The sequence below is a fragment of the Rattus rattus genome, chromosome 7 (genome assembly GCF_011064425.1).
Source record: "Rattus rattus isolate New Zealand chromosome 7, Rrattus_CSIRO_v1, whole genome shotgun sequence".
Taxonomy (NCBI): Eukaryota; Metazoa; Chordata; class Mammalia; order Rodentia; family Muridae; genus Rattus; species Rattus rattus.
In genome coordinates, this window is record NC_046160.1 from 129,350,275 (window position 1) to 129,411,222 (window position 60,948).

General features: G+C 52.4%; 2 protein-coding genes across 13 annotated transcripts; one reads left to right on the forward strand and one right to left on the reverse strand.

The window, feature by feature from the left end:
- The first annotated feature begins 9,305 nt into the window (after positions 1–9,305).
- Klc1 (kinesin light chain 1) lies at positions 9,306–54,030 on the forward strand. 12 transcript variants are annotated; one of them, XM_032908507.1, is made up of 16 exons: positions 9,306–9,712; positions 21,670–21,931; positions 24,726–24,956; positions 25,999–26,077; positions 26,831–27,056; positions 27,995–28,082; positions 28,570–28,671; positions 31,639–31,812; positions 31,897–31,996; positions 34,939–34,988; positions 35,065–35,132; positions 36,457–36,565; positions 37,962–38,123; positions 44,699–44,829; positions 53,340–53,403; positions 53,640–54,030. In XM_032908507.1, the coding sequence occupies exons 2-16, from the start codon at positions 21,671–21,673 to the stop codon at positions 53,640–53,642; spliced, it is 1,848 nt and encodes a 615-aa protein (XP_032764398.1). In that variant the 5' UTR covers positions 9,306–9,712; position 21,670; the 3' UTR covers positions 53,643–54,030. The 12 variants fall into 12 exon arrangements, with proteins under 12 accessions (XP_032764398.1, XP_032764400.1, XP_032764399.1 ...); XM_032908509.1 differs by having other exon boundaries at positions 37,962–38,096; XM_032908508.1 differs by having other exon boundaries at positions 37,986–38,123.
- Xrcc3 (X-ray repair cross complementing 3) lies at positions 51,804–60,102 on the reverse strand. Its single transcript, XM_032908520.1, has 7 exons — positions 59,977–60,102; positions 58,165–58,302; positions 56,906–57,118; positions 54,997–55,151; positions 52,323–52,535; positions 52,180–52,214; positions 51,804–52,097 (listed from the first exon to the last, which is right to left on the reverse strand). The coding sequence occupies exons 1-7, from the start codon at positions 60,029–60,031 to the stop codon at positions 51,869–51,871; spliced, it is 1,038 nt and encodes a 345-aa protein (XP_032764411.1). The 5' UTR covers positions 60,032–60,102; the 3' UTR covers positions 51,804–51,868.
- Between the last annotated feature and the right edge of the window lie 846 nt (positions 60,103–60,948).

Consider the following 60,948-nt stretch of genomic DNA (forward strand, 5'->3'; position numbering starts at 1 on the left):
GGTGGAAGGAGAGAAACAACTCCATGGACTTCTTGGAGCTCCATACCTACAACAGTCATAAGGCAGGCACCACGCACCCACACCTCCACGGCCCGGCACTTGTGAGCTAAGCGTGCGGGCTCACATCTGTAATTGCAGCGTTCAGAAGGCTGAAGCAGGTGAATCTCAGACTCCTGGCTACCGTGCCACATACAGGATGAGTTCCAGGCCAACCTGAGGAAGTTTAAAGCTAAAGGATGCGGACTCGGTGGCTAGCACATGCCTGTATTTGGGAGGCAGAGGCAGGAGGATTACAGCAGAGTTTAGGTTAGCCTGGTCTGCACATTGACTTCTAAGCTAGATCTAGTGATACGCAGTCTGCGATTCAATGCCGTACTGCCAACATAGCAAAGAGCTCCTGCCTGGCATCCATGAGGCCCTTGGTTCAGTCCTCAGCACTGCAAGATGAGTTCCAACCATGTAGCCCAGGCTGGCCTCCAACTCTCGGTCCTTGGTCTCTGCTCCCTCAGAGCCAAGACTACAGGGGTGCTGCCACCTGCATTCAGCCTTGTGGTTGATTTTTGTTGCTGCTGCTGTTTTTCCTTCTTTTCTCCTTGTAAAAACAGGCAGAATTACTGTTTCAGCCTCATTATGTATGTGCATTCACGCATGTGTGTGCTGTTGAGAATTAAACTGAGCATCTATACCCCAAATTCCAAATTATCTGTCTATTTTATGTATATGAATACCCTGTCTTTTTTTTTTTTTTTAAAAAGATTTATTGGGGTTGGGGATTTAATAAAAGAATAGAAGAATTACCTAGAAAAAGCAAGGCCCGGGGTACGTACCCAAGCCGAAAAAAAAAAAAGAAAAAAAAAAAAAAAAGATTTATTATAAGTACACTGTAGCTCTCTTCAGACACACCAGAAGAGGGCATCAGATCTCATTACAGATGGTTGTGAGCCACCATGTGGTTGCTGGGATTTGAACTCAAGACCTCTGGAAGAGCAGCCTGTACTCTTAACCTCTGAGTCATCTTTCCAACCCCTCCAGATGATATTTTAACTATGTACCAAGATACATTTAAATAGTCCTTGGAGCTCAGATTAGGGAGTTTCCTCAGAGGGTAGCTAAGGCCTGGGAGGCAGGGGCTCTAGTTTGAATCTAAAAAAGAGCAAACCCAAAGAGAAGAGTTCAGAGTTCCCAAGGCACAGAAGAGAGAAATGTTTGAGTGTTTGGGAATGCTAATTATGGGGTGGGGAATGAGCCTTGGGGATGGGGTGCTTGCCTAGCATGCACAAGACCTCACTCAGTCCCACCAGCACATACCACACTGCGTGATCCCATCTACATGAGATACTGAGCAGAGTCAGAACCCTTATCAGAGGTCCATGAGAAGGTAGTGCAGAGCCCAGCCCCTGTTCAGGGCATACTAATGTGCCCCAGGTTTTCCCAGCTGCAGATGTGAACCTGCACCCTCCTGAGAAATCCAACTGACGGATCCTCAGTCTCTAGCTAGCAGACTCTCAGGTCTCAGCAGCTCACCTGGAGAAGTGAGTTCATATCCAGAGGGGTACGGGCGTCCATACATCCTCCTTCCCCCTCTTCCCTGACTCCTGCCTGCGAATCAACCCGGCTGCAGGCTTATGTTATGAAACCTCCAACGTCCTCCCCCTTCTGCCGCTCTGTGGACCCCAATGCCCTCTTAGAGCCTCTGTGATGCTGTTGTCTTTCTGTCCATAACATTAAATGAGCATTGTGCTCTCAAGACATGGTCTCTGTCTTCGTGTCCCCTCTTGTCTGAGACCTTCAAGTTCCAACTTTCCTTCTCAGGGCTGGGCACGAGAGCCAGGACGTCGGGTGAACTGGCAACTGCTTTGCTGCTGAGCCACGTCCTCACCTCACAGTGTCTGCCTTCCAAGATGGAGGATCATGGAGCCTGAGGCGGTTAGGATCAGGGAGACGCGTGAGGAGGTGGCTGTAAATGGTTCATGTGTGGAATGACGTTGAGCATTCATAATGGCTTAGATGGTAAATTTCACGTTGGGTGCAGTTTACTGCCATAAAAATAGGAGGAAGATGCACGCAACAGACTGGGGGGGAGATACTCACAAAACGTGTTTCTGACTCTGTAGAAAGGACTCGTTAACCAGACAGCCGACGTTAGGCATTTTGGGGATGTTTGCAATTCTGGTTCTTAGGAGGCTGAGGCAGGAGATCCATGAGCTTGGGGGTATATAATGAACCCAAGAATAAAAGCAAAGGGGCTGGAGAGATGGCTCAGTGGTTAAGAGTACTGACTGCTTTTCCTGAGGTCCTGAGTTCAAATCCCAGCAACCACATGGTGGCTCACAAGCATCTGCAATGATATCTGATGCCCTCGTCTGGTGTGTCTGAAGACAGCGACAGTGTACTCACATACATAAAATAAATAAATCTTTAAAAAAAAAAAAGAATAAAAGCAAAAAGACCTCATCCACCCCCCCCCAAAAAAAAACCAAGCCAAAGATTTAATATACATTTCACAAGACAGACATGTAGACTCAGGGTGTGCCTCGGTTCTTAGTGCTGGTCAAGTGTGCAAGAAGACCCGAGTTCTACTCCCCACCACCTATAAAATGGGCAGAGTAAAGAGTTCAAGGTCACCTAGTGGCGCTGGCTACATAGTGACCTGGAGGCTAAGCCTCGACTACATTAGAGCCTATGCTTCATAAACAAAACCAAAGGTAGATATTGTGGTGGTTTGAATAGCCTCGCCCAACGTGACACATGGTCTCTCCTGCTGCCTGCCTGTAGATCGAAAGCTCCTTTTCCAGCACTATGTCTGCCTGGGTGCCACCATGCTTCCTGCCTTCCTGCCGTGGTGACAGTGGACTAAAGTCCTGAACTGTAAGCCAGCTCCAATTAAATGTTTTCTGCTATAAGAGTTGCCGTGGTCACGGTGTCTCTTCACAGCAATAACACCCCAAATGTGTGGCGAGCGTGTAATATTTTCAGCATGACAGTCATGGAAAAAAATTTGCAACTTTAATCTGCAAAGAGGGGCCCGGCGTGGCTCAGAGCCTTCGCCTAGCATATAGGAGGTTCTGGATTCGATCCCTAGCACCACGGAAACGACACCCCCTGAGACACTCCACTTGGACTGACGTGTAGACAACAGCAGATGTCTGGGAAGCTTTAATTACGTTCAAGCAGGAGCAGGCCAAGTGGCGGGTGGTGACTCATGAAGGAGTCACATGGGCGACTGCCACTGAGAAAGGCGTGACAGCGTCACTACCGCACCAGCCCATTGACATAGTTTTGGGACAGGCAGAACGATTCAGTAAAGACGTTGAAGACCCTCAGACCGCGTGGCCTGCTGGGGCATACAAGGAATGCAAGGGAAGTCTAGTCACGTGACAAGACCTGCGGGACGTATCGCATAGTCAGCGTGTTCTGGGAGCCTGGCCGTGGTGCTTGTCTTTAGTCCCAGCAGGGTGATATTTGTGAGTTCATGGCCAGCCTGCTCTACATAGTGAGTTCCAAGACATCCAGGGATACATAGTGAGACCCTATCTTGAAAATAAAAATAAAATAACAGTGGGTCCAGAATCATGTGAGAACAGCTACCAAAGCTACCAAGACCCTGGACCTCCTGAGTCATGATTGGCAGGAAGTGACAGAAGTGGCCTGCAGAACTTGGGGGAACCTTGGGTGCAGGCACTCCGTGAAGAAGCCGGCTTGTCCACACAGGGCCTTGTTCTCAGCCCCACAGGCACTCCTAGGAATATGAGGGGCAGAGATGGCCAGGCTGCCTCCTGTGGGAGTTCCCCTGCCTCACTGCCCGGCTCTCACCTCAGCACTGCAGCAACCCCACAGCTTTGTGCAGGGCAGTTTTGGCTCTGCAAAGGAAAAACTGTCTGGAAGTTCCATTTTTAGAATTAAAGCCTCAGCCGAGAAAGGGTGTGATCTGCAGAAGCAGCTGGATTAGCCCCAGGGCCGGATACCAGGACGGGTGTGCCCGGTGACTCTTCCCAGAGCCTCGAAGCCTCCCACAGAGCAAGCAGCACCGAGGTCAGGAGGAGGCTGCAGGCTTCTGAGGGGAGGGGCAACTGCATCCAGCTGCCTATTACGTCACCCACTCACCTGCCCTCCAGTCCCTCCGGAGGGAGGGAGCTTCCCAGGTGACATCTTCTCTGCCTACCCTCCCATTTCCTCTTCCTGTTGCTTCTTCCTGCTCCTCTCTCTTCTTCCTTCTCTCCCCTTCTTCCTCTCTTTTCCTCTCTTTTTGGGCATTTGTGGACAACCTCAGCCTCCTGTCTCTTGAGACAGATACCTATTGTGTATTTACATTAAAAGGATTTTTTTTTTTTAAATTAGGAACTAGCTCTAACTCTGCTTGGCAGTTCTATTTCTTCTTCCTCTCCCTTCCTTCATTTTAAAAAAGATTTATTTATTCTATATAAGTACACTGTAGCTGTCTTCACCAGAAGAGGGCATCAGATCCTGTTACAGATGATTGAGAGCCACCATGTGGTTGCTGGGATTTGAACTCAGGACCTCTGGAAGAGCAGTCAGTGCTCTTAACCACTGAGCCACTTCTCCAGCCCTCTCCCTCCTTTTTTATTTAATGTTCAAATGTGAAGAACCTTGTTTATTCCATTTGCTCCATGTATTCCTTGGGTAATGAAGAATTATTGTATTAAAATAGTATCATCAGAATACAAAGTACAAGAACAGAACAAAAACTGACTGCACGCATACGCCTGTGGACTGAAGCGATGGCTCGGCAGGGAGAAGCACTGGATGATCTTCTAGAAACCCCAGGTCAGTTGCCGAGAATCTACGTGGGAGCTCACATGATTAGTCATTCTAGGCCCAAGGGGATCCCACACCTCTCTTCCTTCTTTTTAAAGACGGGAATCTCTCTGTGTATCCCTGGCTGTCCAGGAACTCACTCTGTAGACCAGGCTGGCCTTGAACTCAGCGCTCTGACTGCCTCTGCCTCCTGAGTGCTGGGGCTAAGGGCGTGCACTCCCTCAGCTTACTTCACTACTCTCCAATTCCAGCTTCATCTCAGCACCTGTTACAGGCTATCTCCAATGAGACAGTCCCCAAGTCAAACAAAACAACAATGACAAAATCTAGGGTTTTGGGGTTGGGGATTTAGCTCAGTGGTAGAGCGCTTGCCTAGGAAGCACAAGGCCCTGGGTTCGGTCCCCAGCTCTGAAAAAAAGAACCAAAAAAAAAAAAAAAACCCAAAACAAACAAACAAACAAAAAAACCCCAAAAACCTAGGGTTTTAGTTGTTGTTGTTGTTGTTGTTATTGTTATTATTATTATTATTATTATTATTATTATTAGTTTATGTCTATTATCCCAGCATTTAGGAGGCAGAGCCAGGAGGAACAGAAATTCAAGGTCTTCCTGACTACATACTGAGTTCAAGGCTAGCCTGGGCTACATGGGACCTTGTTTTGAAAACAAACAGAAAGGACAAGTTCTGGCTAATTTTGTCAACTTGACACAACTGTAGTCTTCAGGAAGGAGTGAGCCTTTGCTGAGAAATGCCTCCAAGGGATTGGGCTGTGGGCAAGTCTGTAGTGATTGATGAAGAAGAACCCTGCCCACCATGCATGGGTCCACCCCTGGGCTGGTGGTCCTGGGTTCTATAAGAAAGCAGACTGAGCAAACCATGAGGAGCAAGGCAGTAAGCAGCACTCCTCCATGGCCTCTGCATCAGCTCCTGCCTCCAGGTTCCTGTCCTGCTTGAGATCCTGTCCTGACTTCCTCCAGTGATAAACAGTGATCTGGAAGTGTAAGCCAAATGAACCCTTTCCTCCCTAAGTTGCTTTTGGGTGTGGTGTTTTATAGCAATAGGAACCCTAACTAGGGCAGAGATCAAACCTGCACACTGAGCCCCAGCCTTGGTTCATGTTTCTCGGCAGCTTTACTGATCTGTCCAGGTTTGGGCGCAGGGCAGAGGAGCCAGAGGCTGAAGGAGAAGGAAATTATGAGGCCAGAGGCCACACGTTTCCATTGGGGAAGGGAAAAGGGCAGAGAAGCGGACAGGCAGTGCCACCACGCTAGCCGCACTCACTGGATAGAACAGGACCAGCCCTCAGGCTTACTGGGCTAGCCTGCTGCATCTGGAGCCACCCTAGTCCCAATATGTGGACCCAGGGTCCCTTGATGCCCCATGATGGCACAATCCCCCCAACCTTTCGGGTGGTCCCACGGATGCTCAGAGGCCACCAGGATCTCTGAGCACAGGTGTGAAGGCTTTACCCTGGTACCCCCCATGTTTGTTCCCAGGGTCCTGTTCCCCTAGGCTCACTGAGATGGGCAGATAATATGCTTGCTCGCCCAATGCACCCTGCTGAGTAAAACCTTCCCACTGTGAAGGGAGACTCACCTGGGACGTGACTCCTGGCTCCGCCAGTCTCCAAGTCAGAGGCACTGACTCTGTTGTGATCCCTCAAACTGATAGACACAACGTCTCTCCGAGAAATAACAGGCAACCCCCAAAGCCTACAGAGGCTGGGCTACATATCTGTAAGAGGGGGTAATAGTGCTCTCTTCAGTGTCAAACAATCATCAGAGACAGTATAGGGCGGGAGATGTAGTCCCTCATTTTGTAGAGTGCTTGCCTAGAATGCACAAAACATAAACCCAGCTCAGAATAAACTGGGTATGGTGGTGCCCTGCCATTTGGGAGGTAGAGGAAGACGTTCATAAATTGAAGGTCAATATATATATATATATATATATGCATATATCTGACATCTATCTATATGTGACATCTATCTATCTACCTATCTATCTATCTCTATCTATATGACATATATATGACAAGTGAGGATGTCTTCGTCTGCGATGTACTCAGCAAGGGAGGGTGCTGGTCTCAGAGACAGGTGAGGCCGACTGTAGATCCTCCTCTGCTTCACCCAGCCACCAGGCAGCTGTCCGGACAAATATGTGAGCAGCGGAACACAGTCTCCTTGCCTTTTGCCTTGGTCAGCCCCTCCCCTGTGAGGAGCAGCCTCAGCCATTAATGGCTCTAAGAACTGGCAGGAATCCTGAGAGTTATGACAGAAGTCAAGGACTCAAAGGGCTGAGTGTGCATCAATTCTTCCAGAAGTTGTGAGGCAAAGAAAGAGAAGGGTCAGCTGGAGTCTCCTCCCTTGCACTGGCCTCAGTGGCATACCCTGGTGCCCCGTGGCAGGTGCTAGGCCTGGCTGTGAGGACCGAGGATATGGAACAGGCCTGCTCGAGTGCCGTCAGGGGACAAGCGGTTGTGTACACTGACCACATGCACAGTAGGGAAGGGACAGGCAGAAGCCTGGAGGAGGCCTTGGCCAGGCTGGCATGGCCATGGAAGGCTCGCTTTGAAGGAATGGCTCTACCTGACTCTTGAAGTACCTGCGGACAAAGAACACTTGTTGCGGTGTAACCGCTTCCTGTGGGGAAAACATGGCTCTGTCTATGGTGGAGCGGACATGACTATGGGTCATACAGAAGTCCTTGGCCCTGTGGGGCTGATGAAGGAAAAAGCAAGATGCTGCAGTGTTGGCTACATTCATGGGAAGGAGCTGTTAAACCACACTGAGTCCTCTAATGGCTCCTTCCTGCCTCCCAGCTGTCCATGGTCCTGAGAAGTGCGGGAGGTTGGTTGACTGAGGGTGGGACTCCAGCAATGCCACTTTGATGAGCTGTCACCCGTGCTGGGTGGCCTGTGTGTGTATGCCATGCTTGTATGCCCATCCTTGTTTCTGTAAATAACCTAATCTCATTGGCTCATCAAACTGGACTAGGATGGAATTCTTTGCTCTGTTGATGTCCTATCTGGGGATGAACAGCTATTTATAAATCTTTCAAAGACTCACGCTCATTTACGCACCTGTGCGTGAGTGTGCCCATGTATGCAGGTGTCGCAGAGGCCAGAAGGGGTCCACGGGTACACTGGAGCTATTGTGAGCAATCACCCGATGTGGCTGCTGTTCCCCGAAAGATCAGCAAGCATTCTTACCCGTTAGCCATCTCTCCAGGCCCTGAAAAGATAGATGTCGCTTTATGTCTTCATAGGAAGTCACTAAGCATTTGAGGCAGGTGGACGTTGAACTGAGTGTGGCGGAGCAAACTGAAGGACAAGTGAGGGCAGCTAAGGACAGGACAAGGTGAAGTTAACACAACCAGGTCCTGTGGGCCTTTGTAGGTAGACCAAGCTAAGGAGGTTTACACTTTGCTGAGAGTGATACATGGCTGCGGCAGGGGTTGATTAGCTTGGTCTTTTTTTCTCCCCCACACAAGAGGGACGCTCAGGGTTTTACTGGAGTGTTCTACGCTGACTCCATGGCCCTGGTCTCTCCTATAGTTTGGGTGTCTGCACACTTTTCTGACCTTGGAGTTTGGGTCGTGCATCCCCCCTCCCCCCGCTGCCTGTTTTGCTGTTTCAACAAGTCAGATTGTCTGAGTTTGTTTTTCCTGCTGGAATGGGAGCTGGCCAGTAGACATCATCTGCCACTTTATGCACCTGGGTCTTCCCGTGAGGACGTTGGGAACTTAATGGCTATCAGTTGAAGGGGCAAAAGAACGAGATGATAAAGCTTGAACAAGCAGCGGCAGGGACAGACGAAACAAAAAAAGCCCTTCGCTGAAGAAGTGTGCACCTACACAGGGCTCTGAGGGGCAGTGACTGACATGGGAAGGAAATGGGCTCCCGCTAAGCCTACTCTTTTCTTTCCAACAGCACCTGGGCGGGAGCTGTCACAAGCCTTGCTCAGATGTATGGCAGTGGCTGAAGAGCTGGTGCCACCCGACATCCAAGCAGCAGTGTGTGCTGGGGCAAGTGAAGCCTGGAAAGACTGTTCAAAACAGTACAGACTGAACCCACAGCCTCTTCTTAGGCCAACTTGAGCTGCTGCGCTCTCCACGGGAGTTGCCCCTTTATTAGCCAGCCTTGGTTTTTCTCTAGGAGGCCAAAGTAACTGCATCTGCTTGCTAAGACCAAAAGCACCTGCCTCCCTGATGTTGGTAGGTGTGACTGCCGGGTGGAGGACCGCAGCAGGTGCTGGGCAATACCATCAGAAGCGGGCAACGGTTCCCAAGGCGGGGAGGCTGTGGGCACTCGCAATCCCTACCCCTTAGCAATCCGATCGGGCCATTCTGGGAAAGGCACCTGGAGGGTTCCCAAGCCGGTGGCAGGCAAGCTCGGCCTTGCCACTGACTCAGCGTACCCTCCGGCCCGCTGCTGAGTCAGGCCTGCAGCTGGGGTGCCAGGCGGCTATACGAGGCCCAGGAGCAACCTGAGCTGGCAAGCCTGCCCTTTGGGCCAGGCTGGAGGTCGAGAGCTGCGGTCAGGAGCGAGCCGCAGAGGGTGGGCCCTGGCCGCCTGGCATTTTTCCTCTCCTCCACGGGTGGAGGCGTGACCAGTAAGGCCTCCGGGTCTGAGGGGACCACACCCGGATCAGAGGCTGGTGAAGAACTCCCGACTGCGGACCCCAGCCTCAGTTTCCCCTGAGCCCCGCCCGGCGGCACGAGGGCGGGTGACGTCACGGCGCACAGCATTGTGGGGCGGGCGCGGCGCCGGCGACGCCATTTTCGGCGGCGGAGGGTGGCGCGAGGCTGCGGAGCGCGGGTCGGGGTGAGGATGCTGCGGGGCGGCTGCGGAGGCGTCGCTTGCTGCTGAGGCGGCTGGGCTCTGCGCGGCCTCGGCCCGTGACAGCGCGACGAGCGCGGCGCTTCCGATCGGACGGTGAGTGCACGGCCCGGTCCCCGCCCCGCCCCGGGCTCCGCGCGGCTTGTGCGCAATGCTCCAGCCGCGGCCGCGACCCTTTCCCGCCTGCATCCTCCAGGCTGAGGCTTCTGGACCTTTCCGTCCACCGCCGCATCTGCACCCGGTCCAGGCTGCGATTTTTGCTCCTCCGCCCGGACCCAGACCCTTCCCCGACCTTCCTATCCCTGTCTGCACCCTGGGGTCTCCGCTCCGCCCGCGTTCCTCCATGCTCCGGTTTCTTGTCACCTCTGCCTGCGCGCCAGCAGTCTGCGGTCCTTGTCCTTTCTCAGCCTGTGCACATCCAGGCTGGGGCTTCTGTCCTTTCTCCGCCTGCGCCTTTCTAGGCTCCGGTCTCTTGTCACCTCTCTGCGCTCCTTCAGTCTGCGGTCCTTGTCCCTGTCTACCTGCGCTCCTGCTTTGGGTCCCTTCCCTGTCACTGCCTGCGTCCCTCCTGTCTGGGGTCTTTGTCGTCATCTCTCTGCCTGCAAATCCAGGCTGAAGCTCTTGTCCCTTCCCATCCAGTTCTGGGTCGGGTCCTGTCCCATCTCTGCCTGTGCCTCTCCGAGTTGAGGTCCTTGTCCCTTCTCTGTCCGTGACCCTATAGGTTCGGGGCTTAGTCCTCTCTGCCTGCACTCCAGGCCTCAGTCCCTGCCCCTTCCCTTCTCTTCCACTCCTCTCCCGTGTCCCTCAGGCTTCTGTCCCATCTGCGTTCAGGGCCCCGCCCTGACTCAGGCCTCTGGGCGGGGGATTGGGGGGGCGGCCTTCCAGTGGCAGCTATGGATTTAGGGACCCAAAGCCTCTCTGCTGAGTTTCCGAAGAGATGGTGGTGGTGGTAGTGTGTGTGTGTGTGTGTGTGTGTGTGTGTGTGTGTGTGTGTGTGTGTGTGTTGGGGTTCAGCCGACTGGCTTTGTCTCAGGCCTCTCCGCCCTTCTAGCCCCCACCTCTCCCCGGCACCGCCCTGGGTGGCGTGCTGTCCTGCTGTGGGCCGTGGCCCGTGGCCAGCCAGTCTCTTTCTTTCAGTGACCGGGTGTGGAATCTCCTTGGTGACCTGAACGTGTCCAGCCTGGAGTGCTTTTCCTTGTTACATGTGGAGCCCCCTTCCTGTAAAAAAAAAAAAAAAATTAAGGCATTAATAAAGTAATATTAATGTGTGATGTAGTGGATGGCTTTATAACGAGGTTTGCAGGCTGTTCCCAGGTGTGTTGCCTTGGGATCGCCTCTGCCTGCTGCTGTTGTGTTGTTAAGCGGTGATCTGGTGTAGTTGCAGAACTGTTTTTAAAAAGCCTGAGAGCAAGACATTTATACACAACTTAAATGGCTATGTGGTAGTTGCATTTTTTGATTCTTCGAGTTACTTAAATTCCAGGGCTCTTTATACAGTATGACTAAGCCTTAGATCGGAATTAGCCTGCAATGCATTGCAATAGGACAGTGAGACCCCACCAGGAAACCAGTCCAACCTCCTCGAGTCTCCTAAGCACTCCACAGTTGGGGATTTTCGTCCACGGACTGCCTACAAGCCTTGGTAGGCAGTTCGACTTGCTGTTCTTTGCCTTAAGTGTTTGTAGGAATGCAATGATTCTATTTAAGATGTCAGAGCGTGTGGTGTGTGGGAGGGCGGGCCCCTTCCAGATCATTGAAGAATGCAGCATCATGTTGCAGACCAGCCTAATGCCCTTGTGCTGGAACCAAGAGGGGTGGGACCTGGTGGTGACCTCTCTGTAGCACCAGTGTTGTAAAAGTGTGTGTAGCAGGGAGTGACAGTGCATGTCTACAACGTGAACACTCAGGAGGCTAAGGCGTGTGTGTGCGTGATTAGTGCAAGGCCGGTTACCACTACATAGCAAAATCTCAAAACAAAAATGAAAAACAAGAAAAGCGTAGACTTGCGTGGAATCTGGATGGGGATTCTTCAAGTGCAAAGACTGAAGAGGCGAGGGCTACACATCTTAAATATTCTACAGCAAACTCCCAGGCTGAAGAGGGCACTCAGTGCTGGGTAGTAGCCTAGATCCGGAAGGTCCTGCTTTCTCAGTGCAAGAACAAACCAAAGGTTATCTGCAACTTAAATGTCGACATTAAAAAAGATTAATATATTCTTGGGACTAGAGAGATGCTCAGTTGTTAAGAATACTTCTTGTTCTTTCAGAGAGACCTGGGTTTGATTCTCAGCCCCCAGATACAATCAGCTCATAATTGTCTTTAACTCCAGTTCCAGGTAATCTGAGACCATCTTCTGACCTCTGTCCCACACATAAAACCATGCAGGTGTACACACTAATAATAACTCTTAAAAAAAAGAACATTTTTAAGTATTTTTTTTTTTTTAAGGTTGGAAAAGTGAAATCTCAAAAGGGCCATAAACAATCTCCAGGCATGATTGACTTAAAAGAACCAGAAAGGGAAGCCAGAAGAAACTTAGGTCTTAATGGAGTGTCTATCAGAAATCAGATTATGCAACAAGAAAATGACTGCCAAGCTGAGTAAGACAAGTCTTAGAGCATAGAGTAAAAATGTTTAAGGCCGGGCATGGTGGCACAGGCATTCTGGAGGGTGGGGCAGAAGGATTTGAGGCCAGCTTGTGCTCCACAGAAAGAGTCTCCCTCAAACTAAGTGAAAAACAGAATAAAGATGTCTGACCTAAGAGTGTGGAAGTGTGGGCTGGAGGGAGCATTGAGTGTGAAAGCCCACTGTGCTCTTAGGGATCCTGGCTTGGATAGTTCCCCAAAGGGCTCAGACCCAGCGTGAGTGGTGAGGAGGCTTCCTGGACATTCCAAGGCACATGCAGATTGGCCATGTGTGATCTTGAGCATGTGTGAGCAGACAAGACAAGGCCCCAGTGAGTTGTGGTTGAGGCCTGTCCCAGTGGGTGGAGCACGGGAGGGGAGGCAGGAAACCCTCCTGTGCCGGTAGGGAGAGGTAGGGATGTGCTCCTGCTCGGTGATTGGAAGGAGGAAGGAGGTGAGATGAGCCAGGCTGGCATTTAGAGCAGGTAGGGGTAGCGGTGTGGGTGGTGCTGGGCACAGGGTGAGCTAGTTAGGAAGTATCCACCTTAGTCTTGTGATCCTGTTAGGACGGTGGCTGGAGGCCGAGTGGGTGGGTCAGTGGGAGCTACAATGTAGTAATCTGGGGAGGGGCAGGAGGGCGAGGGTTGGGACTCCAGCAATGTGTCAGGGTGAGCCTGTGCACACCATGGCCAGTGGACCAGGAGTCAGCTACTGAAGTTCTCGGTAGTGTCCTGCTCCATCTCCCTGGCTGCTCTGGCTGGACTGAAGTGCAGCCAGGTGCCACTGGGTGGAGTTATCCTGCTGACCTTTTGGTAGCGCCCTCTACAGACAGTGCTGTGCTTTATTTATGATTAAAAGGTTTATGTGTATTAGTGTTTGTCTTCATGCTTGAGTGCATGTGCACTACATGTGTACCTGGTGCCTAAGGCAACCAGAAAAAGCATTGGGTCCCTTGGGACTGACGTTACAAATGGTCATGAGCTGGGAACTGAACCTAGGTCCTCTGTAACAGCAGCCTTGCTCTTTACCCCGGCTTCCCTTCTCTTACTTTGCTGTCTCTGCTTATACACCCCTCATCTCCGCATGGGTGGGACTCACCCCTGCCTTCCTGGGCAGTGCTCGGTGCATGGTCAGCACTAAGTGTTTGCTGAGGGAAGGCATTTAGAGTACCGTCCTTGGTTTTTGGTGACTCGCTGGCTGGTGACACCCACCCTGTTTGAATGGGGAGAGGACAAGATAATGTTTACTTTTGGGTATGATAAATTCCAGGTGCTTGTGGGAGGCCCAGGGAACTAGCTAGAGATGCAGGCCTGCAGTTATGACAGAGTAAGGCTGGAGATGAGAGTGAATCAGCATTCCACAGAGGGCCAGCTGTGCCATCGTGCTGACTGCCTGGTGGAGACGGCCGAGCACCCCTAAGGGAGAGCGGCCCCGGGACTCTGGGAGAAGAGGATTGCCAAGAACAGCTGGACTGAAAAGTCTTCTGGATTTGGCCTCTAGGGGGTCACTGCTGACTATTGAGGGTTTTGCTGGGACCCCCCACCCCCACCCCCGCCCCAGCCCCTTGCACCTTGTAACAGGAGCTGAGGTGCTTGGGACGAGGTACAAGAGCCAGTCCTACTTGCTGTCAGGGCGTCCTTACGTCAGTCTACTTGCTGTCAGGGTGTCCTTATGTCAGTCTACTTGCTGTCAGGGCGTCTTTACGTCAGTCTACTTGCTGTCAGGGTGTCCTTACGTCAGTCTACTTGCTGTCAGGGTGTCCTTACGTCAGTCTACTTGCTGTCAGGGCATCCTTATGTCAGTCTGGGCTGCAGCTTCCTAATGAGGGTCAAGCATGATGGCGCACACCTTTAGTCCTAGCACTTGGGAAGCAGAGGCAGGTGGATCTCCATGAGTTTGTGACCAGACTGGTCCTCAGTGAGTTCAGAGGACAGCTGGAGGACTATATGTAGGGACCCCTGTCTCAAGCAAGCACACAAACAAACAACCTGAAGTAGTTGTACTCAGGGGTCGGAATGCACTGTGGTCCAGTGTGGTGGTGTACCCTGCACTCCAGCCCTTAAGCAGAAGCAGAAGGCTGAGCGCAAGGCCAGCCCAGATTACATCACGGCAAGGCTGTGTCTCGGATGCATGCCTGGATGTGTGCTCAGTGGTTAGAGCGCTGGCCTAGTACGTACAGCCCCGGGGTCATTCCCCAGCCCTCCACTCTAATAAACATAAAAACCCCCACCAAGCCTAAAAATTGACTTGTGGTTTTGTTTTTCCTAATATTTGGAGATAAAAGTCATGTGTTTTGGGTTTAGACAATAACACTGGAATAAAGTCTTTTAATGGAATAATACATTGTGACTTAAATGATTTCTTTGGTCCTATAATATTCCTATTACCTCTGGGTCCTTTTGTTTGTTTTAAGACAGAATATCAGTATGTGGCCCTGGCTGACCTACAACTCAACTCGTGTGGTCCAGGCTAGCCTGGGACTCAGAGGTCTCCCTGTCTCTGCCTTCTAAATGCTGGAATTGAAGGTGTATGCCACCAAGCTGGCCTCTCTAGGCCACAGGTCTCTCCAGACTAACAGTGCCTAGTGTGGCCTCTTACTATGTCCAGATGCCTCTGGAGGACCTCACCGGTTACTAGACTGATCCCGTGAAGTGGGTGCTGTGGCCACTCCGTCCTCCTGACAGGAGTGTGAATTACAGAGACAGAGCAGGCTTTGGACAGTCCCCTCAGTGCTTCCATGTCAGGCTTTGACACACATGTGCTCGTCAGAGTCTCAGCCTCATGTGAGCGCTGTCACCCTTTATCTACAGTTGACACAGCATCTCTGTGGAGCCCTGGCTGTCCTGGAACTCACTCTGTAGGCCTGTTCAGGCTGGCCTGAGCTCACAGAGATCCACCTGTCTCTGCCTTCTGAGTCTGGGATTAAAGGCTGAGTCACCACAGCTGGCAAGAACATTTTTTTTTTTTATTGAAATATGACTCCATCATTTTCTTCTATCCCTTCCCTCCCTTGAGCCCTTCTGAGTGCGCCGCTCCCCATGGCTCTCAGACTTATGGCCTCCGTTCTTTAGAAATTCTCTCTCTTTAAATTGTGTGTGTGTTGTAAATACATAAACAGAAGCTGCTTGTCCACATATTGCTATTCGTATGTACGGTTTTGTGCTGATCACTGCGTATTGGATAATCACGTGGGGAGGGAGCGTGTGTGTGTGTGTGTGTTTGTGTGGTGTGTGTTTGTGTGTGTGTATGTGTGTTTGTGTGTGCTGTGTGTGTGTGTGGTGTGTGTGTCTGTGTGTGTGTTTATGTGTGTTTGTGTGTGGTGTGTGTGTTTGTGTGTGTGCTGTGTGTGTTTGTGTGGTGTGTGTGTGTGTGTGGTGGGTGTGTGTTTGTGTGTGTGTGTGTGTGTGTGTGTGTGTGTGTGTGTTTGTATGTGTGTGTGTGTGTGGTGTGTGTGCTGTGTGTGTTTGTGTGGTGTGTGTGTGTTTGTGTGTGGTGTGTGTGGTGTGTGTGTGTGTGTGCTCGTGTGCGCGTGCTGTGAGGACTCAGTCTCATGTAACCCAGGTTGGTTTTTAGTTTCTGTGTGGTCAAGAATGACCTTGAACTTCTGATCCCCCTGCCTGTAGGAGTGCTGTGACTACAGGCCTGCAGCAGCTCTCGTAGTTTTATGGATTGCTGGGTGTTGAACCCTGGCACCTGGGCAAGCACTCCACCTACCGAGCTCCTTCAGTTCACCATCAGGATTCCCAGTAGGAGAGAAGACGAAAGGATTACTTAGATTAGTTACAGACCCAGGTTGGATAGAGGAGACGCCGTCTGATGGCTAAGAGGGGCCTGCAAGGGTCTGCTGATGCTCTGACGGTGCCTCTGGAGTATTTGGAGTTTGATTTACTTAAGTCTTAGCAGTGCTGAGGAGTGAGCTCAGGGCCTTAGGCGTGCTTTGTCACTGAGCCTCATTCCTAGCCCCATAGGATTCTCAAGAGAGGACAGGAAGTGGTCGGGGTGCACCAGGAAGTGTGCGGGAGGGGCAGAGTCAGAAGGATCACGATTTGTGGCCAGCCTAGGCTGCCTCCTCCTTAAAAAAGAAGACGGGCCTTGGTAGCACAGGCTAGAAATCCAGAGGCAGGTAGACCCCTGAGTGTCTACACAGTGAGTCCAGGCCACCCAGGGCCACCCAGATAGACCTGTCTCAAAAGGCAAACAGCAAAAAGGCTGGAGCAGTCACCGTGGAAACAGTTGTCTATTGACATCTTGTGAGCTAGGGGCTCACGTAGCCAAGGCTCCATTTACTTATCTAGCTATTGTGTGGTTGGCTTGCGAGAGACTGAGGGGCCAGCCGTGAGCCCTGTGGGCTGTTGGAGTAGACGTGCTCTGTACCCGCTGTGCAACCTCAGAGGCCTCTGTGCCCCCCACTCTGCCTGTCCTCCTGCCTCACTGAACTCATCACAAGGTACTTCCTGACAGCGAGCTTTGCCTCTTTTCCTTTCCCTTTTGACTTTTTTGTTATTGTTTTGAGGTGGAGTCTTGCTGTGTGGCCCGTTGGCCTTGAACTCAGCGTACCACCAAGATCCCTTTCTTGTAGCCGAACAATATTTCTCTGTGGGAGTGGGCTACATTTTGTTTGCCCATTTATTGATGAGCCTTTGAGTTGTTTCCACATCTGCTGTTACAATTTGTGTATATGTATACATATATTTTTTTATCTGCCCAGCATTTTACTTCAGGAGCATTGGCGTGCAGCCTTTTGTGTGAGCATGTTTTCAGCTGTGTCACGTATTAGCATATGGTCTTGCCAGGTCTTTGTTTAATTTTGTGATTTTGACACTTCTCTCCTTGAACCCACAACACACTGTAATGTAGGTCTAGACTGGTCATTTGTCTCCCCAGACACATAGCATGGTTGCTCCCTGCAGACTGTCCTCTGACTTGTGCCTGGTGCCGGGTGACTATCCGTGTGCACAGTGCGTAGCGCGATGGGCTGTCTGTGATCTCAGCACCTTCTGGATGCTCCTAGTTTTTGGTGGGTCCACTGGAAACACAGAGCTTTTGAGAACACCTTCCATGCAGTGTGCTTCTGAAGACTTGTGCAGGAGCGTCCATGCTCTGCCTACCCCTTTCCCTGTCTGGTACCTTCCTCTTTGCTGTGTTTGCTGGGATTTACCCAGTAAACCAGAGCTGCAGGCTGCTGTGTGATCCCCAGCTACCCTTTGCTCTGTGTACTCACTCAGACCTGTAATTCCTACCACATCCTCCCTCCCTCCCTCCCTCCCTCCCTCTCTCTCTCTCTCTCTCTCTCTCTCTCTCTCTCTCTCTCTCTCTCTCTCTTCAGTTGAGATGTAAGTCACGTTACATAAAACTCCCCATTTGTAATGAGGAGCCCACAAGCCCAGCATTAAGTTCATAAAACAGTGGGAGGCCAGGTGTGGTGACTCACATTGATCCCAACAGTTTGGTTAGCTGAGGCAGGAGGACTGCCATGACTGTGTAATGAGTTTCAGTCAGCCTAGGCTACAGAGTGAGATGCTTTCTCAAAAGGGGTGGATCAGTGCAGTTCTGTTGGTAGAACCTTGCCTAGCATGGATGAAGCCCTGGGATCAGCCCCAGCTCCCATAAGCTGGGTGTGGTGATGCACACTTAGTACTTGGAAGGTAAGAGGATCATCAATCCAAGGCCAGGGCTCAGCAAATAAACGTGCTTGCCTGACGAGTCCTATAACCCATGGTAGAAGGAGAGAACGAACTTCCTGGAAGTTGTCCTCTGGGGTGTGTGTGTGTATGTGTGTGCGTGTGCGTGTGAGGAAGAGAGAGAGAGAGAGAGAGAGAGAGAGAGAGAGAGAGAGAGAGAGAGAGAGAGAGAGCACAAGCTTGTAAGCTTTCACAAGAAGTTCAGGCTCATCAGCTGTGTGTGGAATTGGAGGCTGGCACAGGCTGTACAGTTTTGGAGCATTTTCACACCTGTACTTTATGAAAATAACCATGCAGGTCACTTCTTGACTGTCATGGTCTCCACTTACACCATGAAGGGTTGAGACAGGCTGATGTGACTTGAGTGCCCTCTGCTCTAACCAAGGCTTCTCGACACACTGCTCTGCATGCTGCCCTGCACACTGGCCTGTTACACTACCCTGTTACACTGCCCTGCACACTTCCCTGTTGTTACACTGCCCTGTTACACTGCCCTGCACACTTCCCTGTTGTTACACTGCTCTGCATGCTGTCCTGCACACTGCCCTGTTGTTACACTGCCCTGCACACTGCCCTGTTACACTGCCCTGTTACACTGCCCTGCACACTTCCCTGTTGTTACACTGCCCTGTTACACTGCCCTGCACACTTCCCTGTTGTTACACTGCTCTGCATGCTGTCCTGCACACTGCCCTGTTGTTACACTGCCCTGCACACTGCCCTGTTACACTGCCCTGTTACACTAGCACACATTCCATGCTGCTTACTGTTTGCCAGCAGGGGTGGGGACCAGTTTCTGATGGCCAGAAGTCTAGACCTTCAAGGCTTTCCTTAAACCTTCAGATGCGGAAAGGACATTTCTGCCACAATAAAATAGACTAATGTAACAGGGGACCAAGAATAGAACTTCTGAACACACTGAATTTGTTTTGGTTTGTTTTTGTTTTCCTGAGATGGGGTTTCTCTCTCTTGTAGCCCTGGCTATCCTGGAACTTGATCTGTAGACCAGACTGGCCTCGAACTCAGAGATCTATCTGCCTGCCTCTGCCTCCCAGGTGCTGGAATTAAAGGCGTGTGCCGCTATCCGGCTCACTTTCGAGTTCTCACTCTCTCTCTCTCTCTCTCTCTCTCTCTCTCTCTCTCTCTCTCTCTCTCTTAAACAAATTAATTGACTTTTAATAAAGATTTATTTATTTTGTGTATATGAGTACACTGTTGCTGTCCTCAGACACACCAGAAGAGGGCATCAGATCTCATTACAGATGGTTGTGAGCCACGATGTGGGTGCTGGGAATTGAACCCAGGTCCTCCCGGCAGAGCAGCCAGGGCTGTTAACTGCTGGGCCCATCTCTTTCTTTATGTGTGGTTTTCCAGGGCAGTAATGGCGTCATTTCTGTGAGTAGAAGGTGGTCTGTGTGCAGAGCTCCTGTGACTGGTGGTCCAGAGATAAGTGTGTGTAGCAAAGAGCGGTGGGCACGCCCTACCTGCCAGGTTGGCTCCATCACTGAGAGAAGAACCAGAGCTTCTAACTGCTGAGCTGTCTTTCCACAGCCCCTCCCCTGCTCCGCCTGTTCTGGGGGATTTTGGTTTTGATTGTTCGGGTGATTAATCCTTAGCTCAGGAAGGCTCAGATCACAGCAGCCTCTTACCTCAGCCTCTGTGTGCTAGGGTTACGGGCTCAGGCCTTGCTTGTGTACTTAGAAGAATGAAATGAGCTCTGTGGGAAGGATTTACAAGGAGGCAAAATTCCCTTCAGGAAAAACAATGACTATCTAACAAGATGCTGGCGTAACCTTGCGAGGCAGGTGCTCAAAAAGTAGCAGGCCCAGTCCCGAGAACCGTGTCTGCAAAGTCAACTGTTGCTCCCGGGGGCGTGCCTCAGGCTTGTTAGCAGGTTGGGCCATCGGGCTACTTACTGAGGGACTTTTGTGTCTGGTGCCTGAGACTGTGCTCCTGACAGCCCCAGTGAGACTGCTGACTGCCGAGTCTCAGGAAGGCTGAGCGTAGTACCCGGCTCTGTAGATTCCCAGGCCCTCTCATGCCCACAGCTGTCTCATTCCTCAGGAACACAGTAGCCCCAAACACATGGGATACTTTGGAATTCCTTCTCCTTACTTCCCTCATCCTCTCCAGTCTCTCTTCCCTCAGGTTGTCTGTCTGTCTCATCTCCCCCCCCCCTCTGTCCCTTTTTAGGGCAGGTTCTTGCAGATGGTGTATTCCAGGGCTTAGCTTGGGAGTAAGTTTGGAGTAATGCGTGGTTTATTTTGTATGAAAGCTCAAACATTCATTGTTGGGAGCTCAGGTAAGGGATGAGGGAGGCCCACATGCTTATGTTCTTCAGCCTTTAGTCCTGGTGCTCTGCCCTTGTCTCTGCTTGTGCTCCTGATTACAGCTACAGGATGATCTTCAACAAAAGCTGGTCTTTAATGCCTTACTTAGCCCTTTAGTCAAATACACTATGTGCGAGGACTGGGATCTAGGTGAGGGGACACGCAGCTGTCGTCAGGGAGCTTCGGTCACTTTCCGGCCAGCATCCCCCCTTCCTAACTTGCACACAGTGCATTTACAGCCCTGGCCTTGGAAACCACGTGCCAAGTGAGTGCACAGTTAAGTACAGTAAGAACATGGCCTTGGGCTGGAGCGATGGCTCAGCGGTTAAGAGCACTCTCTGCTCTTCCAGAGGTCCTGAGTTCAGTTCCCAGCAACCCCATGGTGGCTCACAACCACCTACAATGAGTTCTGATGCCCTCTTCTGGCCTGCAGGTGTACAGGGTGATAGAGCACTCAGACTTTTTTTTTTTTTTTTTTTTTTAAAGAACATGGCCTATATATATTTGGTCCTTTTGTTGGGTTCTGCAGTGAAAGTGCATGTGTATGTGTGCATGCGCGTGATCTTTTTTTTTTGATACAGGGTCTCTGTGTAGCTCTGGCTGGCCTTGAACTCCGAGATCCACCTGCCTCTGTATCCTGAGTGCTGGGATTAAGGGTGTGAGCCATCACCTCCTGGCACATATGAATAAATTTATGACAACTGATTACAAGAGCAGTGTAGTCATCTCAGTTATGCCCCAAGTCATTTCTCTAGAGAAATTGACAATATAGAAGCTGGAATCATCTTTTTCTGAGACAGCTCTTGTTTTTACCCATTCTCTGGGTGCATTGCTGCTTCTCTCCTGTCTTTCGAGAATCTCTGAGCCAGCAGCCCCTGCAGTGGGAGGAGGCAGAGTCCCTACCTTTTTTTTTTTTTTTTTCTTGGTATTTCAAGACAGGGTCTCTGGCTGTCCTGGAGCTCACTCAAGACCAGGCTGGCCTCAAACTCACATATCCACCTGCTTCTGCTTCCCGAGTTTCTGGGATTAAAGATGGGTGCCACCACTGCCTGGCTAATAGTTCTTAAAATAATTTATTTTTGTTTTATGTGTATTGAAATTTTTCCTCTGTGTGTGTGTATTTCTGTCTGTGCACACCATATATATATGTACACACACACACACACACACACACACACACACACACACACACACACAGCCTGCAGAGGTTGGAAGAGGGCATTGAATCCCCTGGAGTTGGGGTTACAGATCACTGTAAGCTGCCTTGTAGGTGCTGGGAACTGAATTTGGGTTCTCTTGAGCCGATGACTGTCTCTGCAGCTCTGTCAGATGTGATAAAATGGTCAGTCTCTGCTGCTTAGAGGTGTGACATCAGCAGAGGTTTTAATGGTATGTCCGACTTTCTCTCTCTATTGCAGAATGCATGACAACATGTCCACAATGGTGTACATGAAGGAAGAGAAGCTGGAGAAGCTTACGCAGGATGAAATCATTTCTAAGACCAAGCAGGTGATCCAGGGGCTGGAGGCCCTGAAGAATGAGCACAACTCCATCCTGCAGAGCCTGCTGGAGACGCTGAAGTGCTTGAAGAAGGACGATGAGAGCAACCTGGTGGAGGAGAAGTCCAGCATGATCCGCAAGTCCTTGGAGATGCTGGAGCTCGGCCTGAGCGAGGCACAGGTACCTGTGAGCGCCACTCAGTCACGAGTGTGCGTAGAGAGTGGTTCACTGGAGCCTCGCCAGCACACAGCGACCCCAGGGCCACAGTCCTTTGAGTGTTTGACTCCCTCACATAGAGATGAGGACATGGACTCATGGAAGCTCCCCTGACACCTGTGGCCCTGTCAGTAAAGCCAGTTAACGTTCAGCGGGGCAGTGGTGGCCATGCCTTTAACCCTAGCACTCCGGAAGCAGAGGCAGGCAGGGCTCTCCGAGTTTGAGGCCAGCCTGGTCTATAGAGCAGGTTCCAGGATAGTCAGGGCTACACAGAGAATCCCTGTCTCAAAAAAACCAAACAAGCAGACAAGCAAACAAGTAAACAAGCAAACACCTCCGTGCACTGGAGCGTGGCGTCTTCCCTACTGTTTTGCTTGTACAGTGAGTGAGTGAACAGAGGCAGACTTCTGGAACATCCATTCGGTCACTATCTAGATTCCAATTTAAAATTTTACATCTTCACTTTGCTCTATTAGTTATAAACCATAGCTTCTCTTGTGTTAAACTCTTCTGGGGAGGAAGCCAGGATCTCATATGAGCCTATTGTCTGCCCCAAGTTCTGTGGTTTTTGATTTTTATATATATCAATCTGCCTGCCTGCCTGCCTGCCTGCCTGCCTGCCTGCTTTCCTTCCTTCCTTCCTTCCTTCCTCTCCTCTCCTCTCCTCTCCTCTCCTCTCCTCTTCCCTCCTCCCCCCCTCCAGGGTCTCTCTGTATAGTCCTGGCTATTCTGGAACTCTATGAAGTTTCAAGCTGACCTCGAACTCTCAGGGATCTGCCTCTGCTTCTGCCTCTCTCTACCTCTCTGTCTCTGTCTCTGTCTCTGTCTCTGTCTCTGTCTCTGTCTCTCTCTCTCTCTCTCTCTCTTTCTCTCTGTGTCTCTGCCCCTACCTTTGTCTGTCTGTCTGCCTCTGCCTCTCTCCCCCTCCCTCTGTCTGTCTGTCTCTGCCTCTGTCTGTCTGTCTGTCTCTGCCTCTGCCGGGTTTGGAGGCATGCACCGCTTTGCCAGGCTTAGCTCTTTTGTGTAAGGTGTGCACATTCTTGCTGTGGTCTGCACATGGAGGTTAGAGATTAACCCGTGGGAATCTGTCTACCACATGGGTCCCAGGGTTGGACTCAGGCCATCAGGCTTGGTGGCAAGTCTCTTTACCTGTTTGCTTGCCTCTGGTTCTGTTGTTGCAGGTGTTAGGAACATGGATTTTTTTTTTTTTTTTTTTTTTTTTTTTTTTGCTTGTTAGATGATAGGTTTTAGTCAAGAAGTAAGAGAAAGCCTTCCTTCTGGTATTTCATATTTCATATCTAGGAAGATGGTGACTCACTTACTATGCTGTGCCCAGGACCGGCAAATGCAGAGGGCACAGACTGAAGGCCTCTGCCTTCCTCTGCTTCTTTTTGTTGTAGTATGACTAGGAGTGTGAGGAACTTTGAGTAGTTGGTGGTGGCTACAGGATTCTTCCCATGCCCTCATGGGGAGGATGATTTACATGTTATTGCCCCTGCTCCACTGCTGGCCATTTACCTACCTGCACCAAACAGAAGCATGCACTCTGGTGTGGAAGGAGGCCGTGCAAAGTTAGGCTGGCTGGACCACATAGAAAGTGACGCATAAGAAGAGGAGCCGTGTATTTCCTGTCCTCTAGGGATGCTCTCACAGAAAGGTGGGGTGTAGATGTTCCAGGCTTATGGCCTGTGACACTCAGTCTGTAATCAGCTAGGCTTATGGTCCTGTGGCAGTCTAGTGTAATCTGTGCAAATACTTTCACAGAAAGTCGGCATGTAGATGTTCCAGGCCTATGGTCCTGTGTCCTGTGACCCTCCAGTGTACACTCCAGTGTGTGGTCTGTAAGCCTTATGGTCCTGTGTACACTCCAGTGTGTGGTCTGTGAGCCTTACGGTCCTGTGACATTCTAGTATGTGATCTGTGAGCCTTATGGTCCTGTGATACTCCAGTGTGTGGTCTGTGAGCCTTATGGTCCTGTGATACTCCAGTGTGTGGTCTGTGAGCCTTATGGTCCTGTGTACACTCCAGTGTGTGGTCTGTGAGCCTTATGGTCCAGTGTACACTCCAGTGTGTGGTCTGTGAGCCTTATGGTCCAGTGTACACTCCAGTGTGTGGTCTGTGAGCCTTATGGTCCTGTGTACACTCCAGTGTGTGGTCTGTGAGCCTTATGGTCCAGTGTACACTCCAGTGTGTGGTCTGTGAGCCTTATGGTCCAGTGTACACTCCAGTGTGTGGTCTGTGAGCCTTATGGTCCAGTGTACACTCCAGTGTGTGGTCTGTGAGCCTTATGGTCCTGTGTACACTCCAGTGTGTGGTCTGTGAGCCTTATGGTCCTGTGTATACTCCAGTGTGTGGTCTGTGAGCCTTATGGTCCTGTGTACACTCCAGTGTGTGGTCTGTGAGCCTTATGGTCCTGTGTGCACTCCAGTGTGTGGTCTGTGAGCCTTATGGTCCTGTGTGCACTCCAGTGTGTGGTCTATGACCCTTATGGTCCAGTGTACACTCCAGTGTGTGGTCTGTGAGCCTTATGGTCCAGTGTACACTCCAGTGTGTGGTCTGTGAGCCTTATGGTCCACTGTACACTCCAGTGTGCACTCCAGTGTGTGGTCTGTGCAGAGGTGGATGGAGACAAAGAACAGATCTTGTTTACACGCACACAGACAACATTTGGTGAATGTGAGGCGGAGTGCAGGGCACATGTGTGTTCCGGGCTCTCCTCCAAAGGCTGCTGCAGTGTGTAAACGTCTCTTCTGATCAGGTGATGATGGCCCTGTCTAATCACCTGAATGCCGTGGAGTCCGAGAAGCAGAAGCTCCGCGCTCAGGTTCGACGTCTGTGCCAGGAGAACCAGTGGCTGCGGGATGAACTGGCCAACACACAGCAGAAGTTACAGAAGAGCGAGCAGTCCGTGGCTCAGCTGGAGGAGGAGAAGAAGCACCTGGAGTTCATGAACCAGCTGAAGAAATACGACGACGACATCTCTCCCTCGGTGAGTGCTCTGCTCAGGCAGGGTCCGTAGGCTGTTTGAAAGCAGCAACCCATGTCTAGACCATGGCTCTGGCAGGCAGAGGCAGGAGAGTTGCTGCAAGTTCAAGGCCAGCCTGGTGAATACCAGGCCAGCCAGAACTACACAGCAAGACGCAGCCTGGAGGAAGAGCAGGGTTATAAAGGCTGGCTTCTGCCTGGGCGTGGTCTTAGCTGTGTTCACAGTTGGATGTAGTGACCGGTGTTTGCTGACTCGGTGTCCAGTTGAGGGCGAGGACTGCTGCTGTGCTGTTTTGCTTCCTTTGGCTGTTTTTGCGTCCGTTCGGGTGGGTGTCCGTTCGGGTGGGTGTTTGCTAGTACTCTGGCTTGGCTTCTGTGTTTTGGTGATGGGGATGGGATGCAGGCCTTTGCGTATGAAGATGCTGTCCCCTGGGCACAGCCCTGATTCTTGTCCCCTCTTTGGCCATCTCATCTTATTAGAACAACTGTTTGTCTCCCGTGGTCTTGGCATCCCTAGGAGAGGTGTTTCATCGTGAGATTGGCTTCGCAGTTCCCTCCGCATAGACAGAGCTGTTGCCTACGGTGATGCTCTTTTGTGTCCTCACCGGGCTGCTTGCTCTCCTCACTGTCTGTGCCTGTGCACCCACCGGAATCTGTTGAGGTTAAGATGTGAAACTGACAGGTTCTTAGCTCCTCTTGGGGCCCTACTATGCTCCTCTGTAGTAATGGGGCAGGGGGTGACTGTCTTTTCACGTGGTGGCCTGCAGTTAAGTTTCCTCAGTTCAAACCTCTTTGGCTCCTTTTTTTCTTTTGCAGGGGTGTGGGGGTGGGGGGAGTTGGGGAGTCATCGACCCTCAGGCCTTGCTCAGGCAGGCAAGTTTAGTAAAGTTACTGCTCTTTACCGGGCTGATGGGTCAACCACACTCAGATAGTCTTATGGTTAACTCTAAACCTGGCTATCCCATCTGCTCTGTAGTAAATAAAACGGAGTTTTCAGTTAAGGCAGCGTGGTGGTCTGGGAAGTAAGGATGCTTGGTCTCTTGTAGGAAGACAAAGACTCTGATTCTTCCAAAGAGCCGTTGGATGACCTCTTCCCGAATGACGAGGATGACCCAGGACAAGGAAGTGAGTCGCACGAGTGTGACCGTGTCATTAAATGTGGAGCATTGCGTGCTGCTTCCTCTCTGAGGACGTTCTTGTCATAGTGTACTTGGCCTGTGAGACTGCTGTGTATTTGCTCACATGAGCTCTCACGGTGGTAGCCCAGGTCGGCTTGGGATTTTTTTGAAAGAGTAAGCATTTCTATGTGCATGAGTGTTTCATTCGCATGTATGCGTATGTACTAGGTGTGTCTGGTGCCACAGAGGTCAGAAGAGGGTGGCAGAGCCCCTAGAAATGGAATTACAGCTGGTTGTGAGCTGCCATGTGCGTGCTGGGAACTGAACCCCAGTCCTTTGCAGGAGCAGTAAATGTGTGCTCTTAACCACTGAACTATCTTTCCAGCCCTAGACCTCTTGGTTCTTTTGCCTCATCCTCTCCAATTATGGGATTACAGGTGTGTGCCACCGTATCTGGGAGATTGCTTCTGTCTTTCCCAAACTTTAAGTTAGTCAGTGTGTGGTGGGATGTTGTTAGTGTAGGCGTGGGTCTTTGCAGGGTTAAAGAAGTCAGAGTGCTTACCCTTTAAGCTTCTCCCTGTGGAATCCTACAGTGTTGTCGGTCTGCAGCACACTGTCCCCAGGAGGCTGTTTCTCTTGACTTGCTCAGGGGTTCCCAGGAGAGTGTGGGTTAGCATATGCACTGACTGGAACTAGGGTGCTGTCCAAGTATTGACCATTCTGTCTTAACCACTGCCATGTCTGTACCTTCTCTATGCAGTCCAGCAGCAACACAGCAGTGCTGCGGCCGCCGCCCAGCAGGGCGGCTATGAGATCCCTGCCCGGCTGCGCACGCTCCACAACCTGGTGATCCAGTATGCCTCGCAGGGGCGTTACGAGGTGGCGGTGCCACTCTGCAAGCAGGCCCTGGAGGACCTGGAGAAGACTTCCGGCCACGACCACCCTGATGTGGCTACCATGCTCAACATCCTGGCCCTGGTGTACAGGCTAGTCCTTGGGTTACTGCACTGAGCTTTCTGAGAGACAGCTTTGAACCTGCCTGCTTTGGCGGAGTGTGTCGTGAACCTTTGTGAAACAGCTTTCCTGCCCTCCTGTCTGCTTCAGACAGCCAGCAGTTAACCTAGATATTCAGCCAGCTGGGCGGCAGGGGTCCTGCAGGACCAGAGAAGGGGCTCCCTGTGGCCACTGGGCCAGCTCTTCCTGAGTAGCCATTTTGCCCTCTGCACTGACCAACTCAGTCATTTTGACGTCTTTAAAATCCATTTTAGTTTATGTGTGTGTGTTTTGCCTGTGTGTGTCTGTGCAAATGCAGGCAAAACACCCACACACTTAATATAAACGTTTTCCCCCTTAGGATAATCTTCTGAAGCAGGTTCTCTCTTAAAGCTTGTTAGAGGGATGCTCCTGCCACAGTGCTCCTGTGTGGGCAGAGCTGGCTGTTCTCCCTTCGTTAGTGAGTGAGGGATTGTTTCAGTGTGTATTTCTTTAAGTATATATTTAAAGTCATCTGCACTTTCCCTGGAAATTTACTGTAGGGATTTACAGTGCTCTACAATTCGCACTTTTAATCTGAATTTCCTGGTGGGCTTCAGTCTCACTGTGCTGGGCCTGATCCCTGATCCCCTGACTAAGCAGGTCTAGGGCAGGTGTGGGTCTCTCCGGACTTCTGGCTTTAGTCGCCTCCTGCTGGCAGAGACTCTGTTCTGTCTGACCAACCATAGGCTCTGCCCTCTGCTCTGGACTGCCTTCTTGGCCAGCACTGCAGTCAGAATTGCATGTGTAAGGTTCAGGCTGGCTGGAGTGAATGCTTTGAATGCCTGAGCTCTGGGAGCTCAGTCCTCAGTGTCAGTAATGGCTTACTAACTAACCAGCCGGGGGGTTCTGTGACCAGCCTCCAGCTGAACGGGCCATGTGCTTCATTTAGGGATCAGAACAAATATAAAGACGCAGCAAACCTCCTGAACGATGCCCTGGCTATCCGTGAGAAAACCCTGGGCCGAGATCACCCTGCGGTGCGTATGCCCTCTCCTTCCCAGCCTTGACATTTCATTTTCCCCAATACATTTTTGTCCAGCTCAGCCCAGTGACGAGCTCAACAGGGAGGGTCTGAGAGCCACCTTGTCCCAGATGGTTCCAGTAGGGCCCGCTCAGGTAGTGGCACGCTCACACCCTTGGTTTCCCTCTGATTTGTCAAGTCACCTCCTCAGATCACTGGCTCACTTCACTTTGATCCAAAATCAAGGCGCATGACCTCCTCTACACTTGTTCTTCATGATCTGTGTGGTCTTTATGTGTCCGCTCAGATGTGCACAGAGACCCGGTTTGGTTGGCTTTGTGGCTTCGAGAAATTGAAGAATCAAGATCCTGCTGATTTGTTAGTTTCAGTGATGTTTTGTAGTGAGGCCCTCTGATCTGCTGATGCCCCACGCATGTGGGAGGATCCGGGGCTCCCCTATGGCCGCGCTCACAGGGGCTCCTTGTGGCCTTCTGTCTTGGCAGGTGGCTGCGACCCTCAACAACCTAGCAGTGCTGTACGGTAAGCGCGGCAAGTACAAGGAGGCCGAGCCGCTGTGCAAACGGGCCCTGGAGATCAGGGAGAAGGTGAGAGCAGCCGCCTCTTTCCCTCCCTCTCCCCCCCCTTCTTCCCTCTCCCCTCCCTCTCTCTCCCTCTCCCTCCCCCTCTCTCTCCCTCTCTCTCTCCCTCTCTCTCCCTCTCCTCTCTCTCTCTCTCCCCCCCTCCCCCCCTTTCTCTTCGGGGGATGACGTCATTTTAAGGTTTGAGAACTGAGCGCAATGATAAGTTATTATTTATTATTTGCTTACTGAGAGTAACTCCTGGAAAGGCGGACAGGGTCTCCTGTGTAGCCCCGATGTTCTGCCGTTGACCAGCAATGTTCTGAGTAGCAGGGGGAAGTGCATTGGTCTCTGGGTTTCACTGATGGTGTGTTCTTGTCGTTGAAGATATTTCAGTTTAAGAAGTGCACTGTCCGGGCAGTGCCGTACGCCTTTGGTCCCAGCACGTGGGAGGCAGAGGCAAGTGGAGCTCTATGAGTTTAAGGCCAGCCTGGTCTACAGAGTGGTTTCAGGACAGCCAGGGCTACACATAGGGACCCTTTCTCAAAAACAAGAATAAGTTTACTGGAGCTAGAAAGGGGGTTCAGCTGTTAAGAGCACTGGCAGCTTTTACAGAGGACATAGGTTCAATTTCCAACACCCACATGGTGGCTCACAACTGTATGTAACCCCAGTTCTAGGAGATACAAAGTTTTCTTCTGGCTTCAGTGGGCGTCAGGTGTGCATGTGATGTACAGAAACATAAATAAATCCTAAACAACTATACAGATTTCACTGCATATCATCCAGTGGCATGGGCAGAGGCCTGGCATAGCAGGCAGGGCTGCAGACTGAGTCCAGGCTGGCAGTAGCCAGTCTTTCCTCACACTGTACACTAGCACCCGTGGTGTCTAAAGTGGGGGGCCTTGTCTGTGCAGCAAACACAGCAAGTCCAGGGCACAGAAGAAAATTTGTATTTGTCACAGGTTCCCAGGGTGGACTGCAAACTAGACAGGATGACAGGTCTCAGTTCAACCTGGTGCTTTCTTTTGGTTTAAGATTTACTTACTTTGATTTCGTGTATATGAGTGTTTTTGCCTACAAGCATGTATGTGTACTGGATGTGTGCTTGGTGCCAGAAGAGGGCACCAGAGCCCTGGGAACTGCAGTCACGGTTAGGAGCTGCTGTGTGGGTGCTGGGAACTGAACCTAGGTCCTCTGCAAGAGCAGCTCATGCTCCTAACCACTGAGCCACCTCTGCAGCCCCAGCATGGCCTTTCTTAGTTGTTTCTCAGTGATACTGGCAGGTGGTCATTTAATTTTGAGCCATATGGCAAGGATTACGAAATGTAAAGATAGTTCTTCAAACTTTTTTATTAGGCTTATTTACTTCATTTTATGTATGAGTGTTTTGCCCGCATGTGTGTCTGTGCAACACATGTCTGCTTAGTACCCTCCGAGGTTAGACGATGGCATTGGATGTCAACCCATGGAACTGAAGTTCAGATGGTTGTGAACGACCACTGGGATGCTAGACGTGAAACCCAGGTCTCCTGCAAGTGTTCTTAACCGCAGTCGTCTCTCCGGCCCCCTTAGATAACACTGTATTGTGTATTGTGCTTACTTAGGGAGGGAAGTGTCCGGTTGGGCGGGCCAGGTTCAAGGGCAGGGCACGTGTAAAGAAGGGTCAAAGGGTCAGGTCAGAGGTTTCTGAGCTGGGGCTCGGGGAGGTTGTCTATTTAGTGCAGAGGAAAAGCCATTATAAAGACAACCCCTCCCACGTCTACTGAAGTCTTTCTGTGGAGCTTCTCGCTTGGAAGGAGCGTTGCCTCTCCACTGGTTGGGGCCCAGGATGGATCGCCTGTAGGGCAGAGCCCAGGAGAGGAGGAGCAGGGCTCCTGGAGCCCCGAGTCAGTTTTCCAGGGGCGGGAGGTTGTGTTTGAACCGAATCTTGGCTAGCTGACTTCACCATTTCAGAGACAGGGAGAGGGAGAGCGTGTGGGGAAGGTGCAGGGCCTGGACAGGGTTCTGGTTTTTTGTTTTAGTTTTTCCTGAGCTAGGCCTTCTCTGTGTAGTCCTGGAGCTCCCTCTGTAGCCCAGGCTGGCCTTGAAGTCCCTGAGATCTGCCTGCCTGTGCCTCCGCCTCCTAGAGTACCATGACGAGGGTGTGCATCATCAGCCCGGTGCCTGACCCAGTGTCGGAGGGAATTAGGTGTGAGTTTGTTTTTCCATCTGTGTCCGGCTCCTTTTCTAGGATGATGGATGCTGAGGGCAGACACCAAATTTTGCGGTCTTGAGTTTATGTTCTAGGGCAAGGATCAGGCAAGGAAGGGATGAGCAAGGATATTTTTGGTGCTGAGACTTAGCCGGGAAGAATGGCAGGTGTGCTGTGACGCAGTGGGGAGGGAAGACTCCTTAGTGTTAGATGAGGGATGAGCCCACTGGGTCCTGGGTGAGTCTGTTGGAGTGGGGCTGCTTGGAGAGCAGCCAGCACCTGGGATGCGACGTTTGTCATGAATTAGACAAAGCTGCTAAGGGGTGTGGAAGCTTATGTCTGTAATTCCAGCCCCTCAGCCGGACTGTCAAGATTTCAAAGCTAGCTTGGGCTAAATAGCAAGTTTCAGGCTAGCCTACACTACAGAGTGAGACTATCTCTAAAGAAACGAACAGATACCCCCCCACCCCCCCACCCTCCAGAAAAAGGAAAAGGAAAGCGCCAGGTGTGGTCGGTCAGGGCTGTGATTCCAGCCCTTGGTGGGTAGAGGTGGGAAAATGTGATGCTGAAGGCTGCCCCTGGCTACATAGTGACATGTTTGTTCCCACCCTGAATATAAGGGAGCTGAGGAAGCGCGGTGAGGTCAGGGACTCCAACCAGTCTGCTGTGGTGGCATGGGAGTTCTGCGAGGGCTTCCTGTGTGCAGGTGGAGTGCGACAGGTCATGCTGTAGAAGAGTCTGAGGCAGGAGAGTAGATGATGGACGATGGTGGTGTTCCTGATGCACTGTCTCTACCCCAGGTTCTGGGAAAGGATCACCCTGATGTTGCCAAGCAACTAAATAACCTGGCCTTGCTGTGCCAGAACCAGGGCAAGTACGAGGAGGTGGAGTATTACTACCAGAGGGCCCTGGAGATCTACCAGACGAAGCTCGGACCCGATGATCCCAACGTGGCCAAGACGAAGAATAACCTGGTAGGCGTGGGTGGGCCATGGTTCTGTAGATGAAAGCCCACCATGTTTCTGCGTGAAGACACTAAGTACTGTATTTTCTTGAAGGCTTCCTGTTATCTGAAACAAGGGAAGTTCAAACAAGCGGAAACATTGTACAAGGAGATTCTCACCCGCGCACATGAACGGGAGTTTGGATCTGTGGATGGTAAGAAATATTTTTTTTTTTCTTTTTTTTTGGAGCTGGGGACCGAACCCAGGGCCTTGCGCTTGCTAGGCAAGTGCTCTACCACTGAGCTAAATCCCCACCCCGTAAGAAATATTTTAAGCAAGTTCCCACAGTACTTTTTCCTTTTCTCTCTTCTTTTTTAAGATTTTATTATTTCATGCTGTCTTATTTACTTTTCTATTTCTATTGGGAGCTTGCTTACAGTTTGAGGTTAGTCCATGGCCATCGTGTAGGGAGCACGGGAGCAGGCACGGCGTTGGGGCAGGGGCCAAAAGCTCACATCTGATCCATAGGCAAGGGCCGAGAGCCAGACTGGGACTAGTGTGGGCTTTTGAAACCTTAATACATACTCCCAGTGACACTCGTCCTCTAGCAAGGCCACACACCTTCTAGTTCTTCCAAAGAGTCTTATCAGCGGGGACCTGCATTCCAGCATGTGGGTTTCCTGGAACTGGAGTTAGAGATGTTCGTGTGCCAGCACGTGGGTACCAAAGCTGCGTGCCCTAGAAGGTCTGGCAGAGCCTCAGCCTTGGAGCTGCTAGCCTTTCTACACATTTTCTAAGAAAAGTCAGTTTGAATTTAGTTTTTAAAAATATTTGTCCATTTGTTTAGTGTTACACGTGTGCACATGAGGTCAGAAGCCATCCCAGATAGCTGGCCCATAAGCCAGGGCGAGTCTCCTCTTTCACCGTCCCCTCTTCCACTGGAGCACTGGCTCACAGATGTGTGCCCACCTTTTTCACGTGGCTTCGATTTTGCTGGTTGAGCCATCTTGCTGGCCTTGAATCGAGTCTCTTGCCGAGTGGTCAAAGAGAAGCTGTGTTGCAGGCGGGCAGTCATTCTTTATTCAGTGAACGTTAGTGAGGGCCCTGACTGCAGCTTGCCTGGGTGCTGTTGTCTGCCCAGTGAGGCCATCTCCCTCACAGCCTCTCACAGCACCTGCTCCAGAGTCCATGCTTACGTCATACATGGCCTAAGCCACCAATCTGCAACTTTTTCTTTCTTTTTCTTTTTTCTTTTTTCTAAAAAGATTTATTTATTTATTTTATGTATGAGTACACTGTAGCTGTCTTCAGACACCAGAAGAGGGCATCGGATCCCATCACAGATGGTTGAGAGCGACCATGTGGTTGCTGGGAATTGAACTCAGGACCTCTGGAAGAGCAGTCAGTGCTCTTAACCACTGAGCCATCTCTGCAGCCCCGGAACCTTTTCTTTGTCTAGTTTGCAGTCCACCCTGGGAACCTGTGACAAATATAAATGTCCCCTGTGCCCTGGATTTGCTGTGTTGTTTATTCTTATTTTTGATCCCTCCAGACACTTCAGGTGCTAATGTCCAGTGTGAGGAAAAAGTGTTGGTGTGCTGGTGCCCATCTGGGCCTCAGTCTGTAGTCCTGCATGCTGTGGCAGACCTCTGCCTGTGCTGCTGAGGACATGCGGTGACATTGTATAAGTGTGATTTTATAGAGTGTAAATTACTGGTCAGGGCCTGGAGAGGGCTCAGCAGTTAAGGTTCTGAGTTCAATTCTCAACTCACATGACAGCTTACAAGTGTCTATAAGGGATCTGAGGTCTTCTGGTGTGCACATGTACATGCAGACAAGACAACCATATACATAAATAAGTCTTAGATTGTTGAATCAAAAACAATGTTTGTAGGGGTTGGGGATTTAGCTCAGTGGTAGAGCGCTTGCCTAGCAAGCGCAAGGCCCTGGGTTCGGTCCCCAGCTCCGAAAAAAAACAAAAACAAAAACAAAAACAAAAACAAAAACAAAAAACAAAACAAAACAAAAAAAAAACAATGTTTGTGTTAAATGTTTCCTTCATGAAGGGTGGTGTGTAACACTCAGACGACAGTTGTGAACTTGTGAAAAGGCCTAGGGTGGATCCAGACGGGGTTCTGTCAGTCATTACATGCACGAGTGTGGTTTTCTTTTTTTTTTTTTTTTTGGTTCTTTTTTTCGGAGCTGGGGATCGAACCCAGGGCCTTGCGCTTCCTAGGCAAGCGCTTTACCACTGAGCTAAATCCCCAACCCTGAGTGTGGTTTTCTTTCACTTGAGAATTAGTATTTATGTACTTGAGGCTTGTTTTTATGCGTGTGGACATTTACAGAGGCTTAGCCTATGTTCAGCGAGGAGACATTGACACCTGGCATCCTCAGTGCTAGACACTGGTAGCTGTTGCCTTCTGGTGGCCTTGCAGGCTCCCTCCAGGGACAGCATGACCTCAGAGTTAGGCTGTGGGGATGATGGAGAGGCCAGGCGGTATGGCTGCCGGCCTGGGATTCCAGCCCCAGAAGGGACAGTCCTGAAAGCAGGCTGTCTAGGGAGAGAAGCTGTGGGTGTGGCTGAAAGACCCCAGTGGCGTGCACCAAGTTAGTCAGAGCCTGTGAGGAAAGACTCCAGATGTCAGTCTTGATTCTCTGCATGCATGTTCACCCATGCGCGTGCTCACTTCCACACGTGTGTGACCACATGCATGCAAAACACACACACACGCACACATACACACACACACACACACACACACACACACACTCTTGAAAGGAAAAAATTGGGGTTGGGGATTTAGCTCAGTGGTAGAGCGCTTACCTAGAAAGCGCAAGGCCCTGGGTTCGGTCCTCAGCTCCGGAAACAAAAAAGAAAGGGAAAAAATTCCTCAGAAGGCTGATACAAAACCAAGATAAAACCTTGCAGACACTGACAGCCTTAGAGGGTGGCTGCTCAGTGGTTAGTGTGTAGACTTGGTTTTCCTGAAACTCCTATGTAGACTAGGCCAGCCTAGAACTCATAGCAATTTGCCTGCCTCTGCTTAATCCCAAATGCTGGGATTAAGGGCGTGGTGCGTGCCATCTCACCTGGCCCCAGGTCACCACCGCCATCACCTGAGCTTTTACAGCTTCCATTGTCTTCTTCCGCAGATGAAAACAAGCCCATCTGGATGCACGCGGAGGAGAGAGAAGAGTGCAAAGTAAGGCTGTGCTGCTTTGAGGGCTAAGTGGGGTGCACTGAGCTGGCTCACTCACCTGGCTTCTCTCTGACCACAGGGAAAGCAGAAGGACGGGTCGTCTTTTGGAGAGTATGGCGGCTGGTATAAGGCCTGCAAAGTGGACAGGTGAGTCTGCCCAGACTACCGTAGGCAGCTGTGTGGAAACCCACCCTTAGCAAACCCTCTGTAGGCACAGGGCGACGTGGACACAGCCTGCTGCCCTTAGGCGAGGGTGAACACATGGAGCACCACTGGCCTGTGCCCTGTGTGCCCCGTGTGCCCCGTGTGCCCAAGGGTCTCATGCTAGCCCCCCGGTCTCGCCTTCCTTCTGTAAGGCTCAGCTTCCTTCTCACCGCCATCAGCAGAGCTTGTCAGACTGGAGCTTGTCAGTGCCTTCCTTTGGGTTCCCATTGTACTCCCTGCCGTGTACCGAATTCACCTTTCCACCCAAGGGACATGCAGGTGCCATCTTTGTTCCTGTGACAGACAGATGACTGCCATTAGCGAGAGGAAGCCGTCTCTCAGAATACAGACCGGTACCAGAGTGAGGCTAGGACATGCCTAGCTTTTTATTTTGTGGTGGGGCCTTGCTGTGTAACCCATTCTGGCCTTGAACCCTTAATCTTCCTGCCTCAGCCTCCTGAGGGCTAGGATCACGCAGGTGCCCCATGTCAGGCAGTTTCTGACTTTGTAAGTATGTCCTTGTGAACGGGTGCAATTGGCCGTGTATGTCTGTGGAGGCCGCAGCAACCTTGACTTTTACGCTCTTTTATTTCTCTCCAACTACATTTTTTTGAGGCAGGTTTCTCCTAAGCATGGAGCATGCAGTTTTGTCTGCGTTGGCTGGCCAGGGAGTGCCTGGTACCCACGTGTGCCCACTCCTCCAGTGTTGTGGTTAACGCACACACCTCCCTGCTTGGCTATTACATACACAGTGGGGTAGGCACCGGGGATCCAAGCTAAGGTCCTGCTTGGGAAGCACTTTCCCCCCTGAGCCATCCCCCCAGCTCCATACTTCTCAGGTTAGCAGGACTTGTCTGCCTGTGAGGCAACACTCGCATCCTGTCTCCTGCTTCATTTGCAAAGTGTCTGACAGCTGTCAGGCCTGGAGGTTCTGCTGAGACGAAGGAGACCAAAGCAGACCGAGTTTGCCTGCAGACTAGCCACATGCTCTTGTGAATCTGTGTGTGGGAGGATGCTGTGGGAGCCTCTGCTGAGAGCTGTCAGGACTAATAGCCCTCCTGAGCTTCAGGCTGCTTGAGTGGAGAATGTTTTCAGAGTGTTGTAGCTGGAAACAGCACTGTCCTCTGTCCTGCACCAGTGCAAACTTTACCTGAACCACTGCCCAGCATCTGCCCATTAGACCCTGGGGACTTGGCACGTTCTCATTGAACAGCCGGGGCGGCCGGCACTTGCACTGACCAGTTCTACGGTGTGCGTCTTCTTGCAGTCCCACCGTCACAACCACCTTGAAAAACCTGGGAGCACTTTACCGCCGGCAGGGGAAGTTTGAAGCTGCAGAGACACTGGAGGAAGCTGCCCTGAGGTCACGTAAGCAGGTAAGCTCAACACTCCTCTAGAGATCCTCTGTTGGAGCTCTGAAGGCTGCTTATGTGGCTGTTATCAAAAGCTTGATCAGGGCTGAGCTCAGTGAGGAGCACTTGGCACACGCATGGGACTGTTTGTCTAAAACGTTCAAAGGGGCCAGGCATGGTGGCCTTTCAGTACTCGGGAGGCTGAGGCAGAGAAAGCATACTTTTATAGGATACCCAGTGTCAGAAAACTAGAAAGATACATGAAAAAGAAAGAAAAGGAAAGAGAGGAGTAAGGTCGGAAGAGCGCCCCTCCTGTGTCCACAGTTGGTGTGAGGTGCTCCGAGAGGGTCAGCTCTCCTGGGGCTTGTGGGCTGGGGCTCAAGCAGAGCTCTCGCTGCTGCCCCGTGGCCCTGGGGGCGGAGTCAGGCCGTATATGGCTGCCTCCCCAGGAGCAGGGTCTTCAGTTTAGGCTACTCTAGAGCAGGCTGGGCTGTGGCAAGAGGAGCTGCAGGGGTCTCAGGATCAGAGAAAGGGTGTGAGTGCTCTCATGAGGATGTTCCCCCAGCAGGCAGCCACAGAAGCTCTGAGCAGAAGGACAGACTGTGCCACAGGACTGTCATGTCATGTCAGCACGGCAGGAGATGGCCTGTGCCGGGATTGACGTCGTAATTTGGGACAGATTGTCTTGTCTCCTAGGTTGGCCTCAGTCTCTAGCTGAGGTTAACCTTGAGCTCCTGCTCTTCCTGCCTTCACTCCTAGGGCCTGAGGTAGCAGGCGAGCACATCAGGTCTGGTGTGTGATGTTGACAGGACCCAGTGAACATGCTGGGTGAGCGTGTGTCCCGCACTACCTGGAGCTCAGTATCAGCTTACAACATTGCGTGTCGAATACAGGGCCTTCTGTAGCCAGACCGGCCTCAACTCTTCATCCTCCTAGTGCTGCTTTCCAAACGCTGAGATTACAGGCATGCTCACATAGAGTGCGTGTGCACTTCTGTGTGTAAGCGCCTGAGTTTGGTGATGTGGACTCATATAACATGGACCCCCCATACCCCCCGCCCCCCCCCGTGACCCTAGGAAGCCTGAATCCCATGCCCAGGAGTGCTGATCTGCCTTTGTCCTGATTGCACAAGAATTGGTGTCTTTGGGGCAGCGAGAAGTGAGGGTTAAGAGGGAGAGGTGCTTGCTCTGCAAGGCTGACAGCTGCATGAAGGCGGAAGGAGAAAGCCAGTGGACTCCACTGTGCCCTCTGACCTCTCCCACGTGGCTCTGCGGCAGGCACATCTGAGTCATAGCAACAACAACGAAGAGTAATTGCGAGAATTCGACTTTGTCCCTAGTGAAGCGCAGACACTGAGAAGTCTTCTCTTCTGAGGTGTCAGTGCTAACGGGCAAACCGTTCTCCCCCGCCTGGCTCACAGGGTCTTGACAATGTTCACAAACAGAGAGTGGCTGAAGTGCTAAATGACCCTGAGAACGTGGAGAAGCGGAGGAGCCGGGAGAGCCTCAATGTGGACGTGGTCAAGTACGAGAGTGGCCCTGACGGAGGGGAGGAAGTGAGTATGAGCGTAGAGTGGAATGGGGTAAGTACAGCGCGCTGGCTGCACCGGGCAGGACCCGCCGGCCTCCAGCCGCACTCGCTGGCTGTTCTGTCTCACGCTAGACTCGCCACTTTCTGCACATTAAGCCTCAGGGAAGCTCTCTGTAAGTCCTAACTTCTGCTAACTCTGAGGCCGTGTTGCTTGCAGTAGTCTCCCTTAGGAACCGTGGAAGCCGACTGGCTCCTGTGGAGCGCGAGTGCATGCTGACTGAGTGCCTGGCCGTGAAACACCCTCGTGCATTCTCTGGTTTCCTGTACCCTGGGGGTGGGCATGGCTGTCTAACTAACTAGCTTTCCTAACTCCCCATTCCCTGCTAACTCAGTGTCCTTGACGCTGCTCAGGAGGCTGCCCTGGGGCTGCTAGAGAGCCTTGCTAGGAGCTGATGCTGGCTAAGTGCAGCTCAGCGCACGCAGGTGCATTAGGGCTGTTCCCCACACTGCCCTTTGACAGGGGTCCCAGCTTTTTAGCTTAGAACCTCCGGCTTGTGTATGGCAGTGTCGGCCTGCTCCCCAGCCTCCCCCGGGACGTCTCCACCACTGCTTTCTTCCCAGGTTTGTGGGCAGTGTGTGAGTAGCGCAGGCGCTGACCCCTGTCGTGAGCTGCTGTCTGCACCTTTCTTCAAGGAGAGGGTTGAGAGGGTTCCGAAGGCCAGGGGTAACTGACGCCTCGGGCATCGTACAGGTGGTGTGGCTAGCTGTCACTATGTGGCTTTGTCCGATCATTGCTTGGGACTTTCTTCTAGTCTGTCCTGGTTCTTGGGCATATTGGTTCTAGAATTTACTTAGCTGCAGCAGTTTGGAGGAGCCTGTGTCTCGAGTAAACCACGTGGAGTGTTCGTGGCCGCAGTTCAGGGAGACATCCTCTCTGTCTAGCAGTTTTCTTGTGCCAGCACAGCCAGTCAGCATCCACTTTGACTGTTGAGCCTTGTTGGGCAGTGGACCTAAACTTCCTGCCCCTGCCTGTCCTGTCAGCACTGTGGACTGCACTCTACTGTTCGCTCCAGTCCTGCATGCTTGTCCAGAGGGCCTGCTCTGCTTGGTGGCCAGTGGCTTGCTTACAGACTTTAATGCTCTCGAGTGAAGTTCCAGGGAGCTCTCTCCTGAGACAGTATTTCTAGGTCTGTATGTATGTGAGTCCTGTGCCAGAAACAGTGTCAGTGTCAACAACTCTGAGTCCCACACTTGCCCTGGGCAGCACGAGGGGAGGAGTGCACAGGAGAGTGCTGTTGCCAGCCGTGTGTGTGTGTGTGTGTGTGTGTGTGTGTGTGTGTGTGTACATGGGAGGGTGCTGTCACTGTCAGTGTGTTCTCTCCTCTCAGGCTCCTGTCTCCAGCCGTGTGTGTGTGTGTGTGTGAGTGCATGCGCGCACGTGTGTGTACATCTGCTTGCCTCTCCCTCCTGGGTGCTGGGGTTAAAGGTGCAGCAGCATCACCTGGCTCGGGTTAACTTTTATACTATTAGGTGTTGAATGTAGGGCCTTACACATGCTCGGCAAGGCCTTTTCCCCTTAGCTGAGTCATATCCCTCCCCATAATCCTCATTAACTCACTCACACACTCACTCACACACTCACTCACACACTCACACGCTCACTCACACGCTCACTGACACACACACTCACTCACACTCACTCACTCACACACACTCACTCACACACTCACTCACACACTCACACACTCACTCACACACTCACTCACACACACTCACACACTCACTCACACACTCACAGTCTCTCAGTCTCACTCATACACTCACTCCTTATGTAGCCCTGACTGGTTTGAAACTTGCGGTCTTGACCAGGTTGGCCTTGATCTGAGAGAGCCTGCATCTGACTCAAGTCCTGGGGTTAAAACTGCACGCACCAACACGCCTGAACACGCCTGAGCTGGCAGGTCCGCCCGCCTCTGCCTCCCGAGTGCTGGGATTAAAGGCCTGCCTCACCACCTGCTGGTTACAGTTGTCAATTTTAGAGAGAGTTCAGTGCTCTTTAAAATACTGCAACTGTCACATCCTTTGTTCTCTAGGTGTTTACAGCTCAGCCAAAGTGAATTTACAGGAACAAGATTAAATCCCATCAACAATTTGTATGGGAGTCAGGGTTTTTATTCAGCATTCAGAAATAGACTTTAAAACAGGGTAGTGATTGTCAAAGACAAGGCTTGCCAGGTTGTAAGCCTGGCTATGCCGATGCTTGTCTGTGCAAGCGTCAGAGGACAGCTAAGGCTGAAGACACGGAGGGCTCCTAGGCCACTTTGACCCAGGCTCTTGAACACACAGCGAGCCCGACTGGGGGTACAGCAGTTCCTCTTCAGTGTGCGTTATGACGACGGGGTCATGCCTCGTGAAAACTGGCCCTCAGGCTTCCTCGGGTCTGAGATGGGATGTGGCTCTAGCAGACGCGGCTATAGCAGGTCTCTCCAGTAGGGGGCATTGCTGAGGAAGGGGCTTTGTGCCCATCTGTCCTTTTCTAGATAGAAGTCAATTTTCTTAGTTATCCTATATCCGTGCGATTCTTTGTCTATTGTGAAAGGTGTGTCAGTCATGGGCACTGGCCTCGCTGAGCTGGACCGTGCTGGTCTGTCTGGTGTGACATCATCCTGCAGAGAGGTCACTGTGCAGCACCGTGTGTCTTAGTCCTCCACAGACCAGAATCCCCAGGGCAGCCTCCATCTTTGCTCCTCCTTTCTCCTGGGGTCCCTGACGAGCAGCCTCCTGCCTGTCTTCTCTTATGCCACATTGTTCTTATGCTGAGATTTCTACGAGTGTGTGTGTGTGTGTGTGTGTGTGTATGTGTGCGTGCATGCATGTGTGTAAGTGTGAGTATCTGTGTGAGTGTGTGTGAAAGAGTATGTGCGCGTGCATGCATGTGAGTGTGTGTCTGTGTGTGTGTGTCTGTGTGTGTGCATGTGCATGCATGTGTGTGTGAGTGAGTATGTGTGTGTGAGAGTGTGTGCGTGTGCATGCATGTGAGTGTGTGTGTGTGTCTGTGTGTGTGCATGTGCATGCATGTGTGTAAGTGTGAGTGAGTATGTGTGTGTGTGTGTGTGAGAGTGTGTGTGTGAGTGTGTGTGTCTGTGTGTGTGTATGTGTGTGTCTGTGTGTGTAGGTGTGTGTGTGTGTGTGTGTGTGTGTGTGTGTGTCTGTGTGTGTGTGTGTGTGTGTGTGTGGGTGTGTGTGTGTGTGTGTGTGTCTGTGTGTGTGTGTGTGTGTCTGTGTGTGTGTGTGTGTGTGTGTGTGTGTGTGTGTGTGTGTGTGTGTGTGTGTGTGTGTGAGGTGTGTGTGTCTGTGTGTGTGTCTCTGTGTGTGAGTGTGTGTCTGTGTGTGTGTGTGTGCACGCTGCTTCATAACGGGGGATTGAACCATCCACGTGGAAGGGAAGGAAGGGCTCTACCCTGGACTGTACCTGCCTGCTCTGCCCTTTTGTCTGAGAAGGATGCTACTGTGGAGCCAGGCCGGTCTCAGACTCAGTTTCCTGGGTGTGGGGATTCTGGGCATGTGCCCCAGTGCCTGACTCTACAAGTTGAAACTTGTGAAAGCCCTGGCTGTCCTGAAACTCACTCTGTAGACCAGGCTCTCCTGAACTCACAGAGATCCTCCTGCCTCTGCCTCCCAAATGCTGGGATTAAAGGTGTGTGCCACCTTATTTTGGTCTTTGAGACAGGGTCTCACTGCGTAGCCCTGGCTAGGAAACTCCAGGAGCCCGTGACTCCTTAAGTCTGAATCGAGGGTGTGGCCAGTAGGCCCACTTTGACTTTCACAAGGTTTAGTGCATGAAACTCTTTCTCAAGGGTCTTAGGGAGTGAGGGAACTGTTAGTGCAAAGTACATTTTCTTTTACGGGAAGTCATGCTAAGAAGGCAGCAAGAGTTACTAAAAGAAGTTATAAAAAATGCCACACCTACGATTCTATTTTACAGAGATAATTAATACGAAAAGTAGTCTATTATGTGATTTATTTCTATTTGGAAACCACTTTGAGAGCTTACAAAGTGGCTTAGGTGGTAAACGCAGTTGCCATTCAAGTGACCTGGAGTTAATCCCCAGGACGCACGTTATCCTCTAAATCCTGTAATACAGGTGCAAGTGTGCATACGCACACGCATATATATACACGCACATGCACACACACACACACGCACACACACACAACACAGACACGAATGTACATGTACACACATACAGCACAACACACATGTACACACATGTACACACACACGCACACACACACACACGATCCATGTAATTTAAAAAAGAAACCCACTTGAGGTTTATGTACTAGGATCATCTTTTGTGGCCGTGTAAATGAGTGTCAGAATGCAGTGAGCCTTGCTGATGGCTTGAGTTTCAGTCAGCCATTATCCCTGTCCCCTGGAGAGCAGGTGTGGAGTGAACCGCCTGCTGCTTCCCTGTGAGCCAGGGCCCTGCGCTGGTAGGCAGCTGCTCACCTGACTCCTCAAGCTTCCTGGCGGCGGTGGCTGCCTGAACCAAGGCCGAGACTGTTTGCCCTGATGCCTTGTCAGCTGCCACCCCAGTTGCTTAGAGAGACAGCATCAACTGTGACCCATTTGACTGCAGGGGAGGGAGGCGAGCATCTGGCTATGGGGCACAGGACATGAGGGCGTAGGATGGCTGTGTGGGAGCTGCATAGCCTTAGTGTCCTCTTCATGACAGACGGTGGGATTGGTGTTTTCTTGACCTGCTGGCACTCGTAGCCATTGGTAACAAGTCTTATTTTTCGTTTTAAAGATGAGAAAGATGAAGCTCGGGCTGGTTAAATGACTTGCTCAGCGTCCATGGTGAGTCTGAGCGGGCGGGCCAGGCCTAGCTGTCTGTGCGCCTTTCAAGATTTTGGCAGACCCAGGAGGCGTCGCTGCCTGTGGAAACGGTGTTTATTTGGATCATCAACTGCATGTTTCAGATGTGCTGTTGACTTTTAAAGTCACTGGGTCCCAGAGTTTCTGAGATGTCTAGGATGTCAGTGTTTTTAAGAGTCTGGAGGGGTGTGTGGTTTAGAGAGCAGCACCAGGACAGGAGAGACTAGCGTCCACAGTGTCTTCCATGGTCAGCCTTCCCACCATCACGTACAGTAGCTCTCTCATGCACAGCAACTTGTGAAACTTTCCATAGTAAGTATCAGGGAGATTTCTAACACAGTGCTAGTCTGCGCTTGGAAAAACGTTGACTTTCACTCTTGACGGTTACCTGAAAGCTGGCCTCAGTTCCCTCACAGCCCTGGCCCCAGCACCTGCTGTGCCAGCCTGGGTTGCCCTCCTAATGCTGCTGAGATGTGTGACCTAGAAATACTGTAGCGCAGGCTTGGGGGCGGGGCCTGCCACTCCTGCTCCTGTGGCCTCATCTGCTTCTCTCTTTCTGTCTGACAGGCCTAGCCGCCCGGTGCCTCCCCTCTGCTCCTGCATGACGGGCAGCGCCTCCTCCGGCCCCTCCAGTGCTGTCCGCTGTCTAGCAGCCCTAGGAGCTTGTCAGCCGCACCTCTGGGACTGGCCCCTCCTTTCGGTGCTGCCGTCCTATGGGGTCTTGATTTCTGGATACATGTAGCTTTGCCAGATATGTACTTAGAAATATCAACCGTGTTAATAAGCCCATTAATGTGTAACACACAAGTTTAACAGTTAAGAGAGAGTAGCTGTTCATCTTGAGGACAGGCGTTAGTGTCACACAGGTTTATTACAGTGGCATGATAGTGACCTGTGCAGTCACTGAGCTGTAGGAGTGAGGCATGTGCTGCACGTCCCTGTCGTACTTAGAGACCTGGCAGTGCCCTGCTCCGGGCCTCCCCAGGACACACTGACGTAGATTTGCTGTGTAGTCTTGGTGTGGAAATTTGAATTCTGCTTTTCTCTACTAATCTGAAGTGCTCCGTGATGTGTGTATGTGTCTTTCTAACTTCTAATAAACTCACTCCAGCTGACCTGTGTCTTGTGTCTGTCTGCTCTGTACGTTTCTTGATCTTCTGGGGCGCAGCGCTGCGTGGGTTTCTGGGATCCTGAGGGGCCGCTCTGAAAATCAGTGCCCTGTGCACTGGTTCCACTCTGCACTTGACCTCATGGCCAGACTGCCAGGTGTTTCTGTAGTGTCTGTTGGTTATGGGGACAGCTGTCCACTCTTCCTAAGCTATCTAGGGCTGCTGGCATTCGTATAAAAATGGGAGTTTCATTAAAAACCTGCAGCTGTAGGTGAGACTGTCTGCGTGAGGCCTGGTGTCCTGCCAGGTACGCACTTGCACATGCGACATGGAGTTAGTTACACTTGGCTGCCAGTCTCTAAGATGCCTTTGTTCCCGTGACCCTGTGCTGTCCTCTGTCCCAGAATGGCAGCGGGCTCACTCTCCTCTGGGAATGTGGCTGCTTCTACTTGGACTCTTCATTTTCAGAGGATTCCTGACCATGGGTTGTTTTTAACATGGTCGTGCACACTGCAGGCTGGTGGCTTTGGCAGGACTCACTTGCCTGCCAGTGCCTGGCAGCAGTTGGGGTTGTTGGGCTGAGCATGGGGCAAGAGGGGACACCCACAGCGTCACACTTGTTCACGTGTTTTTCAGGATGGCACTGGATCTTTAAAGCGCAGTGGCTCCTTTAGCAAACTCCGGGCTTCCATTAGACGCAGCAGCGAGAAGCTGGTTAGGAAGCTGAAGGGAGGAGGCTCCCGGGACAGTGAGCCGAGGAACCCTGGGTAACTATCTCCGGAGCGCGCCCTCTTCCCGCCAGCGTCGGTACCGAGCGCAGCCTCAGTCAGAGTCGCCTTCCCGGAACTCAGAGTTGGTCCCAGGAGGGTCCAGGGCAGGGTGATTAGCAGCCGGGAAGCTGGCCGGCAATGGCGCCAAGGGAGCGGTGGAGCGCCTCGATTCTGTTCAGAGAAAGCCTTGATGACAAGTGGGAATTCAGTCTTACGACCCCAAGGCAGGAGGTGGTTCATACCTGTAATCTCAGTGTCTGAGAGGCCAGCATGGGGTACAGTGAGACTGTCCACTGCGTTACAATAGGGGCCCAGGAAATTAGACCTTCCAGAACAAAAGCTATGATCACACTGACTTAGCCACGGATGATGGGGAAAGGTGGTTTTTAATGAGGTTTGAGTTTCGTGACTTGGTTATAAGGCGTGCCCGCAGACTTTCAAAGCTCTGGGCTTTAAGGAAAGTCATGTGGCTTTGAGTGGAGGTATCCGTGCTGTCAAAGTGATTCCTACAGGCAGTCACGGGGAGGACTGACTCTCAGACTTCTGCTGCTCTATAACCAGCTGCCATGCCTCTCCCCCCCTTTGTGCTGGCAGCCGCCCCCTGGGAACATTCTCTGGAGGCTCCCCCGTCACTTGTGTCCTAGACCTCCTGGGTGAGCCTGCTCAGTAGCCTGCACAGGGATGCTGCTCAGGACGTTCCCAGGCGCCCGGTGTGAGTTTGCAGCATTTGGGGCACGTGCTGGAAATGGAAGTGTTTTCTGGGCTGCTCTGCTGACTCGTGCCTTCTGAAAGTGTCCACTTCCATCCTCAGGGGCTGTCAGCTAGGCCTGGAGCTACCATGACCCCAGCCTGCCTTGTGCATGTGTCACATTCTTGGCTGTGTCCCTCCAGGAATCTCTTTGGGGTCACAGTAGATCTGGGTGACAGGCTGGCCTGAGGCAGAAGGTGCCCCGTGGTTTTTATTAGTAGTTGTGTAGAGGGTCTGAGGCGTCCACAGTATCCACGAACACGAAGCTCTGTTGTCTGAACACTGCCTGGAAGTCTGTGGGCAGAATGGCTCCTGCAGGCCTCTGCCTGTGATGGGAGCCAGACCAGCGCCTCTGGGACGACGATTAAACCCAGCTTTAGATATTGATAGAGTCAGAAAGGCAGCACCTCTCGTGTGACCCTCGAGGGATTAAACTCTTCCTTCATTCCAGCCCTGAGGGGCGTGGAGGCGGCTTCTCTCAGGCATGCGGGGCAGACGCTCCACTGTTGGGCTTGTGTGAGAGTGGGTGCAGCTCAGGAACTGTTGTCCTGACGGCTCCATTTTAGGGAGGTTTTTAGTGTGAGAGAGAGAGAGAATATGCAAAGGCATCTGGGAGAGTCAGAGAAAATAATGAGGAGAGGAGAGACTTGTGCAGATAGTAAGAGCGGGAGGTAGAGGGTTCGAGTGGTGGACAGACCGTAAGACTGTAGAGGACCAGGAGACGCTGCCTTTGCCATGTGATACTGAGGGAGCTTTTAAGGCTGGAACTCCTCCTAGAAAGCGTCTGTCCAGCCTGAGCTCCTCTCCAGTCAGATGGACACTGAGGCCTAGTAGAGCTGAGCCAGTCTCTACTTTTATTTTTTGAGGCAGGGACTTACTTTGTAGCCCAGGCAACCCTTGAACTTGTGATCCTAGCCTCAGCCACACAAGTAGTTGGGATTGCGGGTCTGTGTCACCATGCAAGTGGTGGTTCTCTCCCTCTGGGAAGCTGATGCCCACCAGTGTGCAGAGTCAGTTCTGGAACCACCTGCCCAGGCAGAGAGCTTGGCCTTCCCTCTTCTCCCTCTCTCCCTACGGCTTCTGTGCTAACAGCAGCAGCGCGTGGACACTGCTGATGCTGGAGCGGGGGTGGTGCCCCTTTGGTAGCCAGCCATGATGTGAAGTAGACACCATGTCAGTGGAGTGGGTCGAGTGCCGTCCAGTGTGTAAAGCTGCGGCATCTTCCTGCTGCACCCGGCCCTGACGCTATCCAGCTGACTCTCCATGTGTTTGCGCGGTCAGCGTCTAGAGGATCCCAGGATTTGTCTTTCTCGGGTGTGCCCTGGAGGAGCCAGGCCTTCTGGCTCCTGTGAAAATAGCCACCCTGGTGGACAGGTCGAGGCTGATGCTTGGCTGAACACTTTGACCCTCGTAGCTTCCGATGACAAGGACCAAAGACAGTGCCACATGGGCCACTTTGCTGCTGTCATTTATGAGAAGAAAGGAGGCTGAGAGTCTAGTCTGTAGCTTTCCTCAGAGAGCGCAGTTGCTTCAATGAGTATGGTGTGAACCCAGGGCTTGGGAGGCAGAGGCAGGCAGAGCTCTGAGTTCAAGGCCAGCCTGCTCCACATAGTGAGACCGTGCCCAAAAAACCCAAAACCAAACCACCTGGGTGAGTGGAATCATAATCTACATGTGATTTCTTTTTAGTAGTTTGCTGTCAGTCCTCCGACAGTGCGTGGCTAGGCTATGGTAAAGGTAGATTCGAGACAGAGCTGGCAGAGCTGGAGTTTGTGTGTCAGCATCTGCGACCTGTAGGCTGCATCCTGGCCTTCAGCCTGTCTCTGGCTTCTGTGGCTGCTGGAGTGCGCGCAGGTCACATTCAGAAGCATAGGTGCTGCTCGGAAGACCCTCCATGTGGGCTTTCGCCTGGAGCTGTCAGTGTGCACACCATCCCGGCTTTTGAAAGGAACAAGGGGAGGGGCTCGCTCTTTGCTTTGTTTTGTTTTTCTGAGGCAGGGTCTCACTGTGTGGCCCTGACTATGCTGGTCTCCAACCTCATAGCTACCTCTGCCTCTGTGTGTCACTCCACACACCTGGCCCCAGGGTGACTTTCTAAGTAGAGGAATAGAAACTTCACAGTCTGTCTTGCTAGTAGTCAAATTGCTTTTCTTCTTATTAATTTACCATAAACTGTAAAACATACTTATGCCTGGAGTGTCTCCCTTGGGCGTAGGAAGCCCTTTGAGAGGTCAGACTCGCCTGGCAGGCAGCAGAGTTCCCGGCCCTGGCTGAGCAGTCTCGGAGGGTAGCAGGACTTGCATTAAGAACGGCTGCTGTAAACTGTGCTGAGATGGGGCGGGGGGTCCCCAGGCACTGAATCCAGGTAAAGAACAGGTGAGAAAGACCCACTCCCAGCTGCATGGTCACTGACATTGCAGGAGCAGAGCGGTCACCTTAGGGTGTTTCCTGTTGTGGTTGACAGTGTGCTATGGGTTTGTCTCTGCGTGTTCATGACCCGTTGCTGTGTGAAGTGCGTCAGTTCTCTGGGTGTTAATGCGGGTGGCACAGCCACAGAAGATTGCTTCAAGTTAGGAGCCTGCCCTGCTTGTGTCCTAGCCTCCTGGGCCTGAGCACGCCCCACTGGATGGGCTTATATGTGGCATCTGTACACTACGGGGTCAGAGGACAGTGTCACCACTGCCCTCACCGGAGCAGTGTCACAGCAGTGTCACTCTCTTTGTATGATTAAGAGGTCTGTAACTGCTGCTCTTGGATACTTAGGCCATAGCCTTGTTTCCCTCTGCAGCCTGGCAGAGTGGGTTTTCTACTTTTCCTTCCTGTTAGATGTCTGGATTGGCACTGGGTGTGGCCATCAGCTTGATCCTAGAACCTGCCTGGTTGCTTGGGTGCTCTGTGCATTCCCGACGGCTGGAGGAGCACTGTGACGTACCAAGAAGGACGTTTCTTTGCCGGGACATAGAGCTCAGTCCGAGTGACGGCTCCCTGCTGGTCACACCCGATGAGGCCATAACTCCTTCAGTGGCCGATTCAACTAATAAAGTGTCAGCTGTCACCCTAGCCCCAGCAGAGGACATTTTAAGACAGCAGGTGTGTGCTGCAGGCACCTGGCACAGGAGTTGATCTGTGGTGCTGGTGCACCGAGGCCTTTGCTCATTAAGTGCACACTCCATGCACTGTACCCCAGCACTGAGCTGTACTCTGAATCCCAATGTTTAGTATTTATATGCGCATATTTGGTGTCAGAGGCCACAGTGTTTGATGGTGATCTCCGTATTGATTATAATATTTCCATTTGCTTTTTCACACAGGAACTTTGGTTCCTGGTCTGGCAGACTCAGAACTGAGGGCGGGGACTGAGCTGGATAGGATCCCGAGAGCACAGAACACTGGCAGTTCCTCAGCCTGCCCAGGAGGGAGCTTGTCCTCTCGGCTGGAGTGGGCTTTCTTTCCAGCATCTGAGAGGGCCTGGCAGCCATACCCCAGGTTACCGCTGCTTGTCTATATCTGTGCCTGGGGGCTGCTTATGGCCAAGAGCCGCAGCACTGTGGCCAGGGAGGCAGCCATGCTGCAGCTGGTGGCCTAGGCACGTGTGCATCAGCTGCTGCATGTGACTTCTGCCAGCCACGCTGTTATGACACCTAGATCTATTTAAAATTTAATGCTGTGAAAAAGCTGTGAAGTAAGAATCAGAAGCTTAAAAATACTTCCTTCAGGGGAAGAGTTGACAGTGGCCTGTGTCTGTTGAGCCTCAAGTGTAGAGGGAAGAGATGGGGGAGCAGCACACAGAGGAGCTGCTTCCCACAGGCCCTGATGACTGCTGCTGCTGTTAGTCTGTGTTGGTGGTGGGCACTGTGCGGTGCCTAGGGTCCCACTCTTCTGGTGTATGCTACCATACAGGAGCTTTTTCACGGTGTGTGTTGACAATGTTTGGATCAACATGGGGCGAGAACACGGGCTGGAAGCAGTGGACTTACAGGGCAGCAGGATGTGGCCTTTGGGTTGCAGGGACTATGTCTCGGCCTAGCATCAGTCTCAGAAACTGCATGGTTCTCATAAAACACCAGGGCTTGGGCTGGTGTCAAAATTAACTGATTGATCACAACCAGTTACAAATTTTCTTGGCCAGGGGTGGTGGCATAACTTTAATCCCAGCACTCAGGAGGCAGAGGACGGTGGAATTCCAGGCCAGCCTGGGCTACAGAGCGAGTTCCAGGCCAGCCAGGGCTGCACAGAGAAAGCCTGTCTTAAGGTAGAGCACACGGTTCCGACTGGGGAGATGGATGAGCAGACAAAGCTCTTGTACCAGTGTGAGTTCCTCAGAACCCATGTGGGGCCTCTGGTGATCCAGGCCTGCCGGGCAGAGGCAGAATCCTGGAGCAAGTTGGCTGGCCTCGCTAGCGGACACTGCTTCAGAGGAGCGGCCTGGGGACTTGTATGTAGTCGGCACTGAGCAAGGTTCTGTTACACTTCATGTTCCCAGGAGGAAAGTGGGGCCTGGCTTTCACCATGGCCTTCGTGGCGAGGGACTCTCAGGAGTGAGATGTCGCCAACCTGCTGTGGTTACTGCTGGGAGGCTCGTGGGTGGTGGGCAATGGTGTTGGAAGCGTTCAGGTAGGAATTTTCTGGAAAGCTTCTGGAGCGGTCACGTAGAAAGCCTTGTGTGCAATCATGGCTCCATGTGTGGATCAGGAGACCTCTGCATTCACTCCGTTCTCCTTTCCTCACGGTTCCAGAGAGTGAGCCCAGGTTGCCACTGTGCTGCAAGTTCCTCTCCTCTCTGTCGTCTTGCTAGCCCGAGGAAGTCAGTGTTCACAGGCTTATGTACTGAGTAGCTGCTACGTGTGCGCTTGCAGCTCGTGTGGCCCATGGCCGTGAGCCTGGTCTCTGCCCTGCATCCGTCTGCACTCCGTCTGGAGCTGACTGTACCTGAGACGCAGGTGAGCAGGAGTCCAGGCAGCCAGCTGCTGTGCTGAATGCAGATAAGGGCGGCAGGTGCTGGAAGATACTCTCCACTTAGCAGGTGGACTGATGCTGGGGGGGACCTTCAGGGCCCCTTGACCTGGCTGGTGGATCTAGGCCCTAGGAACCTTTGGGCATGTTTTCTAAGTGCGTCTGCCTAGGAACTGTCTTCTAATTTTCAATACTGTTTCTTTAGGGGAAAAAAAAATGGAAGTGTTGATACCTTGTTACAAAAATAGTTTTATTTCCCAATACAAAACCCTGAGAAGCTGTTTTATACAAACTCCACCCGATCCCCTCGTTTATGTCAGTATCCTCAGCCTCTCAGACCCAGGTGGGGGGGGGGGAAGGGAGTGTCCCAGGTGCCTTTGGAAGGTTGATGAGCTCAGGAGAGGATGGGGCCACCCTGAAGATGTCATGGTATATACCATAAGTGGACTATTTTCGCTATTTGAGTGGGGACAGTGACAGTGTATTATGACCTGGTTTGAGGAGTCACACACTGGTGAGAGTCCACCTGGCACATTTGCTGGTGGGAGCCTGTGCTACGTGGCAGGATCTTGAAGCACAGGGCTTTGTCACCACAGCCCTGTCTTCAGAGGTCACGTTCATTGGCCCCAAGTCCACAGGGTGTTGATTCTGAGTCCAGAGCAGATCTTACAGGACGCTTGTCCGCCGCTGGCTGAGTGCACTCCATGCTGTCGGGTGCACTGTGGTGCCTTCCAGCCTAGATGCACTGCCAAGCCAGAGTTGCTGGGCACACTAGCCGGGCCGCAGTGAGGACAGACCCTGTTGTAAGTTGCCCAAAGCTGCTTAGCCCAGGCAACTGAATCAGGTCAGCACCGTTTCCCTTCCTCAGAGTATTTTCTCCACTCTGCCCCCAAATGTTGTTGTGTGTGTGTGGGGAGGGGCACGGTGGGGGGAGTACCTCTCTGCAAGTCACGTTTGGCCTGAGTGGTGTGTGTTACTGTGTGTGCGTGCATGCGTGTGTATGTATGTGTGTGTGCGTGCGTGTGTAGTGGGGGTTGGGGGGAATTAAGATCATCCTGCAGGAGAGGAGGCCCCACCAAGCTGCTGAAAGTCCCAGGCAGAGAGAAGAGCTAAGTCATTCTGGGGTCCCAGGGCTGCCAGAGCCCCTGTTGGTCGGACAGCCTATGACAGGTAGTGTGAGGCCAACCCCAAGGCTCAACAGTAGGTGAGCCCCAGGGAGGAGAGAGCAGGTACTGACTGACCGTCACCGGGAGCCAGGTCACCCGGTGCATGGACTCACAGGTTGTTGGAAGGATTCGTCAGAATCAGGGTCAGGCTCATGCACTGGCCCCACTGTTAGCAGGACTCAGTTCCTGCCATCCCTCTAACTCCTTCCCCACTGACTGTGTAGCAGCAGGAGGAGAGGGGGAGGTGGGGGGCGAAGAGTACTCGTAGAGTCCGAGCTGGGCTTCTGGGCAAGCCTGTGGTAACACTGTCCTCATGGAGCCGGTCAACCATCAGTTGCATCAGGAGCTGGTTAGCCCAGGTGATGCCAAGGGCTGGAGAGAGGCGCTCCTCCCAAGCCCTGAGACACAAAATGGGTGTTGCTGCTTGTACACAGCCCACCCCACCCCAGTGTACAGCATGGCTGAGCTGTCCATACTCACCCTGCAGACTCCTGGTCCTCCACCATTTCTGTCACCTGGAAAAAGCAAGCGAGGGTTAGCCACCTCAGGTCCTCCCTTCTACCCAGGGCTTGCTTTCCCCGTGTTCAGGGGCAGCCCTCTCCCTCCCCGCCAGCCGCACCTACCTGGTTGATGCACAGCACGGGGCTCCGGAAGGTGCTACTCAGCCTTCGAAGCGCGGCCCCCAGCGAGTGCAGGTGCTTCGCCCTGACCGCCGAGGCCTGGACATGGAACTCACAACGAAATGGGGCTGCAATGGAGTCAACCACCACCAGGCGGGCCATGCCCCTTGACAGCAGAATGGGGACCCTCTTACTCACACACTCCATCAAGGTGTCCTGTGGGGACACACATCGTGGTCTACACCGGCTACACCTGGCGAGTGGCCTCCACAACTCCCTGACTGTAGCTTTTGACACTTACTGGCTACCTCTTACCCTCCTGGGGTGAAGGCAGGCATACCTGGACTTTCACCCTGAGTCCACCACAGATACTGAGGTCACCCGGCCTAGCCACAGATCCATGGCTGACACAGTCACCTCACTAGGCTGAAGTCTAGAAAGCAGCTGCTTGGTCTCGCTTGAGTAGGATGTGTGTAGAATGTGTGTGTGCGCATGTGTGCCTTCCAGGTCCTTGTGGCGACGGGGCAGGCCAGACCTGCTGCTGGTAGGATGGAGTGTTTGTGAGTCTCTTCTGCACGGAGCAGGTACCACCCGCTGTAAAGGAGGAGTCGGAACCCGGCACCATCCACATTGGCTGCACCCTGGAGAAAATGCTAGCAGGGACAGACAAGGGATGGCACCAGGGTCATCTCTGTTGGCCACTCCAGGAGCCCTAGGCTTTCTTGGGGCCACTGTGCCCTGTTTGGCACTGGACTTGGGTGACTTAAGATGTGGTTAAGTGGCCCAGGTGACAGCGTAGGCTTGTACGGGGAGGGCAGATGGCTGCTGTCAGAGGAAGGCCTTGCTAGTGGCCACGTGACCACACTTGAGCGGTGACAAGGCCTTCAGGCAGTTTTGGCTGGTCAAGCAGGTAGCCCAGCACTGACTCACTGGCAGCTCTGAGTCCCTGCATCCAGCCAGGGGTGAAATTTAGTCTGTGCTTCTCCCTAGGGCACCCCCTTAGTCTGTGCTTCTCCCTAGGGCACCCGCAGAGCCTCTTTGTGTGGAAAACGACAGCAGCAGCCTAGAAGACGCTAGTACCAACGTGAGTGTCTGCACCTCCCTAAGCCAGGGCCTGGGCACCTCGGGGATGGCAGGAAGAGGTGGGAGGCGGCCAGGTGTGGTCCCCACTGCTCTGCTCATGTACAAGAGGGGAGGGGAGGCTCTGTGGCCTTGAGCCCCAGGGAGGCTGGCACTGACCACTCTGGTTCCTGGGCAGACCCAGGGCAGAGGAGGTAGGGCTGCTCCCAGTGGAGACCTGACCTGCACTTTCTCTTGCAGTGATCTGGGCCTCGTCTGCTTTAAACACCATGATGCTGCTGCTGACACTGGCTCCAGAGCTGGCCCTGTGAAGGCCAGGGTGGGGCTGGGAGGGCCCTCGGCTGGGAGCCTGCAGTGCTAACTTAGTTCCCGTGCCCCCGAGCTGTGGGCATATACTAACAACTGCACCACCACTAGTAGGGTCTTGGAGAGCAACTCTCAGTGAGGCTGGTGACCTGGCCCTGGCCCCTTCCTGGGAGGCCCACGGACAGGACACGTCTGGCTCCTGCTGCTTCTGCCTGGCCTCTTTGTGGCACTTCTCATGTGTTTAGTTCCGTGTCGTGTGTGATAATGTATTTTTATTGTACATTTTTTAAAATTAAAAGTTTATATGCCGTACCATCTACCGGAATGAAAGTCTGTTCATAACTATTCTTTAAAAATCAAAGCTCTTTGTTATCATCTGAGTGAGCGCATGCCATGGTGTGTAGGTCAGAGGACACACTGGGGTCAGCTGAGCCAGCTGTGGGCCTCTCAGAGCTCTTAACTCTCTGCCTAGTCATGTGACAGCCCAGACAGGCATGTTGAGGGTGCTCCTGCCCTGGTCGTTATCCACACTTAAGTTTGGGGAACTGGGTTATTCCCTTCTCCAAACTTCTGAATGACCCCTATTTTCACCCCTCCCTGCTGATGAGAGCTTTTCTACACAACCAGCTGTCCTGGGCCTGGCCCTGCTTCCTGCTGCTCGAACTGAGCCCAGCCTGGCCAGCAGCCAAGCCCCAGGCTCAGGCAGGGTCAACAGAGAACAGCAGGCAGGATGGGGTCTGTGGCGGCTTGTCAGTTCCTTGCATCCCCACCCAGAGGCACCTTTGCTGTATGTCTAGGGCCCCCCTTCCCTGCCTTTCTCCTGGGTTGATTGACCCAGTTAGATCTGTGTTTGTTGGTTCAAAGACAGGATGAATGGGCAGATTGCACAAGAATTTGACTAGTGAGGTTTTTGTTGTTTGAGACAAGGTCTCACTGTGCAGCCCTGGCTGGCCTGGAACTATGTATGTAGACCAGGCTGGCCTCAGACTAAGATTTCTCCTGTCTTTCCCTCCCAAGAGCTGAGATCAAAGGTGTCTGATCTCATTACGTCATTGCACCTAGGTCGACCAGGTTTTGCAATAAATCCCCATGTTGGAGAGTGTATTCATCAACCCACACATCCCGAATGCCTGGCCTGCAGGGACCTCAGCCACCCTGCTGTGTGTGTAGAAGGGACACTTCCATGACCGACACATCCTCTTCCTGACTTTACTCTGAGCTGAGCATGGTCTCTGCACAGGTGACACTGGCTGAAGTCACTGGGTCATTGTGTGCACAAGCAGACACTCACCACGTCAGCCACGTGCTCAATGAAGATGTGGTTGCCGAACCTGATCTTCTGTGTTACCTCCCCAGGCACATCTGTCCGCAGCTCCTGCAGCTGTTCAATGAGCTGCCACAGCCGCTTGCTGGGGAAGGCATCCTCTGTGCAGATATAGACAGCCCCTAGGAAGTCAGAGTGCCCAGTGTGCACAAGACCTGTGGCTGCACAGACCAAAAGGAGTCTTCTGCCTGTCTCTAACTTCTGCCCCTTATACGTTTCCCCCGAGAAGGGCAGCAGGTTAGACCTGAGTATCCCATCTGTGGCTACCTTGCTGGTTCCTTAGGCATGCAGGCTAGCCCTGTCCTGAGTGCACACATCCCCTGTTCCTGAATACCCTGCTATCTCATGCCTGCTCTCCAGGTCCTCGCTGGGCTGGGCAGGACAGAGGGTGGATCACCAGGGTTAAGGGACTTTGGGACATGTTCCTCAGACTCAGGACAGTTCACAGGCTCCTCCCCTCTCTGTGTGTCTACTTGATGATGCTGGTGCACAAACAGCCCTTGAGCCATATGCTGCGGGGACAAAGGCTACCCAGATCGTGCCACCGAATCGCCCTGTGTGTGGGCAGCAGGATTGTTGGAATCTACATGATTAGTTCTAGGACTCTGAGTGGAAAGAGCCCAGTGGCTTGCCCGAAACGTCAAACTGCAGAGTAAGGAAACTGCTTCATAAGACAAATACTGCCCATGCTTCAAAGGACTCAGTCAGGAAAGCAAAGGTCGGGCTGGAGAGATGGCTCAGTGGTTAAGAGCACTGGCTGCTCTTCCAGAGGTCCTGAGTTCAATTCCCAGCAACCACATGGTGGCTCACAACCATCTGTAATGGGATCTGATGCCCTCTTCTCGTGTCTGAAGACAGCTACAGTGTACTCATACAGAAAATAAATAAATCTTAAGAAAAAAGAAAGAAAGCAAAGATCATCCACAAAAGGGGAAACAGAGCCAACAATATTCTGGACTTAATGTAAATATTTAAAAGTTTCTGCTCAAACAGGGCCTCACTTCCCTGGCCCCCAGCCTGCATCAATCTTCCTGCGCCTGCGTCCTGAGGGCTGGGGTTACAGGCGTGCACCACCACAACTGGTGTGGAAGACTCGGTAGGCAAAGGGCTCTGGGTCTTACGGGGATGACCTGACAGAAGGCACGTCAGAGGCTCACAGCACATCGCTACAGACCGCTGCGATGCTGGGAACCCTGGCCCTGTACAAGGCAGTGTCAGTGAGAATGAGGGAAACTGAATGCTGTAGTAAAGCCCCAGCTGGTGCAGAACCGGGCGGAGCGCAGGATCCAGACCAGCTTCCTGGCTTGGGCACAGGACTCAAGGCGGAAATGGCAGAGACCCTGGCTTGTTTTGTTTTGTTTGAGACAGGGTTCTCTGTAACACAGCTCTGGCTGTCCCAGACTTGCTTTGTAGATCAGGCTGACCTCGAACTCAGAACCCACTTGCCTCTGTCCCCTGAGTACTGTGATTAAAGGCAGGTGCCACCACGCCTGGCTCAGTCACTGCTGGTTTTGCAGCTATGACCAGGCAGAGTCTCCCTGTAGCAGGGGCATCTACATGCTGTTCAGACTACTGGCTCTGCCCAGAAGGTAAAGACCTGGTGCTCTCTGCCCTACCTGTCTGGTTCTGAGTCTGGGTGCAGGGTGAGGTACTTCAGGGTAATTGTGTAGTAACTGTAGGACTGGCCAGTATCCCCTGCTTCCTTCTGACAGTCTAAGTGCAGCTTCACCTCCCACTTACTCTTTTGGAAGAAGAAACACAATCATGGGAAACCACCCAAGAGATAGCCACTGCCTCCCAGAGAGGAATGCAGCCCCCAGAGCAGGATGGGTCAGAGCGATACCTGTCCTACCCCTCAGGAAGGAGAGCCACTCACCGGCCTCCAGGCCTCCGTATTGCCGTGGGAACTGCACAGCCAGGCAGAGCTGTAGGGCTAGCTGGGTCTTTCCTGCTGAGCTGCGGCCAGCCAGGCCAGTGATGCCCTCCAGGGGCAGGCCTCCACCCAGGAACCGGTCCAGGACAGGGCAGCCCAGGCTCAGGCGTTGATGCTGCTCAGGGAAGCTCTCCCTCTGCTGGAACAGGTGCAGTGCTGCAGCAAGCATGAGGTCAGGCTACATCAGCAGTCTAGCCTGTGCCCCGCCCACGGCCTGCGCCCCGCCCACAGCCTGCGCCCCGCCCATGGCCTGCGCCCCGCCCATGGCCTGCACCCCGCCCACAACCTGCTAGGGCCTGTGAGCCTGAGGCCTTCAAGGAAGTGCTGACACATGCAACATGGGCAAAGGACTGGCAAAGTCATCGCGCGCGCGCACGCACGCACACACACACACACACACACACACACACACACACACACACACACACACACACACACAGAGTGCTAAGGTCAGAAGGCAGGCGGCCTGGTTGTGCAGTTGAGTGCAGTGCATATGTAAGAGTCTGTCCCTGTCACACTTCCTGGTGGGCAAAGTTGCTGAAGAAACCTGATTTAGGCTTACACATTTAATCCCAGCACTTGGGAGGCAGAGGCATCTCTCTGAGTTTGAGGCCAGCCTGAGCTACATAGAGTGCCAGAACAATCAGAAACACAGAGAGAGAGAGAGAGAGAGAGAGAGAGAGAGAGAGAGAGAGAGAGAGAGAGAGAGAGAGAGAGAAGGGGGGGGGGGGGAAGGGAGGGAGGGAGAGAGAGATAGCAGGGTACTCTCAGTGTCCGTGTGTCCGGGACAGCTTCAGCATGAAGAGGAAATGAGCATCAGTCTGTGACAGTGACAGTTCTGAGCAGTTGGAGCCTCGGATGTCAGTGAGACAAAGCCATCATGTGGAAGCCATGTACTGAAGTGGGGACTCTCACAGATGTCCCCACCATACCACTGGGACCTAACTTTGTCCTTTACTGTGAGGGTCTCCTCTGGGGGCAGGTACTCCAGGAAAACTTTGTAGAGAAGCTGAAGCCATGAGACCCTACTGCTTAGTGCTCTGCAAATATGGGCCCTTCTCTCTGGGCTCTGGGCAGGTCACTTGGGCTACCTCTTCTAGGGAGATTCATACGTGCTCAGGGGGTCATCCCCAGAGCCTGGAGCCCGTGCGTCTGCCCAGGCCCGCGCCCCCAGCTCCCCAGCCCAGGTGCCCTCCGCCCACCTGTAAGGACGCGGCTTCCCCGAAGGTGAAGAGCGGCTGCTCTCAGCAGGAGCTGCACATCGTGGCTGGGCAGGCTGGTGAGCCGCTGCAGGTCTGGGCCGGAGTAGCACAGAACCTCCTTCACTGACTTCAGTCTGCCTGAAGTCACACAGATAGACCACAGCAAGTCAGGGCACTCAGAGGTGGGGACGGAGTTGGGCCTCCAGATCTGGGACACCAGTGACGGTAACTGGATTCGCCCAGAAAATCTTGGGGAGTGGGGCTAGTGGGTGGAGAGGGAAGCGAGGGAGGGGCCTGCTGCTGCACCCTCGTGACCTGGGCCTGACTCTCCTGTCAGCAGCAGCGGGAGCCAGAGAGCGAATCCTGGGCGTTATGAGGATGTGACTATCACCCTGTCCCACCCTTGGTCCACTGTCCCAGCTACCTGGAAGGCTGAGACATGAGGGTCACTTGAACCCAGGACCCAAGGCCAGTTTAAGCTACACAGCAAGACCCTGTATTTTAAAAAGCATGACCACGGAGCTGCAGGTGTGGCCCGAGAGAGAGTGCCTGGTGACCATGCACAAAGCCCTGGAGTTGACTGACAATGACAAACAGAGAGCGGGCCAAGGGAGAATCAACTCTGAGCACCCAAGCCAGGCCAGGTAGGCAAAGAGGCTGACGGAAGGCAGAGGCAGGATCCAAGCAGGCCAGGATGGGCAGGACTGTGCCCATCGCTACGGGCAACACATGGTAACAACCAAGGGCCTGCAGCTTGGGGAGGAGGGCAAAGGAACCAATTCTGGGCTTGGATTTACTTTTTTTTTTTTTTTCCTTTTTTCTTTTTTTCAGAGCTGGGGTCCAAACCCAGGGCCTTGTGCTTGCTAGGCAAGCGCTCTACCACTGAGCTAAATCCCCAACCCCTGGATTTACTTTTTACTTCCAAACCAGTTGGCAAAAGAAAGCGTAGTGGCCGTTCCTGGATGTCAACTTGACTACAATCCAGAACTGGAGGGCTCACCCGTGATGCTGATCTTGGGGCTGGGGGGATAGATCCAGATTACCATGGGGAAATTGGATCGCCTGTCCACAATGGAGGTAAGAAGGGTTATGTCTGGAGTGCAGGAGATCCCTTAGAGCGTCTCTTGGTACTACCATGTCCTGTGATTAAAGTCAATGGGAAACTACAACAGCCTAATCCAAGCAGGAGGACAAAGGACGAAGACCCATCAGGAATGAAGGTCACTCCTCCAGGAAAAGAGTCAAGACCTGCTGAGGTGACTGCAGAGGGTGGAGGAAATACAGAACGGGTAGCAGAGAAAGGGAGTTACAAATACCAGCTAAGGCCAGGTAACCAGTTGCAGAAACGAGGATTATAAAGCGATATGAATGCTTCTGTTTTATTTTGTGAAGAGCACATTTGTCTTTCTCCCGATTTCTTTAACAGAACGTATTGGTCCCAGCACTGGAAGACGGAGGGAGGGGGAGCTCTGTGAGTTCAAGGCCAGGCTGGTCTACACAGTGACTCCCAGGTCAGCCAGGGCCACACAGTGAGACCCTGATGCAATTGAAAAGAAGGAAAAAAAAAAGAGAAAGAAAAACACTGCAGACATATCAAGCCAGTTCACACAGTGGCAGGAAGGACGCTGTGAACATGAGGCCTGGGCAGTTAGCCCTCAGCAGTCACAGCCCTCCAGGGGCTCACGGGCAAAGGTGCCCCTTCTGAGACTGAAAAGGAGAGAAGGCGCTGGTTGGAGGTGGCCCACGGAGCACCACAGCTTGTTTCACACAAAGTGCACGTGTACTGTTGCTCACTCCCCACAGCATACATACCCCTTTTAATCGCAGCAGTAATTCTGGGGTTTAGGTCCAGCTGATCCAAGTCCATTTCCTCCGTGGGTCCACCATGAGCACGCAGAGCTTACACAGCAATGGTGACAAACTCCCACGCGCTCGCTGCCAACTCAGACTGCCTGTGGGAGGGAGAACATGGGAAAGCGACACAGGCACACAGGGCGATCTGAAATGGTTGGGTGTCCCACTGAGCGCCAAGGACAGGTGTCTCCGTCTTGGGAACACTGTCCGTGAAAGCTGAGGAAGATGCTTCTGATTGCACCATCCACTGAAGAAGGACTAGGCAGCCTGGAAGCCCAGGCTCGTTCCAGATGTTGGTACAGAACTCATTCAGCGGCCCCTAACATGCTGAAGGTGCCAGTGCCTGAGGCTCAGCTGCGAGTGGAAGAAGAAATTTAGCTGCCCCTTACGACTCCCATTTAACTTCCTGGGGCATAGATGGGTCTCGATCATCATTCCCTGACTTTTTGTGTGTTTGGCATTTTGAAGGATGGTGGGGGAAATGGAACCTCATCAGAGAAGGACAGAAGAGGCAGGGCTGCAGCTCACCTCATCAGAAAGCATGGAGAAACCTCCCCTCCCCCGGAAAGGGAGCTGAGGAGGACAGCACCAGGCCTCTTCTCCGCCCACCTTGTCTATGTTAGAGCCAGTACGGTCGGTGTGAGGGAAGACGTGTTCTACAATCACGTCCATCTTATACGTGGCTTCAAATGACAGTGCCAAGAAACACTAAGGATGGGGGTGGGGTGGCTCAGGCTAGCAGTGCCAAGAGTGAGGAGACTGGACCTGAGATCTGGTGCTGGGCAGGTATGGTGGGCTGCCAGTAATCCCAGCACTCAGAAGACAGAGACGGGTTTCTCAGAGCAGGCTGTGACAGAGAGTGAGCAAAGCTCCTGGGTAGTTGATTTGGCCAATTACCCAAAGAAGAAGAGGTGCGCGCGGTGGCTCACA

Bases quoted from the DNA above. Each gene is read 5' to 3' on its own strand.
- Klc1 (XM_032908507.1), top strand. From the start codon at position 21,671: ATGCATGACAACATGTCCACAATGGTGTACATGAAGGAAGAGAAGCTG. The intron at 24,957-25,998 runs GTGAGTGCTCTG...GGTCTCTTGTAG, and splicing joins ACGACGACATCTCTCCCTCG to GAAGACAAAGACTCTGATTC. The intron at 31,997-34,938 runs GTAAGAAATATT...CTTCTTCCGCAG, and splicing joins GGAGTTTGGATCTGTGGATG to ATGAAAACAAGCCCATCTGG.
- Xrcc3 (XM_032908520.1), bottom strand. From the start codon at position 60,031: ATGGACTTGGATCAGCTGGACCTAAACCCCAGAATTACTGCTGCGATT. The intron at 57,119-58,164 runs GTGGGCGGAGGG...TGCTTGCTGCAG, and splicing joins GGGAAGCCGCGTCCTTACAG to CACTGCACCTGTTCCAGCAG. The intron at 52,098-52,179 runs GTGAGTATGGAC...TTTGTGTCTCAG, and splicing joins GAGGACCAGGAGTCTGCAGG to GGCTTGGGAGGAGCGCCTCT.